Source organism: Aethalodelphis obliquidens, unplaced genomic scaffold, assembly GCF_003676395.1.
Source record: "Aethalodelphis obliquidens isolate GAN/ISIS:26980383/991018 unplaced genomic scaffold, ASM367639v1 scaffold11, whole genome shotgun sequence".
NCBI classification, from domain to species: domain Eukaryota; kingdom Metazoa; phylum Chordata; class Mammalia; order Artiodactyla; family Delphinidae; genus Aethalodelphis; species Aethalodelphis obliquidens.
Genome location: NW_020837955.1, coordinates 34,149,347 through 34,211,578, shown reverse-complemented (window position 1 = coordinate 34,211,578; position 62,232 = coordinate 34,149,347). Strand labels below are relative to the sequence as shown.

The 62,232-nt window shown below is 50.1% G+C and overlaps 1 protein-coding gene across 4 annotated transcripts; it reads left to right on the top strand.

Moving 5' to 3' along the window:
• Positions 1–2,639: 2,639 nt before the first annotated feature.
• Positions 2,640–42,616, top strand: RGS10 (regulator of G protein signaling 10). 4 transcript variants are annotated; one of them, XM_027112750.1, is made up of 5 exons: positions 2,640–2,764; positions 13,278–13,396; positions 14,791–14,877; positions 24,673–24,816; positions 38,818–42,616. In XM_027112750.1, the coding sequence occupies exons 1-5, from the start codon at positions 2,716–2,718 to the stop codon at positions 38,962–38,964; spliced, it is 546 nt and encodes a 181-aa protein (XP_026968551.1). In that variant the 5' UTR covers positions 2,640–2,715; the 3' UTR covers positions 38,965–42,616. The 4 variants fall into 4 exon arrangements, with proteins under 4 accessions (XP_026968551.1, XP_026968549.1, XP_026968550.1 ...); XM_027112748.1 differs by lacking the exon at positions 2,640–2,764 and adding an exon at positions 6,536–6,692; XM_027112749.1 differs by lacking the exons at positions 2,640–2,764; positions 38,818–42,616 and adding exons at positions 6,536–6,692; positions 38,256–38,773.
• The last annotated feature ends 19,616 nt before the right edge of the window (positions 42,617–62,232 follow it).

Here is a 62,232-nt window from a genome sequence, read left to right as displayed (position 1 = left end):
AAAAAAAAAAAAAAAAAAAAAAAAGTCAAACTCTAGAGTCAATGATCACTCTGAAATTCTGCTTTACCAGAAGACATGTGAAAGTTATTCAACCAAAGGTGAGACCAGCAGGGGTAGGAAGGGGCCAAACCACTTGTCCTCTTCTTACTCAGACTGTCTACCAGTGTTTGTAAAGGCTTGAGATGAGCTACAGAAAGTGAGCAATGCTATTTTTTCTTTTTTATATTCATTTATTTGGCTGTGCCGGGTCTTAGCTGTGGCACGCGGGATCCTCGTTTCGGCATGCGGGATCTAGTTCCCTGACCAGGGATCAAACCGGGGACCCCTGCATTGGGAGCAAGGAGTCTTAACCACTGGACCACAAGGGAAGGGGAAGCCCCTGAGCAATGCGGTTTGGATGGAGAGTACCTTCAGCCATTGCAAACCACAGGCAGAACTTGAATCACGTGGGAGGGGTGTGTGTGTGTGTTTTCTTTTGGCAAGCCTTAGGAACTGTGAGGCTCTATACTCCTATACATGGTCTTCTGCACAGCACATGTTGAAAACTGGCTTTTGGATCTTCAGACACTTGAAACAGGTATTTATAGCAATTTCATAAAGACAGTCTTTTCATGCCCCGAAACAGATTTTAAACTGTGAACATTAAATCATGGGTCTTTATTTTTGTACTCACTATCTGATGTGCTAACAGGACAGTAAAAGTGGTTTGAAGCTGTTCTATTTTCCTTTCGTTTCAGAAAGCTGACCCAGCTAAGTCTGGCCGCAGTCTTAGCTCAGGACAGATGCATAAGGACGTCCTAGGCCACAGCAGGTTTCTTTCCCGACACAGCAGGGGTGGACCTGGAAAGTGGCCTAACATTTAGCTGTGCCTAACTTTCACCCATTGTGCCAGTCTCCCTACTTCCTGCGTTAGAATTACTTGTAATTTGGTCTCTGGAGACGCTTTCTGGGGAGGTGCTGCACAAATTCCCTGGTTATTGTTACCTCATTTGTACGCAGGACTCTGTAGAGTTTGAAAGTCCTACTCTTAAAATGGCTGAACATGCTGCCTGGAGTTTAAGCATCACGGTTCAATCCTGTTATAACGGAGAGGAAGCTGGCAGGAGGCCGGCGACAGGAGACGCTTTAAAAACCGAGCTTTTCAGCTCGATTCTAACTCTGCTCCTGGTCACAATAGCCTGCTTCCTCGAGTTGCAGCTGAAAACCCGCAGCAGAGGGGCAGGGTGCTTAGAAACACTCTGAGTAAAATACTTTGAGAGGGGAAGGAAAGGTAGGGAGAGAAATGAGAAACAACCACAGAAGGCCAGAGATGGGGGGGGGATTGGGGCTGAAGGGGTGGGTAGAGGGAGGGAGGAAAAATGAGCGGAATGGGAAGCTCAGAATAGAAGACACAAAAGAAAATGCCAACTAGTGAAAATACTGAGAAAGGATGGGTGGAGGGGGGACCGACGACTGGGGAACAGTTTAGAAAAATAGCAATTAGTACAGCTAAAAATAAAGACTAATTTAGAGACAAAGCCAGATACACAGGAGAAAAGTAGGACTCGCCAGAAAGACAATTACTCGTAAACCAAATCCTCAAGAAAATGGGGCTAACGATACCCCCTCTTGGGCTGTTTTGCAGAAGAAATGAGATAATAGATTCGAGTGGAGCTGGCGGCCCTAAGCAGGTGACTGGCGGCGGGAGAGGAGAAATCAGAAGTGGAGCGCAGTGCGGCCCGAGTGATTCCGAGCGTTGAGCGCAAAGGCCCCGCCGAAAGGTGTGCCACGTGTCCCGAAAGTTAGTGTCTCCGGCCAGCCGGTGTGCGGGGCAGAGGCACAGCTCCGCACTGGAACCTGAGGGGTTCCTACGGAATTCCCCCGAGGTCCGCCCTTGGAGCCTCAAGACCGAGGGCAGAAGGCGCCCAAATTTCGGCGCCCGCGCAGCGCGGCCCGGGAGAGGGCGCCCACTTGCTCCGGCTCGGCTCGCTCAGCCCGCGGACACCGCGGCCCGGGTCCTGGCGATGCCCCGCTGGCTTTCGCGGCCGTGGGAAGGCCCAGCGCCCACGGAGTCGCGGGACGGGCAAGCCCGGGCGCGCAGGGATCCAGGAACCCGAGGGCAAGGAGGTGAAGGCCGTGGGCCGCACCTGGGTTTTTCAGAACCACGAGGCCTCAGCTTTCCGGTCTCTGAACCAGGAGGTGACCCTCGCCGGCCGCCCGGCAAAAGCGCGCTGAGCCACGAAGCGCAGTGCGCTGAAGGCGCCGCGTCAGTTTCCCAGGGCTGCAGGGAGAGGGCGGGAGGCAGGGATGGACGCTGGAGCTGGGGGCAGGGTAGGGCGGGGCTCGGGCAGCTTCTCTGGAGAACCCCGCCGGGCGGCGAAGGGTCCCCGGGACCCGCGAACCACCTGGGCAGGGTTCCTAAGTCCCTGGCGGCGCGGACTACTTCCGAGAGAGTGCGCTCCGTCCTGGGATCTGGGCCGGGTCCCGGCGTTTGGGTGTCACCCGGGTGCGCCCTGCCCGCCCAGGCACCCCGGGGCGGGACCGCAGGGCCCCCTCCTGGGCGGGCCGGTAGGGCGCACGGAGCGCGCCACGCGGCGTCTGGCCGGGAGGAGGGCGGCAGGGTGGGGGCCGCACGCTCCGGGGCGGTGCTGAGCGGGCTCCTCCTCCTCGCCTTCCTCCAGCTCAGCCGCCGCGCTGCCCAGCGGATCCTCCTTCCTCCCTGGGTTGCCCGCGGCTATGTTTAACCGCGCCGTGAGTCGGCTGAGCAGGAAGCGGCCGCCGTCAGGTAAGCTCCCTGGACCCCGCGTGCTGGGGATTGGGGCGCCCGCAGGGGCTGCGATGAACCGCCCGGGCAGGCGCTGCCCTCCCAGGCCATCCTTACTAGGCTCGGGCGCGGCTCTGCGATGCCGCACGGAGGGGAGCCCCGGCCGAACGCGCCACTTCTCCCTGCTCCGTCCAGCGCCCCTGCGGTCCCAGCCGCGGCGGGAGCGCAGAACCCCGAGAGGCGCGCTGGGGAGGAAGTTTGTCTGAAAGGAGGAACAACAGCAGTTTTCTTTTTAGTGATGGTCTGGGAGAAAAAGGAGATCCAAAACACCTCCAAACTTTGGAGGTAGTATGGGCTCTAGATTCCGAAAGCAGAACGTCGCGCGAGTTCCCTCCCTTCGAGAGTCCTCTGCCTCCGCTGCGGGCGTTGGTGCGAATGATGCCCACGCGGCGCCAGGAAAGGCACGCCTGGACCCCAGGCATCCGACAGCGCTGTCAAGGCCTGTTCTGCGCCGAGAAGCCGAACTATGGGGCAGTTCGGAGGGTGAATAAATACCAGGTGAAGGGCGCATCTGCAGTTAGCGCCAGGGAAGAGCCGACAAAGGATACAGTTTGGCTGTCACTCTGGACCAGCCACAATTTGGAACGATTTGATAGGACAAAGAACCCGTGGTGAAGATGAAACCATGCCCTTGATTCCAACCATCTTACCCTTTTTGCTCCTAATAGCTAAGCCCCTTTTGAGCGCTAATTGTGGGCCTGGGTCTGTGTTCACTCTGTTTTGTGAATTCTCTTTTCACCTTTAGGGCAACCCATTGAGACAGGCATTGTTCTCCCCACTTTACGGAGAAGGGAACTGAAGCCAGGAGCTATTAGGTAACGTGCTCCAAGTCACACTTAGGTGATGGAGAATCTTTCAAACCCAGCTCGGCCTGACTCTGGAGTTCAGAGGCTTTTCTGCCGCCTCCCACCCCGAGACGCTTCTGCTAGTACCAAGAGTCTGTACGTGTTGGCCCGTATCTTTTTTTCACCTAATGTATTTTATGAGGGACACTGTGGTGAAGAGGATGGACTGAAAGTAGGTTAGCTGGGTCCAAATCCCACCTCCACCACTACTAGCTGTGGAGCCTCTCTGTGTAGATAAGGATCCGCAAAATGAGAATAAGATACCCTTCTTTAAACGCTAAATCGAAGCTGGTTTCTCATCCATCAGATTTTGCAAATTATTGCATTTACCATTTAGGACAACTCTAATAAAGTAGGACTTCATAGAGTTATAAATTGCTTATATCAGAGTTAGTGTTAGTGGTCATGTAAACCTTTCTGTGTTACCTGTGGGTCAAAGGATTCCCCTGTGGGCGTTCCTTTTAGCCATTCCTTATTGTTAGGTATTCACAGGCCTACGGAGTGGTGGTCAGAGCCTGGACTCTGAAGTTAAACTCCTGGTTCCCACCGTGACTCTATCATTCAGCTACCTTGGGCAAGTTACTTTACCTCCGAGCCAATTGCTAAATTATGGGGAAATTTGGAAGCTGGTTGCTAAACCGTAGGTAGCTTGAAATTGGCTACCAGTGGCCACTTACACCTTGGAAATCAGCAGATGCTAAAAATCAAGCTTTTTTGTTTTTGTTTTTCCCTGGGAGAGCTGGTTTACCAGCACACCTCTGCGTCCGTTTTCGCCTCAGTAAAGTGGGTTCAATAGAGCTGTGGAATCAAATACATGAAAGCATATATATGAAGTCCCTAGTACAGTGCATGGCATTACTGAGTAATAATGGTTAGCTCTTATCTTTTCCACCTTTTCCTATTATAAATAGAGCTGCTTTGAACATCCCTGCACAGTTCGCTTTTGGGTTGAAGTCTTCCAAATAGAACACATGAATTTTGGGACATACATGGTTTTGGGGTGCTGTTGCATGTGGGCAGGTTGTACCCCAGAAAGACTGGTGGCAGTTTTAGGGACACCAGTGGAGTGTACCTCTTTCAGGGTAACACATTTTAAGTCTGATGAAATGTGGTTAGGTCACTGATAGAAAGATCAGTAGCTAAAAATCATGGATTGGTATTAAATGCCAGACTTCCAAGAGCCCGATTTCTTTATGACTTTTAGGTTTAATGTCTACCCCCTGATGGGAAAGGACAAATGAGCCCCTGCCAGTTTGGTCATCACCACCCAGCAGTGAGAAAGGGGGAATGTGGGCCCCGAGGCAAAGGCACTGGGAAGCCAGCCAAGTGATCCATGGGACCCTGGACTGAATTTTGTGTGTGTTTTTTTGGTGATTTTGAATTATTTTTCTTAAAGTGGCTCTCCAGATTGTGTAAGTTTCTGGCCCCACAAAACCCGGATCCATCCCTGCTGGACCCTGATTTGAGCCTGGCTGCAGTCCTGCCTCCCAGCTCCTTTTACTCCAAACCTTTCTTGCTTTTCTGCAAAATCTTATTGGAGACAATGTCTTTAAACTGAAGTTTGGTGCTCCCAACGCTTAATTCCAAGTTTCAAAGTGTGATTCAAAGGGCAAATATTCTCCTTCCTGAGCTTTCTCAAAGTGTGTTCACGAACCACAAGGGGGTGGGAGTGGAGGTGGGCTCGACAAAATGCAGCTTTCCAGGCCCCCCCAGACCCCGCCCCGTCCCGGATTCAGTCCTGCGGACCCGAGGTGGGAGGGAGAGTTGGCTGCATTTTTGACAGTTGATTCTTACGCCACTTAAGTGTGAGGACCCCGCCAAGGATTCTGTGCACCCACCCTGCCCCCCACAGCGACTTGCACTGTTGATGGTACATGGGATGCTCTTCGCTTGAAAAGCAAAGCCAGAGCCACGGCCTTCCACCGCCCCCTGCGAGCAGAACACGGGCTGAACCGCCAGGGGAATTCCCCGCTCCCCCGCCCAGAGCCTGTTATACATTATCCCATTAAACCTCTGGGACCAGTTTCAGATTTATGGCAGGGCTTAAGTTTTTATTTAAAGATGACAGTTGACATACAATTTAATGGCCGGCTTGGCTGCTGGGGGAAATTTTCCCTGCCGAACATCACTGAGCCGGGCCTTCAGATTCGGGGAGAACGAAGCGGGCACAGAGAGGCGGGGCTGAGCGAGGGGCGTGGTTTATACACGTGTGGCGACCTGAACACCACCGCGGGCAGCTCGCGGACTGGTGGGTGCCGGGCGCTCGGGGTGCTTTACTTGCCTTCACAGACTGTATGATGTATGAACTGATGTCTCCTTTACTCACTGTTAGAAACTGTGGAAACCAGGCAGGTGCCTGGCTGGGCCATTTCCTAGGGCTTTCTGGGTGAACTGAGTCATTTCCCTCCCTGGGGTTGAGTAATCCCCTCGGCCCCCTGCCGCTGGGCTCTGGGAACTTGCTGTTTAAATTGTACTAAATTTACGCTCACCAGTTTCTTCTGCTTCCCCCAGATAGCTCTCCACGGCAGCAGCCCCGGGGGTGGCAGCGGGGGCCCAGGCAGGCGACAGAAGCAGCTCCTTGATAAGAGCTGTCAGGAGGCGCACACTGGAGCCAAACAGTCCCTTGCAGACTTCCGGGGACCAATTTCCCTTCCCAGTAGGTTCCCATCTCTCGAGGGCCCCGCCGAGTGCCTGTGGGTCGGCTCTGCTGTCCCCGCTCTGTGGTGGGCTCAGGGACCCCTCATCTGGCTTGCCTTCTCGCCCAGTCCCCCCACTGCCCGCCCCGCCCTTGGGTGGCTGGACATTCCCACCTCTGTCCTGTGTCCTCTCCCAAATCTCCAGGAGGCCCGCTCTTCCAGGCCTCCTGCCTCCCTCTCTGCATCTGAAATGCAGCCTGCCCATCATGCCTCTCCCCGGACAGCTGCAGAGGCCGCCCATTTCAGAAGGGACAGACCAGGGGACTCAGATCTCTGACCGAGCCCAGAGCTGCCTGCGTGACCTCACACAGTATCCAGTGTGTCATCTTGCTTGTGTGTATTTAGAGAGTGAGTGTGGAGTGGTGGGCTTTTCTCTTTCCTTCCTCGCCTCCCTGCTTCTCTGCTCCACTTCCTTCCTTCTTTCTTTTCTTTCTTTCTTTCTCCAGTTGGGACATTAAAAAGCAACAATACCATCATCAACTGTCTTTATCATCCCACAAATGAAGGATGTTTCAACACCCCAAATAGTAGGAGAGATATAATGTCACGTAAAGAACTTGTCCTGATACACAAGAATCTTCCAGAGGCTGTTGCTTCTAGGGGAGAGGCTCTGGGTCGCTGAAGGACAGGGGCGATAGGAAGACCTGTCCCACTGTGCTCCCTTGTGTAGCTCTTGTCTTTTGTACCCTGTAAATAAATGTAATTACCTACTTAAAAAAGACAACCCAACACTGTCCCACTCGATCAGCACAGCTCACTTGGTAAATATTTCCTTCTGCTTATTCTCATTCTTTCATGGACCAGTGAAGAAAACTTCATGGCAGTGTGTGGCATTGCAGCCAGATGCCATCTGGGAATGCCTGGCTTCATCTTCTCAATTATTTTTAATTTCCCTGAGAAAATGGACCTGCCTTTTATTTCTTGCGTCTTTCCCTGCCCTTCCCTTAACAGCCTCTGCAGCCAGACAGCCTAGGGTTGAGTCCCAGCTCATCAACTTCCTGGCTTTCCCCTTTGGAGCAAGTGATTTAACCTTGTTGTGCCTCAGTTACCTCATCTGTAAAATGGGCCACCGATGGACCCAACCTCCAAGGGCTGTGAGGTTGAGATGGGATGTAGTCAGTGTTCAGTAAATGCCACCTCTTTTTACAACCGTCATCCTCCTCTCTGTTTTGTCCCCCGCTCAACCTGACAATCTATCAGAAAACAGCTATCACTATAAATCTATACAAGAGTGCCCTGCACTGCAGACCCTGAGGAAGACACAGCTCTTACTCTCAAGAAATACACAGTCTACCCTACTGACACCGGAGAGAAAAAGTTACTTATTTTCCCTGAGGTGGGGGCCAGGGGAGAGCAAGGGCACATTTCCGCATAAGTCAGGTCCCAGAGGAAGCATGGGGGCTTCTGGAAAGTGAGAAGAAATACGGACAGGGTCTTCACTTTCACCTCCAGAATTGGGCTTCTGGGTAGTTTTTATTTTTTCTGGGCCTTTGCCTAGAAAGTGAGGATTCTAGGGAAGCTACAGATGACAGTCTGGCGTCCTTATTTCCTTCCCTCTGGTAGAAAGTGGAAACTGGGGCCATCTGTTGTTTAGTCCACTCAGAAGAGGATGTTGAGGTTTGCTTTTCCTCTGGATCCAAAAGGGTGCTCTGGAGCCCCACAGCCCCCGTCTGTCTCGCACAAAGCGTCTCTGAGAAGACAGCGGAGTTTTGGGCTGCAGGGACCTCCCCAGGCAGACCCCAGAGCATGGCACGTAAGGAAGGCTCCCCACCCCTTTGGCTATCAGATATGCCCTCAGCTCACCCATCGCTGGGTGCTGGCGGGCAGGGTAGAGGTAGGGGTGTGTGTGGTGCAGATGCAGGTGCACAGGGGGCCTCTGGAGGGCTCGGCTGAGCAACTTGACTTTTTCTGAGGCCTCAGACCTCGTGGGAAAACCGCCATGAGGCCGTTTCTGAGCCCAGCTGACCTCTCCAGCCTGTTGGCCTGCTCTGGTCTTTGATGCTTGCTATCAGTATGATTATTTCAAAACGATTTTATTTTTATTTTCTGCTAATGGCAGTTCATGCAAACCTCCCTACCAAGGGAATTGCATGCCTGAACGCTCATTATTCTCAGAAGCTAGATACTGGAGCTGATAAACACTTAAGTAATATTTAGATAGAGGGTTTCCATGACCCAGTTTCTCTGGAGCCTTACATGGATCACCAGTTGTGAAAACGGATTCTCTGCTTCTAAGTGGGATGACTTTTTAAAAAATGTGATGTTTGATGTGATAATAGGTGATATGAGGTTTTAAATCAGTTTTGTGGGGTGTGTACTTTCCCTGATTATTTTAAAGGAGTATGGTGTGTGTGTGTGTGGTACCAAACCACATTAGAATTTAGGGTTAACATTTCTGCCTTTTCCTGGGCTTGAATGTTTAGTTTGTTTTCTTTAATGTGCTGTGCGTTTGGGGGGTGCCTTTGACAAACCCTCTGAGGATGTAAGTTGACTCTGCTGTTGAGGAAGCTGGATATTGAGAGTTTACTAAAATCTTTGACTTGGGGAAATTGTCTATGCAGGACCATTAGCCAGACCTTCCTGAAGACTAATAGCAGGAATTTGTTCCGATGAGTGTTAGAGATGCCTTCTGAGTATGGATTTCCAAGGAATTACTGTCTGGAGAAGGTCTCTGTTAGATATGACATCATGGCATCTATAAATAATGCATCAGACAATGTGCTGCAAGCAGTCAGCCTCAGCCCTCTGTACCTGGATGCTGTGCCGGCTTTGAAATAACAGCTTTTACCGCACAGAACAACGTAAACGTACATGGAAAGCGTCTGCCCGTTGTGTTTATGTGCTGGATGATTCTGGCCCAGTCGTAGGTGGGTTTTTGTCTGCAAGGAATTGGACTCTTCGTTTTTGCAGTCTTCTCACACATAAGTGTTATCATTCTTGTCAAGGCCATCATGTTCTGGCTTCTGTGAATGTGAAGATCAGCAGATATCAAAACTAACAATGGCAGCCCATTGACCTGGGCTCTGGAGGCAGGACTACCTGGGCTTGGACCGTGACTCCCCGTTTCTAGCTGGGTGCCCCTTGCGAGTTACTGTGCCTCCGTTTCCTCATCTGTGAAGTGAGGATACTACTAAGCACATCTGAGGGTCGTTGTGAGAACAGAATGATTTAACCCATGGAAAAAGCTTGGAATAGTACCCAGCACATTGTGAATGATTCGTAAGTGTTAATGGTTATTATTAGCCAATGACAGATTCATCTGAAGATGAGTATATTGAAACGTAAGTATCGTGCCTGCAAAAATCTGAAGCTCTAAAATGCTTTGAAGGGCCCAGGAGGTAAAAAAAATTATTTTTTTCATTGCAGAAATGTTTTACAGATGATCTAAACGACAACAACAAATGAGCAGGGCTGGACAAAATGGGAACAAACAAATGTCATCACCACCTGCTCCTTACTAGCTTGAGTGATCTTAAAGCTGCTAGAAAGATAGGTTTAACTCTTTTTCCAGCTGTGCATTCCCAACCTACCTTCTTGTGTAATCCATCTAAAATGGAAACTTTTATCAATGAAAAAGGAAAGAAGAGTGTTGGACCTTTGTGTTTCCAAGTGCCAGGAACTGGGAAGGAGTTGGGAAGCTGGGAACTCTTGTTTTTGCTTTATTCTTAAGCTCAGAAGTAAACTTGCTTGCTGTGAAGAAAGGTTATTTCTTTCTCCTATACATCATTGGACTGATTGTAACATTTAAAGTGAACCAAGTTGTCTTAGGAAGCCCTTACTTACATGCATCGGAAAATAGGGCAAGTCTACTTGTACCGACGAGGATCCTGAGAAATGGAAATGCCTCAGGTTAGGGGGCAGTCTCTTAGGGCATTGCCAAATGGAGTGGACCTCTGCCAGTCTCATTGGAGGTTGGGGATAATGACTTGGAAAGGAGAGACATCATTAAGTGAATGGAGTTTGCAAATGTTGCTCTAACTAGAGATATCTATCTATATTGATACCAATCAAGAAGGATTAAAAAAAAAAGGCGTAGCCAAAGGCCTTAATCAAAATGAAAAGACAATCAGGAAGTCTTGGCAAAATTCAAGTCAGTATTTCTGGAAAAGTGAAAACACATGGCAGTAGAGTTTGAGTAGAAGATTCCTATAGTAAAAGGAATGCTAGGGCAGAAGGTGAGCAGAAGGGCAAGAAGAAATTTCTCTTTATCCATGGCACCAAAGCCGAAACTAATAACCATGGCTATGGCGATACTTTCTGTGTCTTGGTATATGCTTTCTGGGCCAGCTCTGAAAACTCTGTGCCTCTGTAACAGTGTCAGCCATAGACGTATTTCATGATATCGATGGAAGGGAAATGGTAGCCTAGGAGGGAACTGAAAGGAAGGGCCACCCATCTGCAAACTCCTGTGTTCCGAGGCACCCTGGGGTTCCATAGAGGTGGTCCTGGTGGGGACAATTGCCCGCATATTTAAGTCCCAGTACTGGTTCCATCCAGCAGTTCCTTAGCTGGGTCACCTTACCCTCTGGACCTTTATTTCTCAGTCTGTTAAATAAGGAGACTAGATCAGATGAGTGGGTTTTGAGTTGTAAAACTTTTTGTTCACACGAAAGCCAGCACAGAAACCTAATATGCAAAATGACTAGAGTATGAAATAAAAGAGGGGAGTGAGGAGGGAGCAATTGTCTCACCGTGGGGATGGCTATCTTATCTCTCAGTTAACCAGAAGACCTAGTTAACCAGGGCACTCTATTGGCTAAATGGGAATCCACCAAGTGTATTTATTTGCAAGACAGTGAGGCTGTGAAAACCCAAATGTGGTTTGGTTTATTATTGAAAAGAACGTCAAGAGTTTTGGAATCACTACAGGCCAAGGTTGAAAAGTTATAGCCAAAGCAGTTGTTCTGCAATGACGAGAGAAATTTCTGGCTACCTACGATTTTTCCGGAACAGCGAACTTGTGTCTCTAATTTATTTACTTAAGAGAAGATCTGCTAGGGGAGTAGAGTAAACTGTCAAACTGTATTCTCTGGGTAGAGAACAGGGAGTAAATCTGTGAAATGCTTGGCAGAATGAACCCTGTTGCAGAAATTTCTTACGATAATGATCTTTTAATTTGATTTATACTTCATTGGGAAGAAATGCAGTGTTCAGAAGCTTGCCGTTTTAACATTTGCAAAGAGAGCAGAGAACTAATTTAATCTCCACGAACTGAAGATTCACTTTAGAGAAGTGTCAGGTCCATTTGTGGTGTTTGAGTGAGTTTGCCTCTCAAGTAAAGGAATGGATTTGTCCCAAACAACTCTCTTATGTGCTCCATCACCAATGCATATTGCTTCTGCTTTATTTAGCCTAAATCAGCCAATCAATGTATAGAACCCAGGTAGTTTTCCCAGATGCTAGGAGACCGAGTCTCAGCTGCTTGAGAAATTAATATGTTTGTTGACCTCCAATAGAATACAGTAGATCACAGAAGCTGCATTACTTCCATGTTCAACATATTCTGATACAACTTTCCTCCAAAAACATTTGAAACCATATGACCACCTAGCTACTTGCAGCAATTAATATTCATAAGACTTTTAAAATTTATCCTTTTAAAATGATTGTTTTGCTGATTTCTTAATTTAAAGTTTATTTTCTCCCAGATTCAAACTTTTCTTTAGAGAGACATGTCTCTACTTTGAAAAAAAAGAAAGCAGTGGAGAAAAGAAGTATTAGCTATAAAAATAGTTCACTTGATAAATCATTATTTTAAGGAAGCAGAGAGAAGAACTAATATTTTTTGAGGGTACACTGTGAGCATCTAGGTGCCTGATGTGTTTCCTCCTTTAATCCTTCTGATAACCCCAAGAGATAGGGGGATTATCTTCATCTTACACAGAGTTTTGCCCATGTTCACATAGTTCGAATTGACAAAACTGGCTTTGGAACCTGGGCCCATCCGAAGTGACATTCCATGGATTTTCCCTTGACTCCAGGAAGGGGCCAAGTTCTGTAGATGAGGTGTGTTTGTGTTGTTACTTCCTCCTTCAGACAAGTAGCCAGAGTGTGTTAGTTGGAGGTCCCCGTCCCCTTTCCTTTAGTCAAGAGGCTCTTTTTAGAGGTAAGAGTAAGAGAGTGCAGCAGATGTGCAGGTGCAAAGTCACGGATTCATTTAGCCTATGCCCTTCGTAACAGCGTCCCGCCGAGACATATTGGAGCCTGAGAGGCACAAGGAAAAATCAGTTATAATGATCCTGTCTTTATTTAAATTTTTGGTATTTTGCTCATTTTGGAATTTTTTGCATTAATTTTGATTTTTCAGAATATTGCATGAAAACCTCATTTACCTGATGCCTGAGTTTTTTGAGCACCCCCTTAAATTTTGCACCTCTGGCCAGTGCCTCCCTTTCCCCACCCTAGTCCCGGCCCTGGTACACACTTTAATCTATGTGCCAGGCAATGAGCTACCTGCTGGAGATACAAGATCAAGATGCAGAGGAGCTTTCAGACTGGTGAGCGCCGGTCGTGCAGTCACAACACAGCAGGATAATTATAAGACTGTGCACAGAATGTAATGGGGGAAGAGTTGCTGTTGAGTCAAGGTCCCTGGGAGGAGGGCTTGAGGGAGACTTGAAGGCTGCCTGCGGGTCAGCCAGTGGACACGTGGGTGGGGGAAGGATATATGGGGAGTGTTGGGAAATGACAAGTCCCTTCTCAACTCGGAGCCACAGTTTTCCGCATCTGTAAAATGGAGGGAATAGCAGCATGCCCTTCATAAGGCTGTTGTCAGGACTAGAATGAATTCACTGTGTCAAGCACGGAGAGCAGATTCTGGCATATAACTTACTATTACATCTAAGCCATAATGGTGATGACAATGATCATAATGCCCGTTATAAGATGACAGTATCTTTGGGCCACATACACAGTCTAAACTTTGCTTTGCAGACATCCATGACAGTGATGGGAGTTCCAGCAGCAGCCACCAGAACCCCAAGAGCGCAGACAAATGGGCGGCTTCTCTGGAGAATCTGCTTGAAGACCCGGAAGGCGTGAAAAGATTTAGGGTTTGACTTTTTTCGTTGTTCACCGGGCTCGACGCACATACAAAGAAGTTTAGAAGCCTGTGGGTGGAGCACAGGCCAGGTTTTAACACTGTCTGGCCCAACTTGAGAAGCAGAACTTCTCACCTGTCATGACCAAGATGGAAGTGCTTTCCTGGGCAGTCGTGGACCAGCACAGAGGGGCGTGCACAGACTGTTTCTGTTTTTTTTTTTTTTTAATTTATTTGGTTGCACCGGGTCTTAGTTGCGGCAGGCGGGCTCCTTAGTTTTAACACATAGGCTCCCTAGTTGTGACATGCGAACTCTTAGTTGTGGCATACATGTGGGATCTATTTCCCTGACCAGGGATTGAACCTGAGCCCCCTGCATTGGGAGCGCAGAGTCCTATCCGCTGCGCCAGCAGGGAAGTCCCTCTTTCTGGTTTTTATATAGCTAGATGGGAGCGGGGTGGGGTGATGAGGAAGAGGTACTGTGCTCACTGGCAGAATCTACAAAGAATTTCCAGCTCTGTGACACCTGGGAGGGGGTGGTCTGGGTCTCTCTGGTGTGAAGGTTTGTTCACTTGTATGTTGGGGATTCTCAGGATACATATTAACAGAGTGAAAGAGGCTGGACATCAGCTGACAAAGTGAAGATGAACTCAGAGAGGAGAGCAGGTGGATGGGGAAGTGTCAGGGCTGCCTAGAAATGGCCTGCAGAAACCCCAAGTGTCAAAAGAAGCACAGGTGAATTTCAAGAATGCCTTGTATCTGCCTGAGTCCCACTGACTTTTGTCTTTTAAGTCCTGGGTCAGGCCAGGATAAGCCCTGATGCTGTTGGTCTCTGTAGCAGACTCCAAGGAGGGGGTAGCAGGCATTTCTGGACATAGGACCACCATCTAGAGCACCGTCTAGATCTCCGGGAGAAAACTTTTCCGTGCACAGCAGGATAGCTGGCTGTGCCACTAAGCCCCCAACACCTGCCAAAAGAAAGCACACCTCCAGCTTGAAATGGTTTTCATTGTGGCATTTTTAGACATGCTTAGTATGTTTTCTTTTCTTTTGTTTAAAAAAATGAGCCTGATTTTGAAGGAATGTACTTTGTTTAAACACTGTCTGGAAGGAACTAATCTATCTTCCACTTTAATTTACTTTTTGGTAACTTATTGTCAATTGAGAATGGTGAGTAGATTCCTACTTCATGTTTACTCTTTTCCAGAGTGTCAAACCCATTAAGTTCAAATGCATATGAAATTCCAGCTTTAACATTAAACATACACTTTGTTTTCAGGGTAGAGCTTTTACAGGGTGAATGAACACCCTCATTTGTTGAATTTTGACTTAGTTCTTGAAGGGAAATGCATTATTTGTTTTTTAAGTAGAATACTGTTTGATATTTTTTCTTCTTTTCATCCACAGGAATTTTTAAAAAAGGAATTCAGTGAAGAAAATGTTTTATTTTGGCTAGCATGTGAAGATTTTAAGAAAACACAAGATAAAAAGCAGGTACTTCTACTCTATAATCACATTCTTGGTAATTTTCTTCTCTCTTTATAAAGTTACATTTGCCTTTCCAATAAATTCTGAAATTGCCTAGGGAAATCTGATCTATATTGGATTTGGGGGAAGATTTAAACTTCAGAATAGCCTATGTGGTATTGATCAACTATTAACAATTTTTTTAAAAAGTGTGTTAATCTATTTTTTAAAATTAATTAATTTTTGGCTGCGTTGGGTCTTCATTGCTGCACGCGGGCTTTCTCTAGTTGCGGCGAGCGGGGGCCACTCTTCATTGCGGTGCGCTGGCTTCTCATTGTGGTGGCTTCTCTTGTTGAGGAGCACGGGCTCTAGGAGCGCGGGCTTCAGTAGTTGTGGCACTTGGGCTCCGTAGTTGTGGCTTGCGTCCTCTAGAGTTCAGGCTCAGTCGTTGTGGCGCACGGGCTTAGTTGCTCCGTGGCATGGGGGATCTTCCCGGGCCAGGGCTCAAACCCGTGTCCCTTAACCCCTGCGCCACCAGGGAAGCCTTGTTAATCTATTTTCAAATGGAGCTGTTCAAATGTTTAAAGTAAAAATAATGATTTAAGTCATTGAGAGTCTCCCATTGAGTATGATTGCTTTTTCATGAATAAGTTGTGTGCATGCTTCCCCCAGAGTTTGACGTGTCTGTGTTTTTTACGGACACCGTCAAGCAGATGTGTGGTGATAAAAGCACAACGCACGTCCGACGGACTGTCAATTATTCAGTATATGTTTACGAAACACCTTGTAGTTGGCCGGCATCCCACACAGAAAGTTTCTCACTGTTCTCCTGGGTGGAGGTGGAGGTGTGCTCTTTGCGGGAGGTAGCCTTTAGCTCCAATGCCAACCAGATTTTCTGCCACTGGAGGTTGGGCGTTGGGGTGGTGGAGGAGATTATGGGGAAGGAGGCTTGTGGATTGGGTGTGTTTATGAGGCTCATGCCTGTGTATTTCTAAGAGGCTAGTGGCTAGGTGCCTACAGGAGCCGGTAATAATGTGCACGAGTGAGGTTTTCTGTATGAGGCTGCAGGGAGTGGTGGGGACTGGGGCCATTAGGGGGTGGCCTGCCCTGCCTCCAGAGGCTGTAGCTGGTTGTTTAGCTGACTTCGGCAGTGAACGCTTTGGGGTCCATGGCCGTCGGAGCTTTCCCAGCTTTGGGTTCTACCCACCTAGGTCTTCGCTTGCCCACCCTTGCCCCAGAACCCTGAGGGACCTTGCTTCCTAAGGCATCTTCTCCCATCTTTAGTCTGACGCTGCCTGTTTTTGCAAAGAAGCTGGACATTTGGATTCTTATGTGAAACCATCCAGTTTTATAAACGATGGAACTAATTTTTTTTAAATGTAAAACCTTGTCTGCCAAAAAAAACATATCCATGGGCAGATGTGGCTTGTGGGTTGCCAGTTTTTAAGCCTCTGGTTCCAAAAGCTGGAATCCATGAGGCCAAAAGCCATTACGCGTTTGCAGAAAATGTCTCTCGTCAGTTTATTCAAAGGCTTTTCCACCTCAGACACCCTTTCCCCAAGATGGAGCAGTGTGACCTTCGCTCTGTCACCTTCCCCTCTGTCAGGGCAAGGATGGATTCCAAGATCCCTTGAGCTGAACTTCCTAGGTCAGCCCAGAAAGCCATCCCGGGCATGATGCTGGGCATTTGCTTCCTTCCTGCTTCTTCACCCTGGATGACTTTATCTGAGCCCTTTGGGCTGGTGAATGGTCTCAGGTGTTGGCTGTGCCCCTTCAGGCAGGCATGCCCATCGCAATCCTTTGCCCCCAGCACCCAGCACAGGGCCCAGGGACAACTGTCAATAAATGCTGGCCTGGGCAGTGGGTTCATCCGGCCTCACCCTAAAACCCTAGCTCAGAGTCAAGCAGGCAGACAGATGTCCATTTCTCTGCCTTCATTTGCGTGTTGGAGCTTAGAGGGGCTGACAGGTCAGCCAGCCACCCCTGCAGTGTACAAACCAGGCAGCTGAGGTACCCGCGCGGCTGAGCTGGGACTTGAACCTGCCCCATGAGCTGCCCAGTCGTTTTCACTGCATGTGAGGCTGACGTGCCCTTCAATTCAGTTGAGTTTTGCCAGATCTTTGCAGCGCGCCTGCTCGGGGCCAGGCCTCGTGAAAAGCATGGGTGACACACAGGGACAAGACAGATGAGACTCCTTAGGGAACAGGGCTCTAGAGGGGAAGCTGCTTGTTAAACAAGCCTTTGCAAGTGTGACGAGAACAGAAATGGGAAGTGCAGGATCCGTGGGAGCACAGGCAGTGGGTGTCAGGAAGGTCCCTGGGGAAGTGACTCTCAAGCTGACATCTAAGTGGAGTTTGGAGATGGGGGGAGTGTTCCTGTAAGAGGGGACAGCCTGTGGGGAGGAAGGCCTGGAGAGAAGAGCTGAAGGAAGACCAGAAGGCGGGAGGCTTGTGCTTGAGGGGTAGGCTGGGTCTGCTGTGTCTGAGACTGGGGCCAGAACTGGAGAACCGGGGTGTCAAGGTGAACGCTGAAAAGCCACGGGGTTGGATTGCACCGTCCCGTCCACATCCTACAGCCAGAGCTTCCAGAATCTGGCAGCCCTCTTTGCTCCCCTAGCCCTGACACCTAGCATATGACTCCTTGAAGGTTTGTGTCCTGAGGCCTGGATGTTGCTTCTGGGCAATGACTGCTGCCTTGCCGTCAGCTGCTCAAGGATGCAGACAGAGCTGGGAAAGAGAGGAGCATGCGTGAGGCCTGCGGGGTCCACACCTTGGTCTGGGTCATCACACTCAGCATCGTGACAGTTCCCACCCTTCCAGATGCTGGTCTGTGGTCTGGGAGGTTAAGCTATGGCTCGCCTACAGCCGTCCAGCTCGGTGCAGACAGAGGCAGGATGCAGCCCAGGTCTCTGCTCCAGACCATGTAGTGGGTCTGGCTGCAGGGGAAGTAGAACCAGAAGTAAGTTCTGTTTCACTGATTTTAAGAAGCAGAGAGGACATAGCACAGGGAGAAGTCAGCCCAACTGCATTTCGCAATCAGACTTATTACATCTGATCCAGCATGAAGTTTGTGGACCATTTACCTCTACAGTGAACTAAGGCAGTTGTGGGATTGATGCAAATCTCACTTTTGCATCTATTTAAATAAGACCTGTGCTGGTTGGTTTTTTTTTTTTTTTTTTTTTTCATTTTTTACTATCATTATCCAGCCAGATCTCTGGTACCTTGTATAATTTATTTATCTTCTGTACAGTTTGGTTTTCCCTCTATCATGCAGGCTCTATAAGGTTTGTGATCTTTGTCTGTCTTCTCCCCCACTGGGACTGTGTGCCTAGGATAGTTCCGGGCTCGCTGTTTCCTTCCCAATTTCCACTTAGGTCAGCTGACACCTGAGATCTGCCGTGGGTAGGGTCCCGCCCTCTCGCTCACCTTGAGCTGCAGTTGCAGCCTTAGGGGAGGACTTGAGGGAGGAGCGTGCCATCCTTTCTGTTGGGGCTTTGCATTCTCAGAAGCTCCAAACAGTGGACTGGTGCTGTGTCTTTGCTGCCTTCCTTGGTCTCTGCTTCGCCCCCTGGCAGACAGGAAAGCAGCCCTTCAGTTTGGGAGGGTCTTAACGCTCTGTATTTATGGTGGGGATGCTGGGGCTATAGGATGTTGGGAGGGTGATGCCTCCCACCCTCCCTCCCTGGGGTTGTAATTGCCAGGTGTTCATATTCCACAATCAGCTTTCAAAGCAGTTCTCTCCCTTTGCTATTTCTTCGTGGTTTAACATTTTTCTATGAAGAACCTCTTCCCCATGAATTAGCATGTGAGATCCATCTATCTTTTAACATAAAGCAAACTTTATGTCTTATAAAACCTCAGAAAAAGCTCCAAGAAGGTGTTCATTCTTTGGCTATCCCTGAATTCATTCATTCATTCATTCATTCATCTGCACATGCATATTGGGCCTGTTTACTGTGTAACAAGGATTAAGATGGATACAGCGGCTCGTACAGATTTGTAAAAACCAAACCAAGTGGGGGTGGGGAAGTGGTGGGGTGGTACAAGATGTCTAATAATCATAGCTCTGAGAGCAACTTGCACTGATATTTAAATATAATAGTACCATGCATTTTTATAGTGTTTTAGAGTTAACAGTTATGGGGGGAGGGGTCTATGGTATTTATTAATTTTATTGTATTTATTTAACACTAAAACTTGATCCAGGGTTTTAGAGTGTTTGATGTTCTTATTTAAAGTAATAGTAAAGGTTTTCCTGAAAGGCTAAAACACTATCTTCTTTATTTAAAAAAAAAAAAAAAAAACTACTTAAAAATCCAAAAGTGATGAGTGTTCCTTATATGAAGGTCATTCAGTTCACAAGCAGATGCAGTAAGAAGGGTTCATGCCCTCAGCACCCTCCAGGTTTCACTCTGTCTCTGGTTTGGGCTGTGTCTTTCTGACCTTTGACGTGGACTTGGCCAGGTCCAGGCGGGACCGGATAGGAGCTCAGCTGCTCACGGTGTGGGCTGGGGTCTGGCATGGGCCTGCCCGGCATCTCCACTCCTTGCTGCCTCACTGTGTAACTTTCCGACGTCCTCTACTGTCTTCTTACTGTAACCAAGGTTTCACTTACTTTACATCCCTGTCTACTGCATTTTCCTTATTAAAACTTTACTGTTTACTGTTTGCTGCTGAGCCAAAGAGGATGCTACGATTACATTTTTTTCTTCCTGGACCATTTTTTGCTCTTCTTATTTTTATACTCTCAGATAGCCCTTTAAAATGCTTCTCGATACGGTGTTACACAGGTCTCTCAGATCATCTCTGCAGTCCGAGTTCCCCTGGGGACTCCTCCCGGGGCCCCCTGACTACCCCACCCACTGGGGCGCCCCCCTGTCTTCCTTTGCCACCAGTGGCCATTCCGTCTGTCCCTCCCCTGCCTCCTGGACCCAGATCCTCATCTGTCTGGAGTCACTCCCTCATTTTGGTGGAGCATGACCAGCAATAGCTTCTTGAGAAAGGGTACATGGCAGGTAGACCTTTAAAGAATCGTATTGAGTGAAAATGTTATTTTTTTCCTCTTCTCCTGCGTCATGGATAATCTGATGGAGCATAGAATTGAATTCTAGGTTAAAACTCACTCAGAATTTTGAAGACATTGTCCCACGATCTTCCATTTTTGTTAAGAACCAGTATGTTACCTGTAAGCAGTTTTGTTTTCTTTGCTTGTTCACCACCAGTATTCTAAAACTGTACAGTCAGAGGCTTAGAGCGGGCTGAGGTTCATTCATCGTGTGGGGCATTTGGTGGAGCCTTTTAATCTGGAAATTTGTAGTTCTGGGAGATGTTCTTATATTGTTATTTTTATTATCATTATTATTATTATTTTTTTTTTTTTGCGGTACGCGGGCCTCTCACTGTTGTGGCCTCTCCCGCTGCGGAGCACAGGCTCCGGACGCTCAGGCTCAGCGGCCATGGCTCACGGGCCCAGCCGCTCCGCGGCATGTGGGATCTTCCCAGACCGCGGCACGAACCCATGTCCCCTGCCTTGGCAGGTGGATTCTTAACCAGTGCGCCACCAGGCAAGTCCCCCGATGTGTTTATAAACTAAACATACCTCCAATCAGCTGGGTTGGGAGAAATTTGCTGGACGTCTGTGTGCGGAATTTCACTTAACCCTTGTGTTCGGTTTGGCATCTCTTCCTTGCCCTCCTTCGTGTCTCTGTCTGCAGCTTCCCTGAGTCAATTTCTTTAGAGAAGAAAACTCCAGGCTCTCGGGGGTGGGGCGTGGATAACTGCTCAGAGCTGGGGGTCGGGACCTGGGGGTCTAACGGCTTCTTTCTGCTGCCTTCTTCATCCCTCCTGCCTAGGTTCCCAGATGCCCCTGAGTTCCTGCCATTTTGGGACATTTCTTTGCATCCCCAGCCCTGCCACCTCCCCTCACCAACCTTGCAGGCGCCTAGGTTTCTCCTTGCTGCTCTCTGCAGAGTCATTCGCTGTCCCTCCATCTGCTTTCCATTTCCTGAGTCTGTTCTCAGAAATATTCTCAAATCATTTACTTGACATTTTCTTTGCCTCATTGTCTTTCTGAAGTTGATATTAATGAAGGTAGTGGCTTGATCCTTTAATTTCCTTATGTGTCCTGTCCCGTTGTCCATCTCTGGCAGAGTGATGGGGACAGAGGGGAATGGGCTGGCAAGATAAGCAAGACTCAGTGACAGGCAGGGTGCGGGGTGAGAGAGGCATTGGGGGATCACTGTTCCCGGCTTCCTGGAGTAGAGACGGCAGGACCCCCCTGCCAGGAGGGGCCCACTTCTTTCCTTGGCGTTAGGTGTGGGGTGTCTGTGGGACATCCAAGCCCACATTACTGGAAATCAGTTGGCTACATGGTCAGTAGCTTCGGGGAGAGGGATGGGCTGAGATCTTGGGAGAGCATGTGGCTAGGAAAGCGTTCGGCCTAGGGCAGAACTTGGGAACCCCCAGAATTTATGGGGGTGGGGGGGACAGAGGGACAGGAGCTGGCGAAGGAGACAGAAGCAGGGAGGTGTTGGGGAATCCTGAGAGGGCAGTGGCACTGAGCAGGGCCAGGGGCCAGAGAGCAGTCCAGGAGAAGGACGGCAGTGGGCTGGCAGGGTGGGCAGAAGCCAGGGGCTGGGGAGCAGGTGGGAGGGAGAAAGTGGAGACACAAATACACATTTTTTTCTTTTGAGATGTTTCAGTAAGAAGTCATTAACTATAGGGGGATGTGGGTAAAAGGTTTTGTTTTATTTTCCCAATGGAAAAATGTAAAGCACGCTTATTGGATGAGGGAGAGGAGGCAGAACGTGGAGAGGCGCGCTCGTGGGAGCATGGGCTGCCGATGCCTTTGCCTTTGTTCTGGGTCGATTTTTGTTTCTGGGACTGATACTAAGGGGAATTTGCTTCTCCTAAACGTGCACTTCCTGGGAGCAGTGCTGGAGCGCTGACGTCTGCTGAGCACCGCTGTGGCTGATGCACTGCCAGGCGGGGAGGACGGTCCCGGGCTGGCGGGGTGTCTGGGAAGCAGACCTGGGTGCACACGCTCCCACGGGCATTCCTCAGGTTGATGCCGGGAGTCACCACACAGACCCAGGGGGGATCCTTTTCCGGCACCGTCTGGGGCAGGGTTGGGCGCTGGGCACGGCTGCTGTCCACAGCGGGGCAGCTGCTCTGGTAGAGTCCGTAGAGTCTGGTAGGAGAGCGGCTGACCATCTTTCCAGGTCACACCAGACCCAGGCGGCCTCACCAGTGGGGGATGTTCTCACCCTGTCCCGACAGGAGCTGCAATAGGGTTAACCAAGCTCTGGAAAATATACCAAAATAACTCAAGAGACCTGGTTCTTCTTTTTTGCTAAGTGTTCTTGGCGTGGACACCAGGCCTTCCCATGACCGGCCTGCGGTTGGCAGTCTCAGGGTTTCCCTTCTCAGTCACGCTTCCTAGCCCAGCCAGATAAGCTCTGCCCACGAAGCCGTCACTCTGAGTGATCAGTCAGAAATGAGGGTGGCCCTGGCCTGGGCGCCTCGGTGGCCCTGCACTCTTCCCAGAGACTCGGGGTGTTGGGGACATTCGGGGGGTGCTGAGAGGCCCGAGGCTGATATACCTACAGGCCCTGCCTCCCCGGAACCTGCTTCCTGTCTTCCCTTCCGCCCCATGTCTAAGCCTCAAGCTACTCGTTATACTTCTTCTTTTCAGAACCACCCAAGACAGCCTGCATCCATCTGGAAAACTGTGTGTGTGTGTGTGTGTGTGTGTGTGTGTGTGTGTGTGTGTGTGTGTGTTCAGGGGGGAGGGAAGAAGGAGGGGAGGCCTAAAGTGATTTCTGCTTCCAGGGCCTCACATGGAGTTTGCTAATCTGACTGGCTGAAAGTCTACTTTCATGAAGTATTGTTAAAACAGGAAGTGGTTTTCCAAAAACGTTCCTTCCTGACAGATGGGGGTGGTGGGAGGGAAGCTCATGGCTTCCTGGAGGGAGTGGGTCTTCAAGAGGCGGGTGGCCTCAAAGTACTGCCCCATCCGGTCTCCACAGCTGTCTGCAGGCCTGTCCCCTGGAGTAGCCATGTTAAGGCCCCGACCTGGACGGTCTTCCTGCACGTCTTGCCAAGGCTTTCCTTCTGGGGGGATGGCAGGTGGTCAGGCCTCCATCTCGTGGGGTCGTTTGTCAACTAGTCCCGGTACCTAAAGAAGTTAAAGGACTGCTTTTTGCCTTCTTTCAAGCACCTGCTATTGAAGCCTTCTGGTGGTTTCCACGAGGCCAAAGGGTTTCAGAGCCTGGGGCTTCCTAAGCCAAGCTCTGCAGCACGTGGGAGGCCCCAGGTGGGCTCTCTGGAGAGAATGGCAGTCTCTAGGCAGACCCCGGAAAGCCTCCTTGCATCCCCCCGCAAATCATAGCTCCGTGGCTCCACGTCAGAGGCGTATGTTGTCTGGCTTCCTCTGTAGGGTGAGCTAATACTGAGGCCCTAATGTTTGGAGAAAAGCCCCATATTTGCCACCTGCGAGGTGCGAGCCCCAGGAAGTCAGAGAACATAGAATCCTCAGGGGACGCCCTGCAGGACCCCGGCATGGATGCCTGCTGTGTTTAAGAGCACCCGCGGTGAGAGCATTCCTGTACCAGCCACTGCTGGGTTTTGGTGCAACCTAAGTGCAGATGCGCACACCTTTTGGAACTCCACTGACAAGCCCTCCCAGGGCAGTGCTTCCGTAGGGTTGATGCCTTCCGGCCTGACGGCCCTTGGGCAGGCAGCAAGTGTTCTCTCTCTTGCTAATTCTCATACCTCCTTCCCTGAAAACAACCCCCAGCCCTGGAAGGCTGACAGTGCATCGCCTGCTGGGAGGATAATGTATTGCGCAGGCATGGACCTGAGCAGAAATGCCAGGCTTTGGAGTCAGATGGTCCTCTGTCTCCCTGTGGGCTCCCTGGGTAAGCCACGTCACTTCTCCTGGCCTCTGTGTCCTCGTCAGGGATGGGGCACTTCATGGGCGCCCAAGGGGTTAGGGAAATGGGACCATAGTTGTAAAACACCTAACGTGTCTGGCACATAGTAGGGGCTTGATCGCTGGTTGGGATATGTGTTCGTGGTTTAACTTGATTTTTTTGTATTGTGGTAAGATAGACACGACACACACCTTACCACAGTGACCATTTTTTAGGGCTCTCATGTTTACCATTTTAACCATTTTAAAGTGTACAGTTCAGTGGCATTAAGTACATTCACAGTGTTATACATCTATCACCACTATCCAGTTCCAGAACTTTTTCATCACCCCAAACAGAGACCCCTTACCCATTAAGCAGCCACTCCCCGTTTCCCCCTCCCCTAGCCGACCACTCATGTCTCTGTCTCTATGGAGTTGCCTCTTCTGAATATTTCACAGAAATAGAATCATGTCACGTGTGGCCTTCCGTGTCTGGCTTCCTTCACTGAGCGTAATGCTTTCGGGGTTCATCCGTGTTGTAGGATATGTTGGTGCTTTATTCCTTTTTATTGCTGAGTAATGTTCCCATGAGGCCTCGATTTGGGGCAGTCATAGGATGGCTGTGGTTGCCACCGAATGTCCCTCACTCCGGGCTGGGATTCTTTCCGACATCATTTCGGAATGGATAGTGGTTTTGAGACAGGAGGTGTGGCCTACAGATGCATGGAAGAGGAGGGGAAGGGGCCAGTCTGACCGTGAGCCCCCCCGCCCCCCGACCTCCCATCCAGCTCAGCTCCGGAGCCACAGCCAGATCCCCCAGGGCTCTCACAGCAGCGCTCCTTCTGGGCTCAGGCCGGGAAGGGCTGTGCTTGCCGATAACAGACAGGCTCTCCGTGTCTCCCCCAGATGCAGGAAAAGGCGAAGGAGATCTACATGACCTTTCTGTCCAGCAAGGCCTCTTCACAAGTCAACGTCGAGGGCCAGTCCCGGCTCAATGAGACGATACTGGAGGAACCGCACCCACTGATGTTCCAGAAGCTCCAGGACCAGGTAACCTGACTTCCCTACATGCACCTTGATTGGAAAACTGGCATTTTTTTCCCAGCCTGGAAGAATTCAGTTAAAACCAAATGTTCGACACCCTAGAAGCCATCCCACCCGACCGGGCAGGCTGTGGCACGTGAGGGGGCTGTGGTTGGTGAAAGAGCAGGCTGGCCTGCCAGGCCCAGGATTTGACCCACTGGAGGCGCCCTCAGGCCTCGTTCCTCTTGGTCTACACGTAGTTTGACCGAGCAGGGTTATCTGTCTTCTCAACCAGATGAGAAGGGAGGCTGGAGCTGTTTGAGGAACACACACTGAGGAAGCAACGAGTGGTAACCGCTGAAGGTAGGAGCAGCCAGAAAAATCTAGAGAAGCAAAAGCACGTGGACTCGGAGTGGCGGGGAACCTGGGGCTTTTGTGCAAACATCGCCTCCTGCTTCAGTTGGCCCCATAGTCCCCTTTGCCAACGTAGTCCACTTAAAGCAAGAAAAATTAGGTTTAAAAAATGGACCTAGGGCTTCCCTGGTGGTGTGGTGGTTGAGGGGCCGCGCTTCCCTGGTGGCTGAGGTGGCCGATGCAGGGGACGCGGGTTCGTGCCCCGGTCCGGGAAGATCCCACATGCTGCAGAGCGGCTGGACCCGTGTGCCATGGCCGCTGAGCCTGCGCGTCTGGAGCCTGTGCTCCGCAACGGGAGAGGCCACAACAGTGAGAGGCCCGTGTACCGCAAAAAAAAAAAAAAAAAGGACCTAGAAGGGGTAAACTTTAGTGTTCTGGCAAATTTTCGTATGAGTAATGCCAGCAGTAAAATAGGCAAGAGGGGTGAAGCTGCATCGCAGAGAGTTTTTTAGGCATGAATTTGCAGATGTGACTATTCATAGCATGCTCTGTTCTTATGAAACGTTGTATGCACACATGTGGACCATGGAACACTGACAGATTTCAAACTTCTGCTGGCCCTGTTCTTATTGGGGAAGCAAAGGCCTTACTTGGCACACAAGTGGAGACCAGCTCTTAGCTTGATTCAGCATTCCTCCAACATGAGCAAGCCTAGAGCCACCTGTTGTTACAACAGAAGCTGGGCCCCACCCCCAGAGTTAACCAGTGGACTTGATGGTTCCCAAGTGGGCTGAGACTTTGCCGTCCTAACAAGTCCCCAGGTGGTGCTCATGCTGCAGGTCCTGGGACTACACTTTGAAAACCACTGGCCCACGGCATCAGCTGGCATTTTTTTGATCACCTGGAGTATGCACAGAGCCCAGAGCCATGTCCCAGCATGCAGAAGGCCTCATTTGCTCAGCATCAGATAGAAAACAAATAGGTAGAAAATACAAATATTAGCTTGAGAAGGTTTTCCAGTTGGTACAGTGGCAAGTGCAAATTCCACCTGAATTCTAAGTCAAATTTGAGTGTTGAAGGGACTCCAGTTAGCATGGGAGACTTGCTGAGGGCTTCCTGGAGGTAGTGCTGTTGAGCCAATGGGAGGGATGCCATGGACATAGATTTGTGGAGGGAAAGGGATGCATGGTTAAAGGCAGTTCTTGTGTCTGTAGCCACACGGGGGTGTCTGCCCCACCCGGACCTCAGAATCTTTTACAAACTTCCTAGGGTACTCTGAAATGCAGCCAGGACTGAGAACCTGCACTGAAGCCCCTGTGTTCTCGGTATTCTCAATAAGAACAATATCTACCCTTCAGGGGTGCCCTTCTGTGCCCCCTTGGCATATATTATCTCATTTAATCTCCAGTGAGTAGTAGTATTCCCATTCTGATGATGAGAAAAGCAAGGTTCCAGGAGACTAAGTGGTTTGTTAGCACGAAGTCCCATAGGTACAGGGCGTGCTGGAGGCCGTTGCACCTGCCTTCAAAGACTGTAGCTGCACACACTCACAGCCTGTGCAGCTGTCCCGCCCTCGTGGGCAGCCCCTCATAGCTCCTCAAAGCCGTATGAGACCGGTTGGAGCAGAGGGATTGCCACGCGAATACAATCCTTTTCTGGGATCGCCGAAGGCAAGGTAGCCGCAAGGAATGAGGTGGGCTGCTGTCTCTCCACGCAGTGGGACAGCTCTCCTGTCCCACCAGCTCTCCTTGTGTTAGGCCTGCGACACATCTCAAAATGGAGCTAGGCCTCTGTGACCAGGGCACCCCCCGTTGGATTCAGACTGTGGGAGGTTTAGCTGGTGCAGAAAGGAGGAAATACAAGGGACCAAGGACAATTTTTTTAAGTGACAAAATATTTTAAAAATAACTTTTGTTAAGAAAAGCTTTTATTGACCTAACTAGAAAAATCATACATGCTCAACAAAAGAAACTTGGGAAACCAAAATATAAAGATAAAAACAATTCATAATTTTATGCCTGGAGATAGCATTTAACGTCTAGACTTTCCATCATTTTTTTTTCTATAAATATGCATGTGCACACACATCTAACAAAGGTGGCACAATGCAGTTCAAACTACTTACTGTAAATAAAATACTTTTATACCCTGTTGTTAAAAGTCACTTATTTGAGGGGAAGACAGAGGTACTAACTATCTTCCTCGGGCATAATTGGGTGGAGAGAAGGTATTTGGAATCTGAGCTGAGTCCACAGTGAGTCCCTGCAAAGGCCTCTGGGTTCTGTTTCACTTCAGAAACCTCTGCCTCTTGGGGCCCTTGCTGGCAACTGTCAAAATGTGTGCTCAGCAGAGTCTATGGGTCTCTGCTCCCTAAAGGCCGTCACAAGAGCCCTGCTTTCCTAAGTGAAGGAGAGTGAAGCTGAGGGGAGCGTGTTTGGAACCACAAGATTTCACGTAACTTAAAAGCCTCCCCAGCGGCTTTGGCTTCGTTGAGCACCGCCTGGCTTTATCGCCGAGCTGTCTGAGCTGGCTGTGTTCAGCACCGGCTCACCAGGAAAACTCCAGAGGCCTCAGCCCCTTCCCACGGCAGGCAGCGCCCGAGCCCTGGAGGCTGCTGAGACGGCAGCGTGGACTTTGGGGCACAGCTGGAGCAGAAGGATGGGAAGATCTTCCCTGAGCATCAGATGAGATGACTTGACATCCACGAATCCCATTTAAAGGAGAGCTTCTCGGGTCTTCATTCAGGTCCTGTCGATTCTTGGTTTACATACAGTTCTAACAGGTTCTGGTTTTTCAGTTCACAGCGCATTGGAAGTGCTGGGAGAGGCTGTGGAGTGAGGGGCAGCAAGAAGTGATGGCTGACAACCAGGGAGGAAGCAGAAAAATGATACTAAACACAAAACCACAGCACAGTGATTGGGAACCACTGAGCGTGGGGAATCTCACAGCCCCACACACCGCACTGGGGGCATCCCTGTGCTACAGGACGGTGATGCAGTTAGTGATCCTAATGACCCCAGATTATAAAGCAAAACTTAAATTGTGGTCAGCGTGTTCACTGCAGAATGTGTTAGGCGTTTTAATAAGAATTTCATCATAGGGCTTCCCTGATGGCGCAGTGGTTGAGGGTCCGCCTGCCGATGCAGGGGACACGGGTTCGTGCCCCGGTCCGGGAAGATCCCACATGCCGCGGAGCGGCTGGGCCCGTGAGCCATGGCCGCTGAGCCTGCGCGTCCGGAGCCTGTGCTCCGCAACGGGAGAGGCCACAACAGTGAGGGGCCCGCGTACTGAAAAAAAAAAAAAAAAAAAAAGGATTTCATCATAAATGATATCTTTTAAAAAAAATTATTCATTTGTTTGTTTGTTTATTTATTTATTTGGCTGCACCGGGTCTTAGTTGAAGCACGTGGCATCTGCATTGCAGCATGCGGGATCTTTAATTGCGGCCTGAGGGATCTAGTTCCCTGACCAGGGATTGAACCTGGGCCCCCTGCATTGGGAGCGAGGAGTCTTAAAGCTGGACCACAAGGGAAGTCCCCATAAATTATATCTTAAGAGAAGTTGGGGGGCTTAAAACTTTGTTACCTGGAAGATTCATAATTAGAGAGACTGTTCTCTGATTTAATCCTGCTCTGCCAGCGTGGCCCAGTTGTGTGCCTGGCACGTGCCTGTAAAGCCAGGAGAGGTGAGGGTAGCACTGGGGGCATCTCCCTGGAACTTTAGCCTACAGTCAAAGGCTGCTGTTGGACAATTTTAAGTTGTGGGAAGCAGGAAGGAGGAGGTGATCTTACGAAGAGCTGTTTTCTTCAATGGATTGCACTTCACTGCAGTGGCTTTTTAGTCTTAAAAACTCCCCTGGGAGGTCTAGTTCAGTTCTGGTTGGTTTGCTGGTGTGTGAACTTGTTTTTTCTTTCATTCCTTTATGCTATAAATATTGATGCAGGGCCTCCTATGTACCGGGGACTGTGCTAGGAACTGTGTGTGCAGTGAGGAAATCAGCACCTGTCCACCCAAGAGGACAGACAGAGATAAATGCTAAGAAGGAGATAAAACAGATGACGGGTTAAGAGTGACTAAGAGGGGCCTATTTTGGGTCTAGTGGTCAGGGAGGACTCCTTGAAGAGATGCCTGAGATCTGAGTGGCAAGGGGGAGCTGCGTGAGAAGACTTGGGGGCAGGACCTTCCAGGGAGAGCCAATGGCAGTTGCAAAGGCCCTGGGGCAGGAATCCACTGGGTCTGTGCCTGCAGTGGAGTGAACAAGGGAGATAAGAAGCTAAGCTGGAAGGGACTGGCCGGGGTTAGGCCCTGAGGCCATGGCAACCAGTTTAATTTCAACAGTGACTATAGAATGTGCCGGCTGGGCTCATAAGGTTTGGTTCTCTTGAAAGCCAGGCACCTTGGCTCTGATCCCCAGCTCCGGCTGTGCCCGTCCCTCCTCAGCCAGTCAGGAGAATGCAGATGACTCGGTGCAGATCCATCTCTGTTCTAGAAACTCAGCTGCGAACCCGCAGTCTCCTGACCATGGCTCATTGTTTGTACCCTGATGACCTAACCCCCTACCCCCTCCCTTACTCCTCCCTGCCCATCACTTCCTGGACGCTGAGCTCAGATTTACTGTCATTGTCACTGCATGTTAAGTAAGGCTGGAGGGGGAAGTGGGAGCTCATGTTCCAAGACTGCCTCCATCTGACCCCAGGTGGGTCCTGTTTCCTGGTGTGGCTTCTGTGGCCTCATCGGTAACGTGGGGCTTTCGGCAAACACGGCTACCTCTCCAAGCAGCAAAGCAGTCCACAAGCCTTCAACGCCCCATTTTATTAATTAATTAATTAATTAATTATTGCCTGCGTTGGGTCTTCATTGCTGTGCACAGGCTTTCTCTAGTTGCGGTGAGCGGGGGCTACTCTTCGTTGTGGTACGTGGGCTTCTCATTGCGGTGGCTTCTCTTGTTGGGGAGCATGGGCTTTGGTAGTTGTGGCTCGCAGGCTGTAGAGCGCAGGCTCAGTAGTTGTGGCGCACGGGCTTAGTTGCTTCGCGGCATGTTGGATCTTCCTGGACCAGGGCTCGAACCCATGTCCCCTGCACTGGCAGGCGGATTCTTAACCACTGCACCACCAGGGAAGTCCCAATGCCCCATTTAAAAAAATTGCTCCCTGATGGCCACAACCTTGTTTCCGTAGAGCCGACTTTTCTTTGACTTTAGAATTTAGCAGCTTTGAAACTTTGGCTAAGATGCCATCCCTCCCTGAGCCTCAGTTTCCTCATTTGTGAAATGCAGGTTATGATAAGGCAGTTGTGAGGATGAAATGCACTCATGTCTGTGAAACACTGACTTGGTGCAGCACCTGGCGTGCAGCCAGCCCTCCACAGGTGTTAACTGTGCATGTCCTTTAAATTGTCTTAATGCAGTAGTTCTTAACTGTCGTGGGACATGGGGCAATGTCTGCAGACATTCTCGGTTGTCATGATCGGAGTGGGGGGGGGTGCTTCTGGCACCTAATGGGCAGAGGCCAGGTTGCTGTCAAAACACCCTGCAATGCACAGGACAGCCCTGAGCCCCCCCACCGCCCCACGACCCCCTACACACACACATATCTGGTCCAAAATGTCAGTGGTGCCCAGGTGGAGAAACCCTGGCTTAACGTAACTTTCAGAAATGTAGCAGAATCCACGTGCCTTACCCTCGCTAGGTTCCCACCTTTCAAAAAAGCACCAGATAATGTCTGTCAGTTTTCTACACTTCAGTGAATTCTGGGGAAACATTAAGGCGGAACCTCTTCACAGTTTACACTGCTTTTGTGTGTGCATCTTATCTGACTATCAAGTAGGCTCAGGGAAGGTGGAACCTGGCACCTCACTTTACGAGAGAAAGTTCCCTTGAGGGGAAGGTGACCTGACTGGCCTGAGGTCCCAGAGCTGGAAGAGGGGAAACGGGGCATGAACCCGGCGCTTCTGGTTCAGCCGGACTCCTCCTGCCACACTGAGGCCCATGGTCCACGGGAAGCAGTGGTGTTTGTTCTTACTGTTCTCCCTCTGGTCTGTGCCGCCTTCTTCCTTTCCTGGGCGCTGGTACAGCGGCATGGTCTTTGGCGATTAAAGACCAGCCAACACTCTTACCTTCTTCTCCTTTCCCACCTTCGCCTCCCTTGCTCAGTAGTGCTCTCCTGTACCTCCAGCCCTGGCTGATTCTAGAATATTCCCATCAGTCACTAAGGCACTGAGAGTCACCCACAACATGAAGGGATCAAATTAGTCACAGCAGCCTAACATGTACAAGAAATGACAGTGCCGGTCTGTTCTGGCCCTGTCAGCTTGGTGGCCTGGACACATGTGTCCTTCTCAGCTACGTGGCTAGAACTCCAGGGAGGAAGGCCAACACAGCCAGCACTAGCCACGAGCACATCCTGTTACTGCCTTGCCCAGGATTCTGGACAAGTTAATTTTAAAAATTATTTTTAGGGCTTCCCTGGTGGCGCAGTGGTTGAGAGTCTGCCTGCTGATGCAGGGGACGCGGGTTCGTGCCCCGGTCCGGGAAGATCCCACATGCGGCGGAGCGGCTGGGCCCGTGAGCCATGGCCGCTGAGCCTGCGCGTCCGGAGCCTGTGCTCCGCAACGGGAGAGGCCACGGCAGTGAGAGGCCCGCGTACCCCCCAAAAAAAAAAAAAAAATTATTTTTAATTGTTAAATTACTATATGCATTGTTAAGATGAAGAGAAGAAAATTCACATAATCCAAGAGGAGATGAAAAGCTCAAATCCCCCAGTTCCTGCCTCTTCCCTCTCACTTTCCGCCTTATGTTGTGTATCCTTCCAGACCCTCCCCCGAATGTTTGAAAACGGAACACTTTGAAATCTGCTCAGTGACTTGAGCTTGTGCCATATGAAAGATTTAAAACAGAATTCTGCTCCTGCAAGTTTCTGGGCACCAATTTACACAACTTTCTTGCTCTGAAGCCTCTGGTTTGAATTCCACAGCATAGAATGATGGGTTCCCTGGAATAGCAAGGAGATTGGAGAAGAGGGAAGGGTCAAGGTCATTGCTCTCTCGGACCATGAAAGAGAAGCCTGCAGGTTTGAGGGGGGCAGGGGGGCTCATTCTTCTTCCATAAATCTTAGGGACCCCAGTGCCTACACTTACTGCAGATTTTGCGTGTTGCCAGGATGCCCTCACCCAGGCTTCGGGGTTGGTGCTAAGTCTGGTCTGGGGAGGGCAGAGTGGAGGTGGTTTTCTCCACTGAAAAGGAAGTCCTCAACCTCTGATGTTTAAAAAAATATCAAAAGACTTCAGTGAGATGTCAGCACTCCCAGCCACATCCTTGACAGCGAAAGGAACCATGCACCAGGCCCCTTTTTAGCAGTGTCGTTTCTTTGAATTTCCCCAGAACCCAAGAAATGAGAAGTGCTTCCTTTGTAGACCTCAGTAAGAAGGGTTGGGCCAGCTGGTGAGGACCCAGGGGTGGGGGGAGGGGCTGCCACGCCTACCAGGGTCGTCTAGGAGTCCACTCCCTCTCCTAGCCCCTCGCTTCTCCAAGTCTGCCTGTGGTGGGAACTGGAGCTGGACTTACTGGGCACCTCAGTCTTGGTGCCAGCTGCCTTTTGCTCTCAACGGTCAAGCCCAGTCCGGAGAATGACATGTTCCAACGGGCAAAGCCAGAAAGAGCGGTTCATGGGTTTTCATTCAAGTGGAAGGAGCATTGGATCCTGGCGTTTGCCATGGCCCTATGGCTTCTGAGGGTGGGGAGGCAAGGACAGCATTTGAAATACTTTGAGTTTTGGGGTTTTTTTTACAACTTTAAAATGGAGTTTAGGGGAAGAAGAGGGGGTAGGGGACGGGTGCCAGAGAGCATTGAACTTTCTCCCTGACGGCCAAAGGCGAAAATAAAACGCCTTCACCCCACGTCGAAAGCATGTCATTTCAGCTTTGGATTTGAGTATTAAGGACTCCAGGATCAAGTGGACAAACCACCCCCCTCCATCCCCTGGCAGTGAGACAGCACCAAACCCATGGGTGTGCGAGCGGATTGCTCGCCGGGCAGGGGTCTCTGTCTCTGTCCGTGTTCGGCCTCTTTCTGGATTTCTGCTCTCACCTTGGCACGGCGTCCACCTCAGTGGGGGGCCTGTCCAGGAAGCAGCACTGTCCAGGCGACAGAACCTTCTGTGTGGCCTTCCCTGGTGCTTTGGGACAAGGGCTGGCCTGAGCTTTATCTTCTTACTTGCTCTCTGCCAGCTGCCCTCAGGCCTTCTCCCCCATCCCCCCATCCCCAGAGCGGGAGGTGATCTTCCATCAGGGGTGGGGACGTCCCCATCTGTGCCTGGCCCCAGCAGCCTCTGCGGCGCCCCGCTGATCCTTGCCTGAGGGCTGGAGGTGGAGGCTGGTTTTCTTCACACTTTGTGTCTGTCCATGTGGTGTGAAAGCATGTCTGAGGTCTAGGTGTGCAGTTGCATTCTAGAACTGCAATTCATGGACAGTTATGTGTTCTTTCAGTCCTTTTCATGTAAAAACTAAACCAGGTTCTTGAAGCAAATATGAAATCCCATTAATAAAATTTTCTGTTGCAGTAAAGGATTCATGTTTTTTCCTCCTGGTATCCAGTTGAAATAACATGGTGGAGGGCTTTGAAGAGGAGGTAGGATACGTGTTTAGTTTAGGTCTTTAATGGCCTTGTCCCCTAAGACAGGTTAAAAGATTTATTAGGCTTGAAATGCACTTGAGACAGGGATGAAACCTTCACGGAGAGGCCCTCAAGGCTGGTTAAGCTTCTCATTGTCTATATGGCTGAATATGCGTCTGTGAGGGAGTCCTTTTCGGGAGCAGCAGACCCAGAAGAGTCTCAAATTGAAGCACCACGTGGATATTTTCCTTTGCAGAAAGGGGAATGCTAATCGGTCGCGCGGTCTGGGATCTGGGGAGGGCGGGGCGTCTTGTATAACAACTTTGAGTGGGGAGACCTCCTGGCAGGAAGACCCCCTTCTCTGTTTTCACTTCGAGTCCCACCGCCAGCAGCCTGAGGGTTGGCTCCCAAGGTCACGACATTAAGCAATTCACAGTCCTGGCATCCAGCCCCCAGATGTGGCGCTGCTGAAACCTGAAACCTGCTGGGCCACAGCTGTGATGGCCAAAAAAAAAAAAAAAAAAAGGTAGGGAATGCAACTTAGCTGCCAACTTGAGTTTTTTGCTCCACAGGCTGCCTGTCTCCCCGAAGGGGTGTTGGTCAAGGGGTGTTGGTCGGCAGCCTGCAGGCCCGGCCCCTGCCCACCTGGGTCTCCACCTTCTTCTTTCGCTTCCCTGCAAACAACTAGAGGCGCATGGTCAGGGGATGATCACAGCCCAGCCCCAGTGAGGCCAGTTCTCCCTATCAGAGAGTCCTGGTTTTGTGGAACCTTCTGGAACCCCTAGGGCCATCTCATTTTCTGTGCACAAGCAGGAGTGAGGTGAAATCAATAATTTGACTGTGTTCATTTCCAAGGGCTGTCGTAATAGATTATTGTAAACTGAGTGGCTTAAAACCACAGACATTTTTTTCTCTCACAGCTCAGGAGGCCAGAAGCCTGAAACTGAGGTGTCGGCAGGGCTGTGCTCCTTCTAAAGGCTGGAGGGAAGACTCTTTCCTGGCCTCTTCCAGCTGCTGGTGGCCGCTGGCAGCCCTTGGTGTTCCTTGGCTTGTGGCTGCATCACTCCAACTCCAAAATCTCTGCCTCTGCCTTCACATGGCCTTCCTCTCTCTGTGTGTGTCTCTCTGTGTGTTCTCTCCTTTTCTTATGACAACACTCCTTGGATTTAGGCCCATCCTAAGTCCAGGATGATGTCACCTTGAGATCCTCAACTACCCCTCTTCCCAAGTAAAATCACATTCTGAAGTTCCAGGTGGACCTAAACTTGGGGGGGCACACCATTCAACCTACTGTACTGACCTTTGGGGATGTTTATTTCCCACTTACACACACAAGCACTCGTTAAAGAACGTATTTGGGATCATTGTTTTTAGTTTACGTGCATTTTAAAAATTCTGTGTTCAGTCACTTAACGCTCACGTACATTTTTCCATGTTAAACTCCTATGCAGTCTTCATTTTTAATGACTGCCTCTTGCTCTGCCACATGAGTGGCAGGATAGCCTGGAGGTTAGGAGTGTGGGCTCGAGAGCCGGACGGCCAGAGTTTGCATCCTGCATCCTTTTTGCACCCTCTTTTACTCACTGTTACGGGCTGAATTGTGTCTCCCTCAAATTCATATGTCAGACTCCTAAGCCCCAGTACCTCAGAATGTGACTGTGTTGGGAGATGGGGGTCTTTAAAGAGGTGACTAACGTTAAATGAGGTCCTTGGGGTGGGCCCTACTCCAGCCTGACCAGTGTCTTTATAAGGAGTGGAGATTAGGACATAGACACACACACAGCAGAGACCAGATGACCCTGGGGAAGATGGCCACCTACAAGCCAGGAGAAACCAACGCTGCCATCACCTTGACCTTGGACTTGAGCCTCCAGGACTCTGAGGAAAGAAATTTTTGATTTTCAAGCCACCCAGTCCTTAGTACTTGTCATGGCAGCTGAGCTGACAACATACCAGCCACTGGGGCAGAACACCAAATCCCCAGGTCCTCCGTCCGTCCCCTGTGTGATTGGGGTCCTCGGGGTCGGTGAGGATTAGAGAGGATGCTCCATGCATTGCCTGGCGTGTGGTTTGAAGGTGCTCTTAGTGGGGCTGGTACCACCCTGAATTGTTTTGCCGACCCTCTGTCATTGCTCGGTGGGTAGAGTCTATTCATTCACTGGGTGAATGTTTGTTCGGCCTCCGTCATGGCCATTTGCCCCATGATAAAGAAGGCTGTGGTCAGCAGCTGGGTACCTGGTGTTTGGCCACTTTCTTTCTTTTCTTTTCTTTTCTTTTTTTTAAATTTATCAATCACTTTGTTTTTTAAACTTTTATTTATTTTTATTTTATTTTTGGCTGTGTTGGGTCTTCTTTGAAGCGTGGGCTTTCTCTAGTTGTGGCGATCAGGGGCTACTCTTTGTTGCGGTGCGCGGGCTTCTCATTGCGGTGGTTTCTCTTGTTGCGGAGCACGGGCTCTAGGCACGTGGGCTTCAGTCGTTGTGGCACACGGTCTCAGTAGTTGTGGCTCGCAGGCTCAGTAGTTGTGGCACACGGGCTTAGTTGCTCCGCGGCATGTGGGATCTTCCCAGACCAGGGCTCAAACCCGTGTCCCTTGCATTGGCAGGCGGATTCTTAACCACTGCGCCACCAGGGAAGTCCTGGCCACTTTCTTGAAAGAGATTTTTAGGACATTCTCTATCCTCTAAGCCATCTTCACTAGCACCAACCACGAGGAGCCCTTGGATGGGAGCTGCCTATTGCCATGAGCTCCTAGGCCAGTGCCCAGGAGACCCTTTGCCGGTGGCAGTGAAGACCCCGTGCAGAGATACCAGGCAGCTCACAGCCCCAGAAAATGAGACTCTTGGAATCAGCATCCCTTTTCTTCTTCAAATCTGTCCCAGTCTGATGGCTGCAGCAGCCACCCCCTGACTCGGCGGCACCAGGAGCTGCACCTGCAAGCAGGTGAGGGCTCGTGGAGAGGGCAGCCCCAGCCTGAAGGCCTTCACGGCCTTCTCACACCCGCCCACGGCAGGGAGCAGCCCGTCTGCTCTTGTTAAATAGCTCGCAGCCCCCTCCCCTCACGCTTGCTGACGCCAGGAGTGCCAAAGGGGCAGCCGAGCCTGTGGTGTCCTGGCATCTCCTGGAGGCCGAGTGAGTCCTGCCAGCCGCTCGGCTGAAGCCACCTCCCCTCCTCCCTCCCCCACTGCCTCCGGCCTGGCCCAGGTGCCTCCAGCCCCAGCCTTTTTGCTTCTCTTCTTTGAAGAGCCACAGCAGGCAAACAGGATGTTCCACTCCCACACGTGGAGACTCAGACGAGACACTTGGGTCGAACCGCATCCTGCTGGCAGAGCTGGGTCCCATCCGCTGTGGACCTGGTCGGGATGGGGTGCGGGGCTGGGGGCCAGGAGGGGCACGCGCGAAGCTGGCTTCATTAGTCACTTTTCGAGCATCGTTCCAAACTGTGAACTTGGTGGGCATCTCAGAGTTCCCTTTGGGGGCTCTTGTGCCAGGAAGGGCCGAATAATGCAGGTGGTGAGGGATGGCAACACCTGCATGAAATGATAATGGCATTCCTCATCCCCCGTCTCACCCCTGGCTATGATTCTAGTATTTTCTGGGAGGTGTTGTTTTTTTTTTAATGAATAATTTCTCCAAACCGTAGCAAATCAGTCTAGGATTACAAGATGGCTACAAAATAGATGGCTGCCATGGAGAGGCACAAGGTGGGAGCTTACAGAGGCGTGGTCTTTCTGAGCAGTGAGATAAGACTGGAAGGACGCCCAGGGAAGGGCAGGCAGTAGCTGAAGAGCTTAAAGAAAACCCAAACTCTGCTGAAAGCAAAATGATTTAAGCGGTTCTCCCATGGTTGAAGCCGTCTTGGGAAAATGAAGGTGTCAAGGCTGAGGTCCAGTTCTCCCAGCCCCCAGGTAGATGTTCTGAGTCCCTGGACACCATCAGACATTTCATTTACAAAGTAGTTTGTGTGCCTGTTGAGAGAGGACAGATTGAAAAGACGTTTTACCACCCACTTGATAACCCTGCCTGGCAGTGAGCAGCATTCTAGACACTCCTGGAACTTTCCACTCGTTGAGCCCATTGGTGGTGCAATAAGTGAAGGAACCAGGGTGCGCAGGGTGGATTTTCGGTCTGCAGAATGCCCTGAAAGCTCGGTTGAAAGGTCTGAGAGAGATGGAGAGAGATTTCTCAAAAGAGACTGTATCCCTCGACCACCAGAAAGCGCTTCCCTTTTGCTTCTCCTCTTCCCACCCCTTTGCAGGGCAAGGGAGGAGGGTGGTGGCAAAGGATGGGGTGGGAGGAGAGGGGATGCTGGGAAGAGAGGGGGCAGCTCTCTGAGGACTTGGGGTGAGGCAGGCGGCAGCCCTCTAATCTGTCAGGGTTTCTCCCCTTGCACCTGATGAGCACGTACCTTGGAAAGATTTCTCTCCCAGAGATGCACTCCTGGAACTGTGTGAGTAAGCAGGTGTTTGCATTCCGCAGCTGACTGCTATTTTCTTTAATTAAGGCCTGTTCCCGAAACCTCTGCTCGCCAGGACTACCGTTTCACTTCCCTGACCTGCATTGAATAAGCCCCATTTTGTTTCTGGGCATAATGATAGGTTTGTTTGAGATCTTGGATGCCAGTCTTCCGGGGGTCTTAACACTATTGACATCGTCTGATATGACAGTGACAGTGGCCTAGTACACTGTCGTCTCTACAGAAATGGTTTCTCTTCTGCTATCTCAAGTTCCTGGAGCCATACATCCCTGTATTATCTACCCAAATAAAGTGGAAATTCTTAAAGGACCTCTTGATACAAAGGTATAAATCAGTGCTGTGCAAACCTATACTTCCGTGGAAGATATAGATAGGTTTGTTTCGTGTGACTCTCTAAGCTCTTATATTCCATTGAGATAATTTCATAATGACCCAAAACACCCAGGAAACCCAGCTTGTCTAGCACACGACGTACGTAACTTTCTTTGTGTGTTTGGCATGTATTTTCCTCGCACATGATCGGTATTTAATAAATATTCGATGAGATGATTAGCCTCACCCTTCAGATTTGTTTTCCTTTTCCCCTTAGATCTTCAACCTTATGAAGTATGACAGCTACAGCCGCTTCTTAAAGTCTGACTTGTTCTTAAAACACAAGCGAACGGAGGAAGAGGACGAAGGTCCACCCGATGCCCAGACTGCAGCTAAAAGAGCTTCGAGAATTTATAATACATGAGCCCCCAAGGCACTGGCAGGACTGGCAGCTTTAAGAAGCGAAGGAACTCACTCTCAGGACCGTGCAGGGTTTATAACCTCTTTGTTTTCTGCAAGGACTGAAATGTGCAAAACGCTTCCATGGAATATGTGTATTTTATTACCTGCTTGACCAGTAAGTTTTGCATGATGGCTAATCTTACATAAAAAGACAAATAGCTTTGAAGTTTTAGTTCTCACACACACCCAAAGGGGGGACAGTCCTTAAAACACTGGACAGTTTGAGTATTTCACAGCTTGATTAAGCGTCATGTGAGGCCACCAGGTGAACGTACAGCCACCTCTTACCTCTAAAGTCTTTGCCCTGCCTCTGTGTGTGGGTCACATGTGTCCACAGATTCACTTGGTGAACCAGCTCAAGAATGAATTGATCTGACAAGCTCAGGTCACTGGGGTTTTTTCTGTCAGGTGCCTCTTGGGTTAAATACTTCTAGAGAGTAAGTTCAGTGCTGGGAAAAGAAAATTCATCACAGCCTCTAAAGATCTGGGGAGCTGCGTGTGGGTATCGTCAGAGGGCTCTTATTTCTTGCGCGTGGGTTTGTTCTGGTTTTGCCCGTAATCCGTGACATTTCATGCAACAAAGATAAATAGTTCATTTTGACAGAAACAAGATCTCAACCAGGAAGAAAGACAAATGGGAGACTGTTCAGGGTCCCCATGGTGATGCAAGGTGGTGCTGAATGGGATGGTGGCACTGGCCCGTGCCGATGATGGAGCTGGGGGGATGTTCCTTTCTCTTGCAGCCCTTTTGGTGAAACCCTTTCTTCTTGATGCCTACCCCTTGCTAGACTTGTTAACTCTGGGCTTGAGACTTCAACCAGAGGAAGGAAATGCTGTCTTTGGAAGCCCCCTCTTGGGTGAAGAGGCTGTGAGTGAAGTTCTGCTGGGCCCAGGCGCCCCCAGCAGAGCCCAAGGTCAGGCACAGTTCCCTTCTGCTCATTGTTCCTGCCGTCTGCTGCTGCCAGACCTTCTCCAGCACGTTTGCCAAACCTTAAGCTCCTGTTTGCACAAACAAAGCAACCAGACTCTTACTTGAGAGCCTTCCAACAGACGTTCCCATTTGCAAAATTCCCTGCTGATGAGCATGACTGTATGATTTATCAATCAAGCCGGGACACTTGAGAGAGAAGGGGAGTGAGCTTAATCATCACGCTGGGATAATAAGCATCAGCTGGTTCTGTTCCCGGTGAAACCAGTTTGCATAGTCACCCTACTGACCACGCTCTCCTAGGGCGACCACTTGGGCAGTTCCCCGGATTCTCCTTGTCCATTCACTGTGGTCGAATGCCCCCTGTCCTTCCACCTTGGACCTGGGGAAGGGATGGTCTTAGGAAGCCATTCACTGCTGCCAACCAAACCACCCAACTGAGCATTCATCAGAAACAGCAAATGCTTGATCCCCCCGACAGGGGGTTTTCTGCCTCCCCCAGGTCATCCCCGACATGCCTTCTCTCTGCCTGGGATGAGATAGTAATGTTGAGAATGACACCCAAGGGCCCTGTCATCTGGGAAATTCAGTCCATCTTCAAGCAGAGCAGACTGATGCACTTGAAAGAGTAAGGAATAAAAACAACATGGCTTCTCTAGCTCAACTTGCAGTTTACTAGCCAGAAAAGTGCAGGGATGCAGACCCACACCCCACTGCACTGTCGCAGATGCAGGATAATTTCAAGGTGCCAGGGAACTGAGCGAGCTGCTTGGTGCTCTCTTTTGAGAGCCTGTGCTGGGCGGGTCCCAGAGACTGCAGGTGGGCTGGGAACCCTCTTTCTGGCTTTTACCCTTTTACCCCTGGGTTCAGAGGCCCTTTGAGGTGGTGAGCTCTTCATAAGCACATAAAGGAAACAGCCAGAGTTAGCTGGGAGACTGTCTGCCAGAAGAAAGCCTCTGGCTTAGGAGCTGCCTGAAGAGCTGAATGCGGGTGGGAGAGTGAGCTGCCCGTGTTCAGCCACGGCTCACTTCTCACAGCACTTCCCCCAGCTCGCTCTGGCCGGGCTGCCTGCATCCCTGCCAATCGCGGAACTGAGGCAGGTACAGAATTCAGCTTCCTAAAGCCATTGCAGAAGTGAGACAGAAGTGTAGGGAATCTGTGTAGCCAGACCCATGCTTCTACCCAGCTTTTCACTTTCACCCTATGTCTGTCCATCCGTCCATTTATTGATTAATATTTAAATTGTGTCTGCAATGTGCTAGGGATTGTGTTAGGTGCCAAGATTCAATGGGGGGAGTATAGCAGCCATGACGATTCATGCTCTAGTTCACAGGTGTTCTAAAATGTAGGTTTTATTATTATTCAGGTGTGGTGAGCCCAGCAGATCAGGTGATGACTATCATTGAAAGGATAGTTTCTAAGAGAAAGGAGCAGGTCACACCGTGCAGGGCCGCGTGGGGAATCACCAGGGTCGGTCAGAAGGTGGAGAGAGTGAGGGAAACGTAGGCAAAAGCCTTTATTGTGGTTTCCTTGGAAAAGGCAGGGCAAAGGGTAGGTTTGGCTAGTTTGTATCATTTCCGTGGGCTCTGGGGCTTAGGGACTGTCCCTAACTGGTACCTGGGCCTGAGTCATTAGGGCAGGTGGCCCAGAGTGTGAGAGCCCCATAAAGAAGGGACCTGGGGATGTGAGCTCTGCATCTGTCAGTTGTTTTCTGTCTCTAAGAATCAGCTAGCGCTGGGAGGGGCAGTCCCCCCAGTGCCAGCCAGGACCCAGAGGTCAAAGCTTCAGAGTAAAACACGCTTATGACAACAGCCTGCAGGGTCTCAGAATCTCAACCCGCAGGCCATAGATGTTGTGTTCGATGGGGCACGTGTCTGAAAGCTTTCAGTGCAATTGCCTTGGGCAGAGCGCAAATGTAATCTCCAGTTGGCTACAAGCCCCATCATTCCCTATTGCCTTCTAACAGGCCATTCACAGTTTACATTTTCTGCTGGCTTTACAGTTTGTGCCCTGATCTCCATCTCCTGTATGCAGAGAGCACGGCCTTGGTGACATTTTCCTCTGTGACTTTTCAGTCATTAATGATACCTCCAGATCCACTCTGCTGACCCGCCCAGCTTTCTCAGAGTCAGTTGCGGTTCACACTCCTGCACCATCTTGCTTTCTCAATCACAGAACTCCCCTCCAAGGCAGGGCGGAGGTCACCTCACACTTGAAGAACACATTTCCAAAGGCTTCTTTCCCATTGCTTCATACACAAAACCTTAAAAAGTGGGAGAACATCTATTTCTCCCATTTTAGAGATGGGAAAACCAAAACAAAGGACACGACTCACACGTGCTTGTGAGTGGTGGAGTCGGAGGCTGGAACCAAACCTTCCATCTCCCGACCCCAGCTCCCTTTTTGGTTCATCCTCTGCCTGGACAGGGCCCCAGGGAGGCCCAGCGCTGGGGTGAATACTGGCGTTTTGGTAAAGATGCTCCTTTACTCACACAACAGATGCTTAATGAGCACCTACTACATCCCAGGCCACATACTAGCTATAGGAATGTAGGGGAATTAAAGAGTGAAGGATGGAGAATCCCCTGGCAGTCCCGTGGCTAGGACTCCGCACTTCCACTGTAGCGGGCATGGGTTTGATCCCTGGTCAGGGAACTAAGATCCCACAGGCTGTGACGTGCAGCCATAAAATAGACAAAAGTCATACTATACACAGTTCAAAAAAAAAGAAAGAATGGGGCATCAACCCTGCCAGCAGCTGGTCAGGAGATGAGATGGGGTTTTTAACCAAAAACCCCTCTGTAAGAAACAAAGTGACCAGCCCCTGGGAGAGAGACTGAGGGGACAGGGCTGGCCGGTTGTGTTCATCTCTTAAGTTTACATGCTCAGTTGTTTTGTCTTTTCCCTAAATGTCAGGGGGTTAATTAAGCTTCATGTTGACACTGGCGGTGAAGTGATTTCATTTGAAAAACATGAGAATAAGTACTCTCTGTTCTGATGGGGGATGAGCTTTTTAAATTCCAGTCTCAGGTTAACTCCAGAGAATGAAGAATTAGTTAACTACGTTTCCCATTACAATTTTGCTAATATGTCCTTTCTTGTGTTAGAGTCGGGAGCTGATGAATTGGTACCCAACTCCCAGGTCCCCGCCCTGAATTTGTGAGCACACTGTTTATACGCTTGGCAAATGCTAGGCAAGCGCAGTCATGACTCGCATTCTGTCATTATTTACTTTCATTTTGGCCGCGGATGTTCTAGAACTTACATTTATTTAAGTGCTAAATGGTCTTCTTGTACCATTAGCTTCCAGGGTTTTAAAACTGTGTTTCTTCTCATACACTGCAGTGAGCACTGTGAAAGGACTGACGCCTGGGCAGGGAGGGGAAAAACCTCACACACAGATGGGGGCAGGGGTAGAATCTCTGTCGAAATGGTCCCCAAATTGTTCTCCTTGGATTCCCACAGGCACTGCAAACTTTGCAAGTCCAAAGTTGCTGAAGCAGAAACCTGGGGGTCCCCCCTTGGGGCCTCTGAGTGAGGGTCTTGCAGGGTACACTGGCTGGGTGCTTGCACGGGCATTCACAGTGTTGCATCCACCTGGAGAAAGGGGGGACCTTTTCCTAACTCCCAGAAAGCCACTGGGTTGAGAGACCTGGAAGTGGCCTGAGGGTCTCCCCTTTCCTGACTTCTAGTCTGATCCATCAGCAAGTCCTCTAAATTCTGCTCCCACATCTATGTTGAGTGCATCCATCCTTCCCACCTCCACAGCCCTGGGCCCTGGCCAATCTGCCTCTCTCGTGTCTTGCCGGATGGAGCCTCTGCACAGGTCAGTCCTCACTGCACGCCCCCTCCCCATCTTCATCCAGCATCCACCTTTTAAAAGCAAAACTCTGACCAGGTTGCTCACCTGGATAAGCCCTTTCTGGGCCTTTCTTTGTGCTCAGAATGAAAGCTCAGATCATGACCATGGCCTCAGGACTGCAAAGCCAGGAGAGCTGAGCCCCGCCCCAGCTCACCTTCTGTCCCTCTACAGCTCATTTCAGATGTGAGCAGGGCACGGACGCTGCTTCCTGCAGCCTCTGCACAGGCTGCCTCCTCCTGACCTCGGCTCCCTGGCTCTCAGGCCAAATGTCAGCTCCTGGGAGAGGTCTTTCCCGAGGACCCCACTAAGCATCCCCCTGCCCGCTTCCCAGCGCCTTCAGAGCCCTGGCACGTGGCTATTTCTCTGTTACCAGCTTATGGCCTCTCTCCCCAAGGACAGGGACGGGATGTGTTTCACTGAGTTCCCAGAGATGAGTCTGCTGCCTGGCCCTGAGCAGCCACGTGGTGGGCCCTCCATAAACGTTCCTTGCGTGAGCAAAGGAATGTCAAGTGGGTCAGGATCTCAAAGTTTGGTTGGTCTCATTCACAGCCTGGCACTCCAGGGTTGCCCTTTGGTAATGGTCAACCCTTGTGATTGCAGAATTAGGAGGCCCACCACTTCCTGAGCACCTCCCACGTGCCAGGCATTGTGCAAGGCGCACTGCAGATGGTGTCAAACTTGGGCAGTGGGTGTGGCCTCCACTATATCAAAGGGGGCTGACCTTTGGAGGCATTGAACCTGCACCAGGTCACCATGGCTTATGGTTGGTGCTGCCAGGATTGGAACCCAGGTCTTTTAGACCCCTCCACACACCCCCTCCCAGCCCACCATCTTTCTCTATACCAGGCTGGGCCAGATTTCAGCTCAGACAAATCTCTGGCCATTCCAGCTAAAAAATGGGACTCTCTTTCTGCTCTCTCAGGGACAAGGCCACCACCCAGCTGGTCTTGACCCATCCTTCTTTTTCCCTCGCAGGATATGCAGAGAGTACTTTGCCCCAGCAAGGGAGGTAGAGTCAAATCCTCCTTTAAAAAGTCTGGTTTGGTATTTGCAACCAGTTTTTTTCCCCAGTTAGTGATATATCATGACCATCTTTCCATGCCAGTAAACATAATTATACACCATCCAAAAAAAAAAAGTCCAGTTTCAAGATTATCTAGGGAAGATAAATGTTTCCCTTGTGCTAATTCCAGCACAGTTTATATTATATTTTGCAACGCGGGCAAACTGTTTCCTTCTCATTTAAGCATTTAAACTCTGTTTTTTAAACTGTTATGGCATACAGATCGCCTAAGAGTAACAGATGTCTGCTTGATGGAGATGTTCCCAGGAAAAGAATTTGCTGCTTCTTGGTCTCCAGAGGAAGGATGCCTTTGCAAGTATGTGGCTTTTGGTCCACATGTCCCCTCTCGTACCCTCGTAAGATGAATGGGGGAAGAAATATAGTGCCACTGGCTGCTTTGTAAATATCTGTATTTACAGATCCTGGCGATTACAGAGGTGAGACCCTGGTCTCCCAGGAGGGCTGTCCCTTCCCCTCCTGGAGGCAGTATTTCTCTGAATTTTCTTAGGTGGTTAAGGTCATGGCCCATCTGGAGACATGAAAATGTGGGTCCACTTCTACTGAATTTGCAGCTTTCCCCAGAATCTTAGCAGTGGAAGAATCTCTCTCAATTATTTTTATCATTATTATTACTTTTTTACTATTGACTAGCATGAGAATTTTGATTAAGATCATGTCATGGAGTTTGACTGCCTAAATTCTAACCCAGCTCCCATGTTTATTAGCTGTGTGCTCTTGGGCAAGTCACATAGCTTTCCAAGCCTAAATCTCCTCACCTGTTAGATGGGGATAACATTGACTCAATGAGATTTAATGAGATAATACATATAGTGTACATAGCACAGTTCCTGGCACATAGGGGGGTCCATAAATATTAATGATCCAGAGTCATGTAGTCTGTTCAAGGTCACAAAGGAAAGATGTAGCAGATTCCTAGTCTGGGCTAATTCCTGAGTGCTTGGCTAGGGCTCTTCCTCTATGTCATTTGAGTGAACACAGGAAGAGCCCCAGGGCCAGGGAGCTGGATCTGAATACTGCTCAGATGATTGATGTAGAAAGTGAGTGGGTCTCAGAGCAGGAGAGGGTCAGCACCAGAGGACGTGGAGGGCAGCTGGTGGGGCGCGGGAAGGGGAGACCAGGATGGGCTTGGGATTGGGTGTCAAGGCCGGGAGGGGGCTCCGTTGCCAACCTGGAGCCAGGCTCCTAGTTCAGCCAAGTGGCCAAGTTAAAGGGCAGGAAGTCTGAGAGAGGGTCTCTGACAGAAGGGGTTCTGACCAGGGAAAAGCGGTGAAAACAGGGAGTTGGTGGTCTCTTCTGGAGCCCCTCTGCGTCTGAAGGAAAGGGAAGGGAATCCAGTAGATGTCCTCTGGGGAGCTGCTCGTATCCTGGGCGACTTTCCCTCGGCCTGCGAGAATGATGGTTTCCCCGGGGAGGAGCTGCCCTCGTGCTTTCCAGGATGTCCCCGACTCTGCTTCTGCGAGAGGAGGGAACCCGGCACAGGGACAGCTTTCCTGAAGTTCCCGGCTCGGGCTCACGGGGGAGCTGCTGAGCCATGGAGAGAGGGCACAGCTGGGCTCTCTGCGGGGAGGGGCCGGCAGCGGGGGAGGACCCTACCAGGCCCTGGGCACCACACCCACCCCCGGGGAGGGGTCCCCACCCGAGGGGTCCCCACCCCCCCAGAGGCGCCCTGCGGTGCCCCCTCCCCAGGTCCACTTGTAAAAGGGTCTTTGTGCTAATCACCTTCCGAGAGCCCGGGTCTGGGGATGGGGCAGCCCTGGAACTGCCAGGTCCATGCCCGCTGACCAGGGCCACCGCCCTGGCTTCTAGGTGTGAGTGGCAGGAAGATGGGCACTCTTCCTAGCCGCCACGGTCCCACAGCTGTTTAGGCAGGAGGATGAGGCACTTCCTGCATTTACACTGAGGTTTTCTTTTGCCTCTTTCCCCCGGCCTCGCTCCCCCCAGCCCCCCACCTTGGCCTCTGCTGGCCCCAAAGACCCAGACAGGCCATCAGCAGAGGACTGTTTTGTTCATTTCATTCATTTCTAAAGTCACTGTTAATTTTCTTTTAAGCACTTGGAAACAATGTTTTGATGTGAGTTTATTAAAGAACTGCAGGACTTTGTACAGTAAACTGCCTGGTACAAAAGCTGCATTAACGAGGAGATCAAGAAATGACTAGCTTTGTGCGCAGAGGCTTAAAGGTTTAAAATTGTTGAGATATTAAATTTCTGTCTTTCTAATCGGTGGATTTTAAAAGTATATCTCCAAACCCTCATCTTTTATCTCTGGTGTTTGTTCTGAAATGTGGTTATTTCTGAAGCCTCCAAGATAAGAGGTTAAAATTTCACTCTTTCCTCCCCAGCTCTCTGGGCTGCATTATTATTTTACAGGTAAGGGGATGGCTTTTTTTTAAAATTGAGGAATAATTAATGTTCAGTAAATATACAAATCTCGAGTGGGCAGCTCAGTGACTGTCCACATTTGTTTACACACATGGAATCACTACCAGGTCCAGCTACAGAACAATGCCAGCGTCTGGGGGACAGCTTTTAAGGGGCACCTTCTCAAGAAGCTGTGCTTTTTCATCCTACCTTCTGTATTTCCTGTCTCGGTTCTCACGGATGGAGATCTCGGTACCCTGTCCCCAACTCCTTGTCCAGCTGTGTGGAGTGAGAATAAAGTGGCCCCTCCTTCATGCACAGAACTCTTTGAGACTTTCCTCTGATTTTTTTCATTAAGAAAATTAGTTACTTTGCAAAATAGTTACTAGCCAAGGTGCCATTCTGCCTTTGTACAATTTTGTGGCAAAGTTGGGAGGGATTTCAGTGGATTCGTCCATATCTTTACATCCCTGCTTCTTCAGTGCTGACCAGTTGCATTGCTCAGTTTACCACTAACCTGTTACATTATGAAAACTACTTATAGGGCTTCCCTGGTGGCGCAGTGGTTTAGAATCCACCTGCCAATGCAGGGGACATGGGTTTGAGCCCTGATCCGGGAAGATTCCCACATGCTGTGGAGCAACTAAGCCATCTGTATGCCACGGCTGCTGAGCCTGTGCTCTAGAGCCCGTGAGTCACAACTACTGAGCCCACGAACCACAACTACTGAAGCCCGCGTGCCTAGAGCCCGTGCTCCACAACAAGAGAAGCCACCGCAATGAGAAACCCGTGCACCGCAACAAACAGTAGCCCCTGCTCACCACAACTAGAGAAAGCCCGCGCACAGCAATGAAGACCCAACGCAGCCAAAAATAAAAATAAATAAACAAAAACAAAAAAACTGCTTATAGGAAGAGTTTCAAAACATTCAGAAAAGTAAAAATACGATTACAATAAAACCATTGTCTATATTTAATCATTGTTAATAATTACCACTAATTATTATTAATAATTATTAGCCATGTTTCCTCTATATGTTCATATTTTTTTGCCAAACTATTTTAAAGAAAATTAGATGTAATGGTTCACCTAAAGTAATAACATTTATTACACTTAGTAAACTGAACAATTATTCTCAATATCATCTAATAACAACTCCGTATTAAAACTTCTCAAATGACAGGACATTTTGAAGTGTCCTTTTTTCAAACCAGGATCCAATCAAGGAGCTAGCATTGTAATGTCTCTCTGTAATTTAGACCAGTCTCCCAATCTTTTATATTTTTTGTTTAATGGCGTTGCCTTTTTCGAAGAAACCAGGCTAAGTATAGTATAAAATGCTCCACATTCCTGACTTGTTTTATTGTTTCTTCATGGTGTCATTTAGCTTGTATTTCCTTTACTTCTGAGAATAAATTAACATTGTATGCTGACCTTTCTCCTTAGTCCAGAGGCCCCTGAATTTTCTCAGTTCACGATGCCCTTGGAGTCTCATAAATCTTTTCAGTGTTCTTAGGTTAAGCAAACAAACCCCAAACTAACTGTTCCATTTATTAAACAGGTCCAAACAATTTAATAAGTATTTATGTCCTAACAACTTCATAATTGATTTAAAAAATCACACACATACATCAACATTTAAAGAGAGTATTTCTATTTCATTCAAAAATAACCAAAATTACTTACTAATGGAATGTGTGCGCCTGTGGGCTCCAGCCAGCTTCTCAAACCTTGGAATCAGATTGACGCCACCACCCTTAGATCCTGTCCCATAGCGCTTTTCATGCGGTACTTCCTTTTTATCACAGCAACCACCGAAAACCCAGCTTTAGAAAGATATGGCTCCATCAGAAGGAATGTAGCATGATCTAGTGTTGAAACCGTGAACCACCTTGAGTTAATTCAGTGTCAGCTATCCCTGTGTTTCCCTTGAAAGTGTAAGATATCCTCTGGCACTCCTGTCAGTTTGCGGTGGCCTCTGGGTGCCTCGGTGGGCAGTTTGGGAACCACAGTATGAATCCAGCGTCTGCTAACTTCAGCTGCAAGGATTGCAAGCGGCCAGAAGACAAAGTGAACGAGCACAGGTTTGTCTCAACTAAATGAACAGAGAATACCACCTCCTTACCTAGAGCAGTGCTTCCTAACCTCACTACGCATCAGAAACATCTGGGAACCTTACTGCAATGAACACTCCTGAGCCCTGCCCCAGGGAAACTGACCCGGGGAGTTTCAGGTACCTGTTTAAAAAGGGAGCATCCCATGGGCTTCCCTAGTGGCGCAGTGGTTGAGAGTCCGCCTGCCGATGCAGGGGACACGGGTTCGTGCCCCGGTCCGGGAAGATCCCGCTGGGCCCGTGAGCCATGGCCGCTGAGCCTGCGCGTCCGGAGCCTGTGCTCCGCAACCGGAGAGGCCACAACAGTGAGAGGCCCGTGTACCAAAAAAAAAAAAAAAGAGCATCCCTGGTGGTGTAGGTAACCCAAAGACACTGTGTTAGGACAAGTCCCCTGAGGTCATCTCTGACTCAGAGTTCACTCTCAGAGAAGAAAATGGAAAAAGACGATATAAAGTTTCAACGAACGAGGCCTGGGTCTTAATCCAGCCAATGGAGTGATTCAGTGGCCTTGTGAACGCCCCTCTCTAGAAAACCTGTTCTCTTGAATAGGTGCTGGTTGAATACGTCTCATGTGACAGTCCCTGAGCTCCAGGCAGTGTGGGACCCAGAGATGAACAAGGCCAGCCCTGCCCTTGTGTTTCTCCAGCCACTGAGAGGAAAGGGACATAAATAATGTATCTCCAAGGCATGACTTAACATCAGGGTGGATTTAAACCCTGTCATTGCCGTTTTCCAGGGATATTGACTCTCCCCTCCCATTCCACACCAAAGAGGCCATTTCCCTCAATCTCAGTAGGCAAGGGGAGTTGAGCGCCCTTTTTCCATGAGAATATCAATATTTCCTCGGTGAATTATTTAAGCGTCTCAATTGAAATGTTGGGAACTGGCCTCTCTCAGCAGTCCCAGCTGCGGCCCATGCTCCTGACTTCAGTGCTTTTCCAATTCCCTTCTCGGAAACAACTTCAGCTGTGAATCTGAGAAGAAGCCACTGGAATTCTGGTTGATCAAGGTTAAGTCATTCTCCTTCAAAACTTGCATCTCCTCAGACATTTGGGGCATCTCCTGTACAGGAGATGTGGGTATTTCTGGGTCATTTCCTTCCTACAACCTCCCCTGGGAGCTGGGTATGGGGGGTGGGAAGGTGGGGAGGCTGGACACAGAGGCCAGAGTACCCCTCAGGGAGGGCTTACTTGGGAAGAAGTGAGACATCATCTGCTGAGCCTCAAGTAGGAGGAGAATCCCCCCTCCCTGGACGCATCCGAGCGGAGGCTGGGCATCCTCCTGTGGGGCGTGGGACAGGGCCTTCAGACATCACCTGCGATTGGACTGGCTGAACCCGGAAGCCTCTTTCAGCTCCGAGAGACTGTGTGGGTTTATGTTCTTGGAAGATGCTTCTCAAGAAAGGCAGGAACTCAAATCTTCATTTTCACCCTGAGGGAAAGCAGGAAATGAGCTTAAAAGGGAGATTTAGGAGAAAAAAAATCCCCAAAGGCATAATTTGTTTTCAACATTTGCACAAACTCTTAAGTCTGGGCCCCAGAGAGCTTTGAGGACACCATCAAAAGAAACAATCGCCTTGGTATAAAAAATAAATATTAACCCCAGAGCCTTCCTCTGTAACCAGCTGCCCTCAAGAATCCCATCACTGCCAGCTGGATCCCCACCTCACACGTAAAAAGGATTCTTACTAGGCCAGAGAGGCTAGATTGAGCTCCATCCTACAGAAAGGTGGGGAAGAGGGGAGAGAGGAGCACGGAGGAGCGCCAGGGCGACTGCCGGGGGTGCGGGGAGAGGGTGGGAGAGAAACAGGGATTTTAACAAGTTCTCAGAACTTGGTATTTGGATCTCCTTCAGGGTTTGGAGGAAATAAAAGGAAAACACATTGGACTGTGCCTCATCAACTGTGCAGCTGCTCTGAGAGTGGAGCATGTAGGTTCTGGGTTACTTTATTAACCCTTGTTCTTAATGAAGGGAGGCCAGAGGGGTTGCCTCTGTGGAAGAGTTAATACTCAGTGTTGCAGGGTGATTTGCCATTCTGGCTTCCTTAAACAACAGTACCTATCCTATAGATCCCAAAGCACTCACTCTTCCAAGTGATCACCAGAAGTCTAGAGGTAAAACACTGGTATCAATATGCCCAGTAAGCAGATGGGAAAAGTAAGACTCAGAGGCATGTGACAGCCGCATGAAGAACACGGGGGTATTCAAGCTTAATTTTTCTGACTGTGAATCTGGTGCTTTGCCCCCTGCCTGTCCCGTGAACCCTAGGCTCTCTGACCATCTGAACTTTGGCTTGAGGAGTCATCAAGTCAGTTTGGCTTCGCTGTCCCCAAAGCAACTCTCAAGTAACTTTGGAACACTGGCTGAATTGTCATTCTGTTTTTTTTTCCCTGCCTTTCTTTGCCTGTTGTAGGCACTTTTAAAAAACCCATTGAATTGTTTGTGAAAATGAGTGACAGTACATTTGCCAAAGCATCGTGTGGGTGGCGGCATTCTGCTGTCTTCTGCACAGACAAAGGAACGATGCCGCTAATTACACCTCTCCCGCCTGGATGTGCCTTATCTGCCCCTCAGCGAGGTCCCTATTTATGGTGTTCCCGGCTCCGGCTCCGAAGTGAGAGGAAGAAGGGCGAGGGAGCCTGGGCTTTATTCTCGCTATGCTGTTTACATAGAGTCAAGCAAGGGCACTGTTGAAGTTTGTATTTCCATTTTGTTGTTGTTGTTGGGAGGCGGGGTAGGAAAGGAGGAACATGGGGTGTTTCTTGGAAGCAAATTGGGTGGGGGAAGGCGACATATACTGCAGCTGAGAAATGAAACCTTCTATGGTTTAACTTGCAGCAAGTTCAAAGGATGTGTTAGGGAAAATTGCAGGTGCTGGTTCTGTGGTATTTGGAGTTTAGATGAAAAAGAAAAGCAAACAAACTGCTGGGCAGCTCATCTCAAGAAGAGACTGGCTTGAAGGTCACCCCTTCCAGCAGGAACCCTCCTTCTGTGGGTCCCAGAGGAGGCAAGGGCGGTGGAAGGGGGCAGAGGGAGCAGAAGGAGGGACAATAAAATATATTTTTTGAGACAACCTCATTCACCCAGCTTTCTTTATGGAAACGGGGTGAGGGAACAGATCAGGCATCTCACTGGAAGATTTTAAGATATGCCACAGAAGGAAAGAATTTTCTGATGTTCCAGTTTTGCTCAAGTTCAAGCTGTAGAAACCACAGAGTTTCTTCAGAGGTGAAACCAGTTCACTGGACTGGTTTTTTTCTTTAACTGTAGAAAAAACAGGTTCCAAGATGCTACTCACTGTGCAAAACTTTATCACAGAGGTCTAGAGAGGGAAGGGGCTGGCTGATCTCTTGATTCCTTCGTTTGAGATGTTGAGAAGCAGAAATCATCTGACCTCCCCCTGGGTTTCCATCCAGCCCCCCCTTCCACTCCCCCCCACACCCCTGTCTCCCCCTGCCTCTGTCTCCCCCCGCCGTCCCCCCCACTAGAGGCCGGCAGAAAGCATGGGACCCTGATGCCCATTCCCGCATCCTTTCCACCTCACCCTTGGGTCTTTATAGATTTCAATTTCACGCACACCTTGTTTAAGGCTTCCCCTTAAACAGATTTGTCTCTGAAGTGTTTTCCTAAAAAAATGAGCCCCTGTGGCTCAGGCTGCCATGCCCTCAGCCCACGGGTTCTCCTTCCTACCGCTGAGCTGGTGGCTTTGCCGTGTGTGCCCTCTGCAGTGGCCTCCCTTTCTATTTCTTGGCTGTCAGGGGTCAAGGATCCGGTGGGGCAGGAGTGGAAGCATGAAGAATCCTTGTGCCGATGGATGTGTCCTGTAAGTTGACAGCATCCATGTCACTGTCCTGGTTGTGGTGCTGTACTAGAGTTTTGTAAGACGTCACTGCTGGGGGAAGCTGGATGAAGGGTACATGGGGTCTCTCTTTCTCTCTCTATTATTTACCACTGTGTGTGAATCTACAGTTCTCTCAAAATAAAAGACTTCACTTAAAAAAAGAAACAGGCTTCCCTGGTGGCTCAGTGGTTGAGAGTCCGCCTGCCAATGCAGGGGACATGGGTTCGTGCCCTGGTCTGGGAAGATCCCACGTGCCATGGAGCGGCTGGGCCCGTGAGCCATGGCTGCTGAGCCTGCGCGTCCGGAGCCTGTGCTCTGCAACAGGAGAGGCCACAACAGTGAGAGGCCTGCATACTGCAAAAAAAAAAAAAAGAAAAAAAGAAACAAACAAAGCAAAAACAACGCCCCCCCCCCCACATCTCCATATTACAGCCAATTATGGGAAAATACTTCCAACAATGTACATTTTTGAGAAAGGTTGTTTTCATCTTGTAGCTAGGAGGGCCCACACTGGGCCTTGTCAAAAGGATGACCAGCCCACAGGCCATACAGGCAGACAAGGTTGGCTCTAGGTCAGTGGTTCTGACACATAGAGCACATCAGAATGACGCAGGGCACTTGTTAAAACAGATTCCCAAGCCCTCCTCCTAGAGTCCCTGTTCTGGGTCCAGGGATCTGCATTTTAACATGTGCCCCAGGAGCATCAGATGGGAACTGATTACTCATTCACCGTTCACTGGTTCCATTCATTACCCAGAGCAGGGTATGTGCTTGAGTACATGTATGGGAAGTGCTCACAGGATGTTTGTTTCTAGATTTTTTTCTTTAAAAAATAAACACACACACCTGGGGTTCAGTTGTTTCAGAGGATGTTCCATGATTCTTTTTATGGTCACGATCAATAGCTAATATTAATCAAGGCCTCGCTGCAGATCAGGCACTAGGCTAAGCACATACGTATATTATCATTTTAAATTCTACCACAGCCCTGTGGATAAAGACACAGTGGCACAGAGTGTTTAAGGAATGTGTCCAGTGTGTTGCAGCCTGGACGTGGTGGGCTCACCTGTAAGACCATTCTCTCTAAATGCTATGGTCTGAATGTTTGTGTTCTCCCAGTTCTCAAATCCATATGTTGAAATCCTAATCCCCAAGGGGGATGGTATTAGGAGGTGGGGTCTTCCAGAGGTGATTAGGTCATGAAGGTGGGGCCCTCATCAATAATTAGTGCCCTTATGCAAGGGACCCAGAGAGAACCTGAGCCCCTTCTGCCATGTGGTAACAATGAGAAGTCAGTAATCTGTAACCCAGAAGAAGGCTGCTGGCAGACTGATCTTGGATTTCCAGCTTCTAGAATGGTGAGAAATAAATGTTTGTTGTTGTTTTTTTAAATTTATTTATTTTATTTATTTTTGGCTGTGTTGGGTCTTCGTTGCTGTGTGCAGGCTTTCTCTAGTTACGTCGAGCGGGGGCTGCTCTTTGTTGCAGTGCGCAGGCTTCTCATTGCGGTGGCTTCTCTTTGTTGTGGAGCACGGGCTCTAGGCACGTGGGCTTCAGTAGTTGCGGCATGCAGGCTCAGCAGTTGTGGCTCACGGGCTTGGTTGCTCCACGGCATGTGGGATCTTCCTGGATCAGGGCTCAAACCCGTGTCCCCTGCATTGGCAGGCGGATTCTTAACCACTGCACCACCAGGGAAGCCCAGTGTTTGTTGTTTACAAACCACCCAGTCTATGGTATTTTGTTATAGCAGCCTAAACAGACTAAGACACCAAACCACAGAGCTCCACTCCCCCTGAGCATGACACCAAACGTCCATTGGCATAGCACTGCGTCTGCTGCGAAGGATCTGGCTTGGGGGTAGGGCCCTGGGTTCCAGTTCTTGCTCTAACACAGCCAGCCATTGGGCATCAATCCAATCCCATTTGCAAAGCCTCTTAGGCTAGATCACATTTCCCCAAACCTTAGTCCTCTGTGTACCACCTTCATAATGCACCTCATAATACTGAAGAGTTCACTCACTTGTCAAGTGTACTTATTTTAAAAAATTAAATCACTGCTCTAAGTGGCCAATCAGTGTCAAATGTCCTAGAAGACAATGTACAGTGGATGGAAACATGACATGATTAGCTCTGACTCAGGTTCTTTTGCCTTCAAGTCTCTAAGCCTGAGGTCTTCTCTCTCTTTTCTAAAAAGGAGAGAAGGTCGGGAGAGAGTGATGTCAGCACTAAACTGAGGTGTTATGGGCTGAACTGTGTCCCCCTGAAATGCATGTGTTGAAATCCGAAGAGGTGATTAAGTTAAAATGAGGCCATTAGGGGGGACCCTAGTCCAATCTGACTGGTGTCTTTTTTAAAAAGAGATTAGGATGTAGGAGTGCACAGAGGGGAGGCCATGTGATGACACAGGGAGAAGATGGGACGACTGTCTGCAAGCCAAGGAGACAGGAAGGAACCAACCCTGCAGACATCTTGCTCTTGGCCTTCTAGTCTCCAGAACTGTGAGAAAATGAATTTCTGTTGTTTAAGCCCCCTGCTCCATGGGAGTAGGTGTGGCAGCTTTCCCTGTAAGATAGCCAGAAAGATTCACAAATGAATGGGAAGGAAATCACTTTCCTAGAATGTTGACAATATTGTTTGTGTCTGAGCACCACCCCAAAGCATCTTACATGCTGGGGAAAGAGTGCACATCTGGTTCAGGGGTCCCCCATTTTTCTAAGGGGGAGCCTTCTGCTCCTCATTTCACCATAAAGTGGAGAGGAGTGAAAGTCTCAGTAAAGGTGAGATGGGGGCTGTTCAGCCCCCTAAGGGTCAAGGCGAGGTTAGACAGTGGTGACTTTTGCTCTGCTGGGACTGACTTTACTCCACAGTCTCCTATCCTCTCCCTCCCTCACGTTCGTGAGCCTCATTGCCCCCTTCTCTCTGCTCCTTCCCATCAGATGAAAATCGTGCTTTGTCCAAATTTCCCTTGGAAACCCCTGCAGAAAGGCACCATGTTGAAGACAGATCAGTCTTGTTTCCCTCCAGGGTGGGAAAGACTCCTGGGTCTGAGGACAGGTTCTAGCCCAGAGGTCGCCTCTACGGAGGGGTCAGGCTGGGTGAAAAATGCACGTCTTTAAACAGCAGACTTACACACAGGGGCAAGCTGATCTCCCCAAGTAGGGCAGTAACACTAGCCGATCAGACCCACGTGTCCCCCTTAGGCTCGCTCAGGGAGTATGCTCCTGCGTGGGACTGTTCGTGGAATTGCCTCGACTATTAAAAAGGTCACTTCTCTCTCTTGAGTGCGTGGAGTTGAACCTCTATGTTAAATGAGCTTCCGAGGTGACCTCCTTGTACTAAGAAACTCTCAGACTGTGCCTGGGGCTCCTTTCCCCAGCCCGGCCCGGCATCCATGCGACAGCCTCCCTTTCCCTGTGGGACCTCCCAGGGCTCTGGGCTGGCCCGCCGTCGCCCACTCTGACACATCCTCCTTTCCTGAGGCATCCCCACCCCATCAACCACAAACTCCACAAGTTACAGGCCGTGACCTTCCGGGGCTGGGCCACCTCAGTGGGTCTGTTCCCTCAGCGGCTGCCACCCAGTCCTTGCCCTCACTGTCTGCTTTCGGTAACAAGGATACACTTTCTTTTTACATATCTGGGGAAAATAATACATTTATGTGGTTTGGTTTATAGTTCTGTCCTAAAAAAAAAAAAATGGCCCGTTGTTCTGGCTGTGGTCTGGTTGGCAGATTGATAGGGATGGTTGACCCTCTAGTCTGTACTTGCTGGAGGAAGAGGAGGGGCCGAAGGTGGACCAGGAATTGAGGGGAAAGGGTCAGAGCCAGCTGAGAGCAAAGGGCCTCAAACCCCTGCGGCTGCAGTGGACAGAGGCCATCTGTATTCATCCCATAATGATCTCCCGTGTGGTGTGCTGGATGCAGCAAACACAGCCAGTTATGTGAGAGCCAGTTAGGTGCATCTCTTCCCAACTCCACACTCAGTGACATCACGCTGGTAGTGTGACATCAGCCATGGTGGGAATGTTTACACCCCAGAAATCAGCAAAGGCTACACTCAGGGCTTCCCCCCTCCCCTTCCCCCAGGAGCCTGCTGTTAACTATTTTCTAGCACACCCCTGAGCGCTCCTAGGCAGGGGTCGTCCCTAATATCGCTGAAGACCAGCAGGGGTCTCTGGGCAGTTAAGTGACAGAGCCTTCAATTCCTGGTCTCTGATCATTTCCTTTGTCTATAGGTCAGTCAATGGATACAGATAGAGAGAGAGAGAGACATATACATATCAATCTATCTCTCTATATTTATCTCATTTGTCTGTCTCTCTCTCTTTAATTCACAGGACCGGGGTGGGGGAGGTCATTCAAAAAAACCATAAACACATCCTCAACTGGGCAATGGGCTAACAGAAAAAAATCGCCAATGGTGACCTCAGACCTGGGCGGTGGGTGCATGAAGGTTAGGGGGAAAATGAGCAGAGAAATACCTAGTAAGCAGCTTTAGGAGGACAGAGACAAAGCTCAAATCCATACTTCTTTAGAGAATAAAAAGATTATTTAAAAAATGTGTTCCTTCTTCCTTCCATTCCTTCACTCCTTTCAGAGTTTGCACAAACTGTGGTACAAAGAGGTGTGATGTCACTAACCCCCTCCCAGTCCTCTAGAAATGTCCCAGCACCCAACTTCAAGACCAGCCACAGAGAGGACCAGGCCTTTTCCGAAAACTGCCCATGGCTGGGGCCCCGCGAGGGACTGAGTCCAAGACTGTCATCATTGCCTTGCCCTTGTTTGCTGCATTGTGTTTAAATTGCCTAAGCTTTTCCCATTCACTCGGATGAATACTTGTGTATCATTTACAAGAACATGAACAAAATCCCTGAACTGCACTTTTCAACCTCAAACCCTCTTGTTGTTTCTGGAATATTTGGCGAGTCCTGAGCCACTGTGAAGGGGACGCCTTTGTAGCTGGGCCAGTAACTCGGCTCAGATGCTCCGTCCTGGTCACGGGCTGAGCCCAGACTGCACAAAAGGACCTCTCTGGACCCGCAAGACCTGCTGTGAACATCCACCGAGTCCATCACATTTTTACTGTTGTTCTTTCCCTTCTTGTTGTTGCTGGTCTGGGCTTCCTTTTGTGGGATTGGCATAAAGATGGCTTTAGAATCAAAAGCTAGGCGGTGAGGAAGTTGGCCAGGAGTGCTTGCTTAGCTCTGTGCCAGCCTACTTCCAGTTAAAATGGGGCCCAGACAGCTGGACACCTGGAAATTACAAAGGGCTGAACTTGGAAGGTCTTGGCCAGTGGCTGAGAGGTGCCAGGGGTAGCGTCCGTTGTGCCAGGTGGCACTGGATGCCACCAGGTGGTGCAGAGAGAACAAATAGGACCCAACCCTGCCAACTGAATCCAGGGCCAAGGCTGGGCGAGACCTCCCGCTGGGGACCACCCTTTGCTCCCAGTTTCAGTGACGGCCAGGGTCTCAGACATGTTTCTACATATGAGGAGGGTCTCCTAACACCTAACGCCCCATCCTCACGGCTCTGGCATCTCAGGACACGTGACGCCATTCCAGCCCAGTATGTGCCAAACACGGCCGATTCCAAACCGAGCTGGGCCGGATGAGCTGTGGGAAAAACCCAGAAAGCCCGGTTAGCTGCCCCAGACCCTGATGGCTGGGACCACGCTGCTCCATCCCCTCCCTGTTCTGGAGACAAGATGCTCTTGGATGACAAAGTTCCCTGGAAGGAAGGGACCCTGGGGGAGAGGATGGACTGCTTGTTTGCCACTCCATGTGGGACGCGTTAGAAACGAGGAAGTTCAATAGACCAAATGAAGGGGTGGGTGGTCACAGCCGCAGCTCCTGGGCTTCTGGGACCCTGGCCTCTGAGTCAGCAAACCCCACCTTCCCGAAACCTCACGGGGCTGGGGTTCTTTTGAGAGCGAGAAAAACCTGGGAGGTGAGAGGAGGCTAAAGGGAAGTGGGGCAGGAGGGAGGGAGGTCCGGGTGCCAGAGACAGGCTGAGATGAACGAGAGGCAGAGCCAGACAGAGGAAATGGACTCGGGGCGGAGACACAGAGACAGAGACAGAGACGGACACCCACAGAGACGAAGCGAGCAAGAGAGGCTGCAAGAGAGAAAGAGGGCGAGGGGGAGGTGCAGGCGTGCTTCAGACCCTCCCAGCACCTGTCTGACGAGGCCGCTGCGGTCCCTGGAGCTCCTGACTGGGAATGTCCACAGGGGGCTGGAGGCCCCTTCTCCTCCCCAGCGGCCTCTGGGGGTGTGTGAAGGATGCTTAGGGGCTCGGGGACGCCTGGGTCGCCTCCAGCCCAGCTGCACACCCTCCTCCCCACAACTGCCCCTGTTTCCTGGCGCTTCCCAGAGGGAGGCAAACCTGGCTGCGGTGAGGTCTCCCTCCAGCTGCCACCCCAGTTCCTCTCACTGGGAGAATGGGGTGCACCCCTCCGGGCCCTGCCAGGCTCTCTGAGCCCCCTCCAAGTCTGGCGTGGCCCTGAGGGTCTCTCGGGGCTCGGGGGCCGTGTCGGCAACCTCAGCAGGGATGCGGCTCCTGGGCTCCTGCTGCAGCCCAGGCAGCACTGAGGGTACAGAGGCTCGAAACTCACCCGACTGGGCCAAGATCATAGCCTGCGGGGGGTCGGGCTCTTAGGTCACTGAGGCAGGGGTAGGCACTTGAGACCCAGCAGAGGGAAAGAGGCAGAGAGAGCTGGAAGAGAAGGTAGCCGAGGCAGCCACCCCTCCCCCATCCTCTCGGGGGCCATCCCACCAGCCTCTCTTACTGTGCTACTTTCCACAGTGAGCTGGGAGGCCCCCACTTCTGCAGAAACACTTCTTTCACTTGGGACATATGTCTTCCTTGGCACACAGATGCCACCTCAGCAAATGTCGCATTGGCCGTATGGGGCAGCTGCTGCTGTTAGATCAGTGTAGCAGGTGAGGAAACAGACTCAGAGAGATTAAGTAACTTGCCCAAGGTCACACAGCTAGTAAGTGGCAGAGCCAGGATTCGATCCCAGCTCTTTCTTGGTCCAAAGCCCGAGGCCTTAATAAACGTGTTGTATGGCACCTGGAGAACAATGGAAGAGGCCCAAAGAGCTGGACACATGTTAAGAGGAAATGAGCAAAACCCAGGGACTGAATTGTTTAGGTTAGGTTTTGAGAATGGCTCTGCATTGCTGGAAAACACAGCCCTTCCTGTCAGTCCCTATCGAATGGCTGGCAGTGAGGGCGTGGGTTCAGCCACTATTAGCTTGTGCTCATTCGTGTGTGAACCGGTACCTTTTCTGTGTGCACGCGTCTTCTCTTCTTTCCTGGACAGTAAGCTCCTTGAAGGCCCTGCAAAGGTGCAGTACTTCACATTCAGTAGCTCCTCTATCACTATACGGTGAATGAATGAGTAGTTGGTCAGCATTTATTCTGGAGAGGTAGAGTCGGAAAGGTCCTCAAGTTTATGAGCAAATTCACTGCCATTATTTCCCCTCCCACACCCATTGCAGACATTACTAATTGATCGAGTCACTTAAAAAAATATTTATTTATTTGGCTGCGCCGGATCTTAGTTGCAGCACACGGGATATTTTAGTTGCGGCATGCAGGATCTAGTTCCCTGACCAGGGATGGAACCTGGGCCCCCTGCATCAGGAGTGTGGAGTCTTAACCAACCACTGGACCACCAGGGTAGTCCCGATCAAGTCATCCTTTTCCACTGAGCCACCATTCAGCCTCACAATCTTCCTCAACACAGTGCTCAGGGCAGCTACTTCTACTGATGATAACAACAACCTAGCAGATGCTGCTGGTGCCCTGCACAGGTGTCCTTCACCAGGTGGGTGTGCCCACACTCCAAGTGCTGCAGAGCTTGGCTGCTAAGGACTCACAGTTACCTTCTTCTTTGGCGGATTGCCCCGGCAGTCTCATCCAGAGATACCTGGCAGGTTTGCAGCTCTCCTTCCCCTCATATCCATGGCCAATGGCTGACGGCTGCAAGGCTGTCACAGTCCAGCCCCAGGATACCTCTGTGCATAATGTAACTCCAGATTTCCTCGTGGGGTCAGGTTGAGACAGGACTTCCCCCCAAACGGTATCTTTGCCCAGCTGCCTGTCCTCCTTCCTTTACTCCCTCGGTACAGGCATACCTCGTTTTATTTCTCTTTGCTTCATTGCACTTTGCAGATACTGCATTTTCTTTTTACAGATTAAAGTTTGTAGCAACCCTAGGTTGAGCAAGTCTATCGGCACCATTTTTCCAACAGCATTATTTTTAAATTAAGGTATGCACATTGGTTTACTTTTTTTAAGATATAATGCTACTACACATTTAACAAATTATAGTGTAGTGTGCACATAAATTTTATATGCACTGGGAAGCCAAAAGATTCACGTGACTCGCTTTATTGCGGTGGTCTGGAACGGAACCTGCAGTATCTCCAAGGTATGCCCATGCCTGCATTTGCACAGGAATCTTGGTCTCAGCCTCTGCTTCTAGAGAACCTGCCCCAAGACGAACAGCAACATTGCTAACACGTATTGAGTTTTTACTAGGTGCTAGGCAGAGTAAAAATTGCTCTACATGGCTTGTCACAGCAACTGATAAGGTTAGTATCCTTATCCCCATTTTACAGCTATTGAGACTGAGGCCTGAAGTGGGTAGCTCTGGGTCGTGTCGCTGGTGTGTTGCAGGGCTAAGATTCAAACACGGATCTCTCTGCTCCCAAGGTGCCTGTTCATTAGCACCACACTGAGAAGGATGCAGTCTTTCCTCTCCCCCTTCCTGCTTCTCTTAAGCTTTGTAGGAATAGAAAGAAAACAACTGCAGCTTTGTCGTGTTCAGTCAGTGCTTCATTTGACTTGGTTGGGGCACTGAGGGCACTTTGGGTTTGAAGTGACTTTCCAATCTGCTCATGGCCCCATCGTCCTGCCTTGGCTTCGTGTCCAAGCGGCTCCTGTCACAGGCCCCAGGCTTGCTGCCTACCAGGGCCCCCTCCTCAATGCAGAGTCCCTGGGTCATCTGAGGCCACCTCCCAGGAGAGGCAGCACTGAC

Bases quoted from the DNA above. Each gene is read 5' to 3' on its own strand.
- RGS10 (XM_027112748.1), top strand. From the start codon at position 6,551: ATGCCTCTCCCCGGACAGCTGCAGAGGCCGCCCATTTCAGAAGGGACA. The intron at 14,878-24,672 runs GTACTTCTACTC...TGTCTCCCCCAG, and splicing joins AAACACAAGATAAAAAGCAG to ATGCAGGAAAAGGCGAAGGA. The intron at 24,817-38,817 runs GTAACCTGACTT...TTTTCCCCTTAG, and splicing joins TCCAGAAGCTCCAGGACCAG to ATCTTCAACCTTATGAAGTA.